The sequence below is a fragment of the Salvia miltiorrhiza genome, chromosome 1, assembly GCF_028751815.1.
Source record: "Salvia miltiorrhiza cultivar Shanhuang (shh) chromosome 1, IMPLAD_Smil_shh, whole genome shotgun sequence".
In the NCBI taxonomy this organism is placed as follows: Eukaryota; Viridiplantae; Streptophyta; class Magnoliopsida; order Lamiales; family Lamiaceae; genus Salvia; species Salvia miltiorrhiza.
Genome location: NC_080387.1, coordinates 19735138 through 19799642, shown reverse-complemented (window position 1 = coordinate 19799642; position 64505 = coordinate 19735138). Strand labels below are relative to the sequence as shown.

Genomic DNA, 64505 nt, shown 5'->3' with positions numbered 1-64505 from the left:
TCATCAGTTGAGGGGGAAGACCAACAAGAGCTATCAGCAACTGAAACCAATTCAGTTCAGGAAAGAGCAACAGCCATGGAGACAAGACAATGACAAGTCCAAACGAGCTCAATTTCACTCACAACATCATGTGGCTGGACAACATCAGTTCTATGCTCCTCAGTATCAGTCAAGACACCATCAATCAAGAATAACTTATGTATCTCAAGGAAGATACACAATGAAGCAAAGGAGACCTCCAGTTCACAACAGACAAAAGTACTACAAGAAAGAGGCTTCAAAGAAGAAAGCTCAACCAACGAAGAAGCATAACAGCTTCAGTCAGACGACCAGTCGACCACAGAGGACCAGTGCGATGACCAGTTCTGAAGCAGATTTGAGTTTCAAAAGGAACAATGACTAATATTGAAGGACCCAAACATTGATAGGGTACCTAAAATAACTCTTCCTTGCAGGACAAAACCAGGAAACATAAGAAGAATGAAGAAGTTAAAGCTTCAATCAAAACATGGTACCTGGACAGCGGCTGCTCAAAGCACATGACGGGTTACAAAGAATATCTCACGCAATATGTTGAGAAAGCTGGATCAAAAGTTGCATTCGGAGACAACTCACTAGGCGAAACAAAAGGCTATGGTGTATTCAACATGGGTAACGTCAGTATCAGTAATGTTAGCTATGTTTCTGGTCTTAAACATAACTTGCTGTCTGTGAGTTAATTTTGTGACAGCAGATTCGCAGTGAAGATCAAGAATGATGAATTCACTGTAAAAAAACAACCAGAAGAAGGTGGTGCTGAGAGGAATCAGGCAAGGAAATCTCTACGTTGTATCGTGGGAAGATAGCCCACCTGAAACGTGCCTCATCAACAAGAGTAGCTCAGAGCTCAACTAGCTATGGCACAGAAGGCTCAACCACCTCAACTTCAAAACGATCAACAAACTTGCTAAAAAACAACTGGTAGAAGGTTTGCATTCTATTGTGTTTCAGAAACAGCAAGAATGTGAAGCATGTCAAAGAGGAAAGCAAATCAGGACTTCGTTCAAGTCAAAAACAGGACACTCCTCTAAAAGAATTCTTCAACTGCTTCACATGGATATTTTTGGTCCAGTGTCTCCTAGAAGTTATAACGGTAGAAAATACACCTTAGTAGTTGTAGGTGATTATTCTCGATACACTTGGATTATTTTTCTATACAGGAAAAGTGAGACACTAAAGGAACTACCAAAACTGATGAAAAGACTTAGTGTTGAAAAGGAGATCAATATCATCAGCATCAGATCAGATAGAGGGACTGAAATCCTCAATTCAGTTATTCAGAACTACTGTGAAGAACGAGGGATCAGTCATCAAACCTCTGCAGCAAGAACTCTACAATAAAATGGAGTTGTTGGAAGAAGAAATAGATCATTGAAGGAAGCAGCAAAGATGATGCTAGCTGAATCAAAACTACCACTGAAGTTTTGGGCTAAAGCCGTCAACAATGCTTGCTACACTCAGAATCGCTCTTTCCTCACACAAAGACATGGGAAAACTCCATACGAGCTATGGAATAACAGGAAGCCAACAATTTCATACTTTCATGCTTTCGGTTCTAAGTGTTTTATTTATAACAATGATAAGAGAAAGCTAAACACATTTGATAGCAAGGCTGATCCAGGAATTTTCCTTGGATATTGTGGCACTGAAAGATCCAGCAAAGCCTATCAAGTGTTTAACTCTCAAACTCTATGTGTGGAAGAAACACCTCATGTTATTTTTGATGAGTCTATTGATGATTTCAGGAAACAGGAAACTGAAGAAAATGCTGAAAACTTTGGGGTTTCCAATACTAAAATGAAAAGCACCGAACCTATTGAAGTGTTGGTGTGGGGACCAGGAAGAGATGAAGATACTGAAAAGCTCCAGTATCAGAAGATCAGTCAAAGAACTGTAAGTCCGACTGGAGATGCTACTGAAGGCATCAGTCAAGGGAAAACTCCAACGTCTGAAGAAACAGGAAAGGCTGAAACTGAAGAACGTGTAGAACCTACTACACCACATGTTCAACACTCCCCCACTTGAGAAGCAAATGAAGGACTGCAATCTTCATTATTCAATGAAGATACGTAGGCCACTCAATTTTAATATTTATATTAAAATTGAGCTCAAGCCCTTAATTATATTCCCCCCCCTCCCCCCTTTTAGACAACTCTCTTTCGGAGTTTATTGTAATGAATTAGTTATTTAGTTAGTGTTAGTTAGTTTACTTATTCAATTTTCAAGACTGTAATTTGTATCCTTATAATATTTTTTTTGTACATAGAATAAATTCAATAAAGATATCAATTTTTATGCATTATTTTGATTGTCAATGTGTTAGAATAATTTTTCCTTTATTGTATTTCAATTTTCAACACAAGTCATTTAATCAAAAAAATATTTTGATTGTCAACTTGTTATAAATTTTTTTTAAAAAATGACATGATATTAATTAAAAGAACACAAGTATTACTTAAGAATTAAGATGACATAAAAAAATATTATTTTAAAAATATATTAATTGTCATGTTTATAAAATACTCCCTCCGTCCACAAAAGAACTTCATATCTTTCCTTTTTGGGACGTCCACAAAAGAACTTCCTACCTATTTTTGGACTATACCCCACCACTTATAATCCTCTTACTTTTCACTTTTCACAACTCTCAATATTAATTATAACACCTTTTCACCACTCCCAATACACTCAACTACCTTTTATCCACTCTCAATACACTCAACAATATTTTTTCTTAAAACTCGTGCCACTCCCTCCTAGGAAGTTCTTTCATGGACGGAGGGGGTATAATTTAAAAATATGACATAACAAATATTACTACATGTTTATATTTTCAATTTCAACACATGTTTATATTTTATATTTTAAGTTGAATAAAAATTTTGACATTTCATCACAAATCATTTAATTTCATAAAAAAGAATACAATAAAAAAATTTTAAAAAAAAGGAAAAAAGCCCGGAAACTGCCGATTTTTGGTTCGGCCCGGAACCGTCAGTTCAGGGTCCGAAAACCGGCCCTTCAAATTTCATCCGGGCTGGTTCAGGTTCAATACATTTTTGAACCTGAACTGCCGGTTCGAGCCCGGAACCGGCGGCACCCCTAATCAGCACCATGTCAATTTCGATTTGAGGGTGAAAAAAAATTATGGTAAAATTGAATAAATGTCAAACTATTTGATAAAAAATAGAATTTTTAAAGATGGTGGAGAAAATGAATTTCGGGCAAAGTCGATGATATTATATGCAATTAACCCTAAATTTTACTATCAAAGTGGACAATTTTATACTCCTCGTTTTATTTTACCCCACCCATTGAAAATGTCCAAGAAACAGCTTTGCTGCAGCCTAGGATGTTGGAAAGGAAATAATCATTTACATTGATTGGAGATCAAATCAAGATCAATGATTTAGAGTTTCCTAGTTTGTAACTTTCCTTGTATATTGTTTTTCAACCCTATAAAGGGTAGATGTAATTCACAGAAACAACATCAAGCAATACAATTCAATTTAGTCTCCTAAACATGTCTTCGATCTATACAAATTCATTGATACCATGTTTTAACATGGTATCAGAGCAGGCATGATTCTGGGAACTCAGAAATCATTCATCACTGTTCCAAATACCTCAAAACAATCAAGGAAGCAATATGTCAGGGAAGATTCAAGCCACAAACCCAACCACCTCAAATAAATCAACTTCCTCAGCCGAATCGGCCTTCTCGAAAATGAGAAGGGAGGCCGCCCGGCTGCAGATCTTACAGCCGGCAACCAACCGTTTCGACACCAACATTTCATCATCGGAAGAGACCGGGACCGGACTTACCACCACATTCCGCCATACACCACGGCCGGAAGGAGAAAAAGATTGGGAAATTATTAAGCGCCTAATTGAGGTCCCAAGTCCATTTGAGGATTCAGACGAAGATGATGAAGATTATAGTGAATAGGCTTCAATTTCAAGGCATCAATAAATATGTAACCGCTTCTTATTTTAGGCAATGCTAATTTTATCGAATTTAACTAAACAACAAGCATACAATAAAACTAGACATAATTCCGTCCCACCAAAACTACTACAACATTCATCAGTAATACTAAAACTAACTTAATAAAACTAACATACAATAAAACAGAAACTGATTGGTTGGTGGTCTTTCATTTTTTGTTGAAAACCTCGTGCTCATCCTTGCTCAAAGAAAATCCCACGTAGGAGGAAAAACATTGGTTCACTGTGATCCCTATATGCACGCATCTCCGGATCCGCCTAGAATGCATATTTTATATAAATTCTTATTAAAATAGAAGCTGAAGTAAGAAATGTATGAAAATATACATGTGTGTATTCCATGAATGTTCCCGGGGAATAACTCAAAATATTATACAAGGCATCCCATTTGACTCTACGATCATGAATGAGACGACAAAAGCGATGAAATCGGCCTCTCAATTTTTCAACTTTGAGTAAGTAAAAATCATATGGGAGTAAAATATTGAACTCGCTATTGATGTCATCGACAATATCGCGGGCGAATTCATAGCTAAAAGTTGTCGGGTTGCCATCCCATGCACCGAAATCAACATATGGCAGAAGAGCCGAAAAGAACTTGTACTCCATAATCGAGCTCCATCGATTTTCAAACCACATTTCTCTCTGTTGAGTGTCTATAGTGTTTAGAAGATTCATTTTGCAAGACAAATATTAGAATGGTAGAATGAAAGATAGCACTTTAAAAAGGTGAAAATGATGGAGTAATAATAAACAAGCATAATGATTAGTGGAAGGCTGAAGATGTTAGCGAATTTGGTGTTATGCTAAAACAAGCAAAACAGACAAAAAAATACGGAAAGATGCTTATCATGATGATGCTAGCCCGTGACCCATGTGGAAGCATTTTTTTGGTTCACCCGTGATGTAACACATGTTAATGCATAAGGTGGAGAACAACTAAAATATTGCTTTATTATGGTATATAACAACCTCTTACTGAAGGCTATTGTTTCACAAACATAAGTTTGCATATTTCAATGAATATCCTTGATACTATAGATCATCATCAACAAGAAATATGGTATGAGGTGTATTGGTCTCCTGCTATGGAGAGTATAAGTTCCTTTCGGCTCTCCTTCCATATGTAGATAGTGGAGCGTGGGATGACAACGCTCGTACTCTGTCAGTCGAAATCGCTCGTGATGTTATCAACGGCATTCGTATAGAATTTAGTGGAGGACGGCCATACTCTTTCTACATCCGGAAAATCACCGCATTACGAACTAGATTTTTGTTTTTTACTCGACTCATCCAAGACCCTGAAGTGCATTGGGATCCATTGCATAACATCATGACAATCAGCGACGAGGTTTTTGCGTCCTATCTTGAGGTATGATCGATACAGATAATCAAGTTATTTTATCGTTTAACAAAACTTTTAAAGTTTTTGGGTTGTAGGTTGAACCTATAATTTGCGGATACAAGGAACACGGGGAACCAATGTTTTTCTTACTTCGCGGAATCTTCTTTGTTGACGAGTGAAGTTTTATTTGTGGCGAAGTGTACACTTTAAATGTACGTTGTGGTTATTTATTTGTTTCTTAAGAAATTTTAGAAAGTATGTATGTTTATCTTCGTTGAATTGAATGTTTAGTACTCCCTCTTGTTCTAAATATAAGTCGTTCTAGTGTACCAATATTAACCTTTTTATGGCGTTTTAATTTTATGTACCAATATTGACCTTTTTTATTTAGCATCATTAATTGCCTTTCGTTTTTCTTTTTTCCATTTTTGATAAGGTTCGCTCCATTTATCATTTTCTTCATATTCGTAGTTACTATTCATAATATTTTTCAATGAAACATTTATTGTAAAACTTATCATCAAACAAGGTTAATATAGGGCACCAATTTAATATAAATTGTGCAAAAGGATAAAAAAGACTAATATTTAAATGCTGGAGGGAGTAACTTGATACAAAAAAAAAATCACCAGCCAAATATCTAACACCTTCCATCAACTAAACCGCAATTCAACAGTGTAACACAAATATTTACACACAAAATACCAAAATGAGTATTTCAGAGTCCTAATTTTCCATTGCAAACTTGAACAGTTGAGCACAATAGGAATTGCGGTACTCTTGGGCATTGCGTCCTGAAATACAGTTAATGATGGGTGTGTTTGTTACCAAACATTCGAAGAACTTAAGTGCTAAAATACCGCAATTCGTGGTCTTCCCTTGTTGTGGCATCCCAGGAGCAATAACCATGGCCCATGTAGCTTTCGGTCTTCGTTTACGTCCTCATTTCTGCCACACCTCACATTGGCCACAAATCCAACCAATGTTCTGTGCAATGGGGACGAAAGCAGCCTTAACCTCTTCAGGGTTTCTTTGTAGGGACAGTGAATCGTAGACCACCACTTTTTGTTCGTCGAGGACCACCTGGTAACAGACCCAATGATTTCGGTTCACTTGCCCAAGGCCGAAAATTTTCTCAGCCTTCCACAAAGGTAAACCAAGCTGATAGGGAGCAATTCCTTGCACATATGGTTCAACTTGGGTTCTAATTGCACCATGGACCATTGCAGAAAGGCCATTCTAATTGAGCCCAAAAAAAAATTAAGACAAAAAATAAGAACTCAATCATGATCAATGACAGACCAATAACCAAATAATTATGCAAACAAGTAAAAAAAGAAAAGAAAATGAATCTGTCCACGTAGAGAGAAAATCTCACCCATCCGATTGTTTCTACTACTGTCCAATTCCTTACAAAATCTTGTGGAGCTTGCAGGAAACGCGCAATATGCAGATTAACTACTACATCAATGTGCTGGAATACAATATAAATTCAATATAATGTTAATTTGCAAATCATCCATAATAATATATCATCACAACGTTAGTATCAAATTTCATTTCAAAGGTAGCCAACATTTCCCAAAGATAAACCTTAGCTACTTAAAAACCTCATCAAAATAAGCAGTAACCCAATTTCAAATTAAAGTCCTCATGTTTGAAGGAAACCAATATTTACCTCCGATGTTAGCCAATCATTGTTTTTCCATAGCTCCAGGAACCAAAAAGCATGCCTTAATCCAACAAATGACAAACCCTTTAATGGCTCAGACCTATAGTAACACACATTTAAATATTTTCAAAGAAATAAGTGTACATACGAACATATTGAACTCTGAAGATAAATATTTTTAAATTAAAAGCACTAAATTTATCACGTACTTTAAATTTTCAACACTTCCTTCATACCAATGCCTAAACTTAGCTATCCATTCATGGGATGCAAGCCTCAGCGGGTATGAACCCTCGTTTGAACCAAAGACCAGTGTCAGTGCCATCTTAAGCCTACTAGATTTCCTTTGACATGAAGCTGCGGAACCTTGACCCACCACCTCTAAATCAATCATCTCCATCACATCGAAAACTTCTTTTTTTTTTCAGTACCTTCAGATGAGACAGGTACTTCTACCTGTCTATTTCCTTGGCCCGGCACCACTGAGGTTGATGCAGTAAAACTTGTAATAGTTGCACCTCTTGTGGCTGTCGGATCTTCAAGGACAAGGTCTTCTCCCCGGTCAAATGAGTTCACATTTTGCGGGCCAATAACACCCTTCTCAGCTTGTGGCAAATCATTTGATCTGTCAATTCTATGGCTCTTTGACTGTTCGGTTTGTACTCCAACAGTCCTTTCGTGTGGCGAGGAATCCTTTTTCACTTTGCCATCCTGCGATGTGCGGGTCGCGGCCAGGAGTGCTCGGCCAATTTCTATAAGCTAAAAAAGGAAATACCAAACAGAAAATGCAGTATATTAATAGCTATCCACTTCATATCAAACTGACTCTATTGATGTATCATTATTACCTCATCCATTTGGTTCTTTGTGGGTAAGGAAGAAAAGTCGAATGGTTCAATGTTGTTTCTCGGCTGTGGCTTGCTCGGAGCTTCACCTACTTGTTGTCCTTCAGATTGTGGAGTAGTTTTTCGCCGTACCTTTTGTTTACTACCACGATTTGAAGTGGTTTCAACATCCACCGACTGGATCAATAGTTCAAAATCATCGTCATCGTCAGACCTCTCTATCACACGAGTTGAAGCTCGGCTTTTCCTTTTACCAAGGACAAGCCCCACACCTTTTTCCGCTGGTTTGTCCAGGAGACTTGTCCAAATGGTTCTTTTTCTTCACAAAGAATTGGGTTTTCTTTTTCACGTATTGTAAAATTTCCTTGCTTCCCAAACTGCACGTGTAACTCGGGTGAAGGCCTTGCTCTTGTAACAGCAACATCTCAGTTGTGGTAAAATTCATCGGTTCCTACCATTAAATTAGAAAGAGTAAATAATGAGGCACAACAACACATCAAATAATAAAAATTCAATACAGTATATTAGTCACATACCAAATCCGACGAAGTACTCGATCTGAAGAAGGGTTCAATTTCACTAAGTTTGAAGATTTTTTCGGAGGGGATCCACCATGTCATGCGAGGGCTTCGGTCACGCATGTCATCAGCTAACTCACAACCAAATTTCGCAAACTTAGGATGCACCTCATAAGCAAGCACTTGCAATATGTACCAAAACCCTTCAGCATCACAAGTTGGACGCTCTCCCTTTTTCATATGATGATCAAGTCGGGCTTTCGCATTGTGGCGAACTATAAGAAGGCACTCATAGGCAACCAACCCCCATGGAAAACTGTTAAACTTCTGCAAATTATCCACCAAGTGGATAAGCCTATCCTCTACCCTCTTAGTCAAATTGTGTCTAATCAATAAAATACCAAAAACCACTACTAGCAATGCTAATTTTAGGGAATCCTCATCGGCCCCTTTGGTTTTCTTGCAATGTTTTTGAAAAGTGTCATAAATTTGTTTAAAAAAAGTCTCTTTTTTATGTTGAAATGTACTTGAGAAAAAAGAGAGCTTTGTGGGGGTTCCTCCCAACCCTTGAAAGATAACCCTGTCAAAACACAAAATTCCATAGGCCCCAATTCTATATCTTGCCCACATAATCTAAAAGACATTCTTCTCCTACTAAATGACTCAACATTGAGGGAAGAATACATCACATACAACAATTTTCCATGGAATTGCATATCGTCTAGATCTAAAAGCAACCAAAGCAACACCGCTTAAATCTCTCTAGATTTTGGGTATCTAACAACTGTCGAATTCTACGTAAATAAGTCGTGGCTTGGTTGCGTTGGGAAATTTGGGCACCTACACAAAGTATACCAAAAAGTTTAGGCTAATACAATTTAAGCTTTATTTAAATTTCAGTTTACTTATAAAACAAAAGTCAAGAAAATTAGATAATATTTAAAACGATCACAAACTTAGAATCATATATATTACTTCAATCATATTCAATAAAATAGATTCTACTTCAAAACTACACACAAAAATCTAAAATATCCAGAATACATCCATGGATATTAATTCATATATGATGAAACTACTAAAGATTGTACCTATTATGCAACTTTTAAATTTGGGACAAATATAACATAAACAATACAGACATGTACATTACTATATGTACTCACTTCGGCATAAACGCCACATACCTCGGTAGTAAAAAAAATCACTTCTAAATGCTTCATGGACCACATCAATTAGTGACTTATTTATACATATTTGCCCACTTCACTATATTATATATTACCCAAATACATAATGTCTCTTATATTGTTGCTTTAATAAGAAAGCGACACAATAGGACAATCTAAAATACTTTGGTCATTTTCTACATTAAGACCAATACCTAAGAAAGAGACATTCTTTTTCTAACTAAAGTTATGCATGAAACCATCACTTTCACAATTTCATAGCAAAAACCCTAAATCTCAAAGCAGCCAAAATATATAAATATCATGAGGATTTCGGCAGAAACAAAAAAAAAAAGAAGCAAAACTAATAAACCAAACCTAGCTCCTCATTTGCCTTTGTAGCTTCATTTTTCTTACTCATCTTTCTTTGTTTAAGCTTCTCTTCAACGATTGTCAAAACCTAACACCAAAAATGTGGCCTTATAAAAAAGGACATGCAACAATTTTATGGTTATCCAAGCGAAATGAACGAACAAACATACCTCAAATGGGAAACGAACAACGGCACCGCCAAATGGAAGGGGAAGATCAAACGGCGGAAGTTTTATAGTAATCCAAGCGAAATGGAAAGGGAAGAGACACAAATGTAAATCTGGCCGGAAATGTAAATCTCCAAATGGAAAGGGAACAGACGGAAATGGTAATCCAGCCGACCACACGCCGGACGGAAAGCGCCGGGAGAGGGAAATCGGGAAGACGCGCGAAGAAGTCGAGCGGTAAAAAATGAGGCAGCCCAAAGATAAAAGTAAAAATAGAAAATGAAATTCAAATTGAGTATCTTTGTATTGTTTCAGCCGGAAGCTTCCAAGGGAAGCTTTAACAGATGTGGGACCTGCCAAAATAAAATAAATTTTAAAAAATATATATATATCCAAATCAGTTGCCACTTCACAGTTCTGGGGCCCAACAATCCTAATCACATGCCCGGCTGGCATGTGGGACCCGTTTTTGAAACCTGGGTTGAGTTAAACAAAGCAATTAATAAAACAAAAGCTTAAATAAAAAGTGGGACACGTGTCGATCAAAGGCACCTAGATGTAAGATGGAAGAAACCACAAGTGTCATCTTTCTAAAAATTAAAAAGTGGGCTTCACCACTTGTTACTTTTTTACCTTTTAATCATCACCACTTTAATTCTATCTATCTCACAAAATAAACATGAGCTCCACACCTTTTTATTTTTTTACTCATTAATCATACCTACCTAAATTCTCATGCCAAAACAAACTAGAACACTTGTTATGGGACAAATGGAGTAATAATTTATGAGTCATTTTCTCAAGTCTTCAACTTCTGGGCCACACTTTCTTCACTCACTAACTTAATTAACTTTTATATTTTTCTTAATTTGTGTGCCCTTTTGTCCACTCACTAAATAAATAGCATTACACGTGTCACCGTCCCTTAGGACATCTTTTCGTAGACAGAGGGAGTAACTAATTAGAGTTCGCTAATTTAGTTAAGATTTATAACTTTTTTTAATTAATTATTTTCCATTTTTTGAATTAAACATTAATTATTAGAATAAATATAGAGCCGAACTTTTGAGATAACTATATTGAGCAATGAAATTCAATATTTGGCCCTTCCATCTTAAAAACAAAAAATTCGACCATTTTTATCAATTTTTTATTGTATTGCCCTTAATTTGGGCGGACCAGATCGGATTGGGTGTGCGAAACTTTTGTCACTAATATTATAATTTGTGCCAAAAGTACGAATAGAAAAATAAAATAAAAAAGTACTAAGTAATTTGATATTTTTGTTAATAATATTATAATTTGTGTCAAACGTACTAAATTACTTAGAACAAATGAGAATATTAGTGTCAAAAATACAAACGAAAAAAAAACCCAAGTAATTTGGTACTTTTGGCACAACGACAATATTAGTGCCAAAAGTACCAAATTGCTTGGTATTTTATAGTTCTAAATAATTTGGTACTTTTGACACAAACTATAACATTAGTGCCAAAAGTACCACCCGAACTCGTGCCCAATCCGCACGTCCAATTTGATCTGATCTGCCCAAATAAAGGACAATACAGTTCAAAATTGGAACAAATGGCTAAAATTTATGTTTTTAAGATGGAATGCTAAATATTGAGTTTCAATCCCCAATATGACTATATAAGTGCATATTCTCATATGTAAAGTGGTGAAACAAAAACCTCTACCATATCTTGATAACATATTAATAGAGAAGTAAGAACCTGAATAGTCAAAACTCAGGAGCACCAAGACGATTCAGGAAGTAATGAACCTTGAAGAACACGAAGAATACTTATACTTTTTCTTTCACCAAAAATCCCCTTCTTTACAATGAACTACACAGGTATTTATAGAGCTTACAAAGAAGAAGGGTACAGTGGTCTTTTTGATATTTCACGTACTCCTCATGCAGAAAAGTTGGTGGTCGTCGTTATCTCTTGCGATTCGTCCTTTCACTAACGGATTTGCAGTTTTTCCAACTACCAGCAGAGTTCAATTAATCTGCGCAACCTTTCCCTGAATGAAGTCTGCGCGGGAGGAACCTTCTTGATATCTGCTGAATCCGCGCAGGAAGGACTCTTCGATGCCAACTGAGTCTGTGCAGGAACAACTCTTCAATGTCGACTAAGTCTGTGCAGGAAGGAACTCCTTGGCGCCAGCTAAGTCTGCGCAGGCCTTTGAATATCCAACAATCTGCACAGTCCTTCTTGGTTCTATATAATAAGGAAATGTTAGTTAATAAATGAATGGAGGTGTAAAATAATAAATGCTTGGTATTTTATTGTTCTAAATAATTTGGTACTTTTGATACAAATTAGTAGTATAACATTAGTGCCAAAAGTACCACCCGAATTCGTGTCCAATCCGCGCGTCCAATTTGATCTGATCTGCCCAAATAAAGGACAATACAGTTCAAAATTGAAAAAAAATGGCTAAAATTATGTTTTTAAGATGGAATGCTAAATATTGAGTTTCAATGCCCAATATGACTATACAAGTGCATATTCTCATATGTAAAGTTATGGTATATATATATATATATATATATAGGGAGAGGTTCAAATAAGAACCACTAATAAAATAAGAACGGAGAACCATTTTAAGCCATTCGATCATCAAGATCTACGGTGGATGCATCATCTTGGTGGATGAATGCAGATCCTGGGTTCGAATCCTGAAGGGAGCAAAAAATTTATTATTTTCGGATGCATTAAATTTAATAGCGGATGCATTAATTTGTACAGCAGATGCAATAATTTTATTGGTTCTTATGTTCTCACGATAATTGTGGTTCTCACTATAACCGCACCCTATATATATATATATATATATATATATATATATATATAGGGTGCGGTTATAGTGAGAACCACAATTATCGTGAGAACATAAGAACCAATAAAATTATTGCATCTGCTGTACAAATTAATGCATCCGCTATTAAATTTAATGCATCCGAAAAAAATAATTTTTTTGCTCCCTTCAGGATTCGAACCCAGCACCTGCATCCATCCACCAAGATGATGCATCCACCGTAGATCTTGATGATCGAATGGTTTAAAATGGTTCTATGTTCTAATTTTATTTAGTGGTTCTTATTTGAACCTCTCCTATATATATATATATATATATATATATATATATATTATTTCAATTTTTTATAATAAGTATTAATTAGAGTTTCATTACATCAATATTTAGCTTTTGGACACGATTTATCGTCCTACGTGGAATGCTCCTATTGGTTGACTGACAAAACCTTCTCGGAGCTTTACACTCCCCTCCTTCACTCTCAATATGAAAAAACCGAAGTTCCACATAACAAAACGGTAACAACAATTTAGAAAGAGAGAGCTCTCACTTATTTCTCTTGATAGGCATACATACGCCTTCTGCGATTCATTTTCATGAAAATCCTGCCCCCGCGCACGTACATATATGTAGATTGATTGATTGATTGATTGATTGATTTATACGTTTCTGCATGGAGTGGTGTATAAAGACCGCGAGCAGATCGGCGTCGACGGCGTTCTCGCCGGATGGCACCTACGTCGCGGCGGGGACAATGGCGGGCGCGGTGGATCTGCAATTTAGTTCCTCCGCCAATCTGGACATTTTCGAGCTTGATTTTGCGTCGGACGATCGCCAGATGGTCTTGGCAGGCTCCGCGCCGAGTTCCGAGAAATTCGATCGGCTTTCATGGGGGAAAGGACCTGCCAATTCCGAGGAATATTCATTTGGCCTCATTGCCGGTGGCCTCGTTGATGGAAATATTGCGCTTTGGAATCCCAAGAATCTGATCAGGTAAAACTCTGCTATTATTTTCGCGTGATCGGAAGCCTTTCTTCCGTGTATGTCTGAGTGCGCCTGCATTTGACCTTATGTGCTTCTTTGTTTTCTTTTTTGTGCGTAAGCACACCTCGGCGTCTATTATTTTCGCTTGATCGGATTTCGTATTTAGTTTTAGATTATAGAGTTGTATCGCTTCTTGATTTTTTTTTATATATAATTGACGTATATATGACTGGCCTTGCCACAATGCAGAAGTTGTTGCTTCAATATGAGCTCAAAATGAAGTAATTATTTCTTTTGGCGTCTGCTATTTGGTCTTAGAAGTAGTAACTATGAAAGACTGTAGAGTTGTATTACTTCAGTTAGAACGATGATTTTGAAAAGAGAAATTAATAGTCTGAGTTCTGGAGTTTCGTTTTGGAACAGCCGAAGGATTTTATTTCAGACGCTAAAGACATGCTTTCTAATGCGAACCCACTCAAATATGGAAGAAACACTAAATTTCTGGTTGATGAAAAGAAAATATTTTGACAAGAGATATTGGTAAATGAACTAGGATATAAACACAGTGCTTGGCACTATCGAAATTCATCTACATCTGCAGAAAACTTATGATGCTGATCACTGTATGCAAGAAATGGATCATTTTATATACCCAATTACTAGTGTAGGAAGTCTTCCATACTATGTGCAAGTCTTATTGTCCAAACAACTTCCTCAAGAAAAAAAATCATGACTTGTAAAATATACTAGTATTGTATGGGTTGAATATTATTATTATTTTTTTTTTGGCACGTGTTACCAATGCCATCCTAGGCATATAACAAAATTGTTTTACTTTATTTTAGCATTTGTCTCGTTGCCTCATTATTGAAGGTGGGAAACTCGTACCAAGTTTAGGTGAACACTAAGAAATAATGTGTTAAAAGTCAAGTTCCAGTAACAGCTCAAGTTTGTAAAATTTGTGAAAAGATTTAACTGGGGGGAGATTTTGTCTTAGTTGAAATAAATATTTTAGGATTATCATTGGTAAATGACAACCTGAATTTCATTACAAAAGTCCTAAACATGGTGATAGATATTCCGTCTTACAAAATGCTGATATTCCATAAATTTGCAATTTGGGTGTGATACCTTGTTCTCAACTCTTAGTATAGCTGGCGTTTCTTTCATTTTGTAAATGGTTTAGGATGCACATGATGTGGGCTTTGAGTTTGATTTAATGCTTGATTTGTGCCAATGTACTTCAGTATGAGGTTATTTTTCCAACTTCAGCTTTCCCTATGTTTTATACCTCACAATGCTCTCCTTTTTGCCAGAAATTTTTGGTTTGAATCTTCTGGAATTAACAATCCATCTATCCCATCTCCTTTTTGTGAGTCAAATTTGAACTGAAACAGAGTTCCAGTTTAGAGTTAATGAAGTGGTTTGGAGTTTCAACATATTTTTTACATAAAATGGCGATTGGCAATTATATTGTCTAATATTTGAGAGGATTGTTTTGGCTATAGCCTATAGTATTTAATTCCAAAACAGAGTTTTTCCCTTGAGTTATTAACGATGATGGCTTTAAAATGATGACTCTTCAATTTTAATTTAACTTTCAAAATATTGGTTTCCTATGTTAATGCAGTTTGTCATATCATGATGACCTTTTTTATGTTGTTCTCTTGTTTTTAATTCCAGTAAATATAAAAAGGGTATTGATACGAGCGAGAATGCTCTAGCTGGAAATCTATCAAAACACAAAGGAGCAGTAAGTTTATGCTCCTTTTATTTTGGTTTTTGTATTGTCTATTCATTTTCTGTTTTTCCACTTTCATATTGTCTTTTATGATTATAGTGTGTTGATGCTTGGTTTCTCATGTACTGCCAAGGTTCGTGGCTTGGAGTTCAATTCTCTTACTCCAAACCTTCTTGCTTCTGGTGCTGAAGAGGGAGATATTTGTATATGGGATGTATCAAAACCATCAGAACCAAGTCACTTCCCACCACTCAAGGTGTGTTATGACTATTATTGTGGAAGGATTGCAATAGGCAATAGGATTGCAGTTTCAACATCTTTCTATACATCTTTCTGAACATTGCCAGACACGAACTTTGTCCATGTTTTTGAAATCTCATCTCATTTCCCTAATGAGTTTGCATGGTTAAGCATTTTGAACCTAACACATGCTTCAAAATTTTGGATAAGTCCATGCATTGCTTTATCGATACTGCTGCCTTCTAGGAGATAATGTTACATGTCAAGTGCAGATAGATTAAGTACGTGAGCAATTAATTGCAGCAGGAGGCTTAATTTCACTAGGTGTGTTGGATAATAAATGGAAATTCTATAATGGTATAAACAAGGAAATGATTGGTGGAAGGAGAGGGGGGAACCATTGCAGACACTGAGTTCCTGAATGTGGCATATGATGCAGACAGTCAATTTTGTCACATTATTGATGTCGCGTTGAATACTTTTACCTATTGTACACTGTCTTAAGGAACTATCGCTCAATCTTTTGTTTCTTACCCCTGAGATTCCCATTTAATGTGTGTAGTATTGATCCATTTTTGGGGTCACATCCAAGGTTCCACAAAGGGATCTCAAGACTTACTAAAACTGTTTCACAGGGTAGTGGATCTGCAGAACAAGGTGAAATTTCATTTTTGTCCTGGAATAGTAAGGTTCAACACATACTGGCCTCCACTTCATATAATGGGACAACTGGTATGCATGACTCTGTTTAGATTGAGTTTTTTCTTTTGTATCCTTCATTTTGCATTGAATAATCGGCATATTTGTAAATTTAGTGGTCTGGGATCTGAAGAAGCAAAAGTCAGTTCTAAGGTATCATATTTCTTGGACAATGTCAATCAGAGTTTTCATATTTCAACCATTGACTTGGACTGATTCTTTTCTCCATGTTGTGAACCCTTATATACCCATGTTACAGTTTCTCTGATTCAATTAGAAGGAGGTGTTCTGTTTTGCATTGGCACCCTGACATTGCCACCCAACTTATTGTCGCTTCAGATGAAGATAGATCACCTTCTCTCAGGGTAAGAATGCATTTGTTCATAGTTTAGCATCTTGTTACAAGGTCTTTCTCAAATTTATCATTATAATTCAATGATATTCATTTTCAGCTGTGGGATATGAGACATATAGTGTCTCCAGTAAAAGAGTTTGTTGGGCACACCAAAGGTACATACTCGGGGTAAAAGTACCAAATCCCACTGTAGAAATACTTATTTGTTATCCCCCTCCCCCTTGCTCTCTCCCTCTTTCACTTTGCTTTCAACAGCTTTTACGGAATTTTTTCTTCTCATTTTTCTTTTAGCTTTTACAAGGTAACTAAATCTGTTGAGGACCCCTTTTAATTGACTTATACCTTCTAAATGATGGCATCTGTACAGGAATTAATTCATAGAATTATTTCCTCATGAATCAGGTGTGATTGCAATGTCATGGTGCCCGCTTGACAGCTCTTATCTGCTTACCTGTGCCAAAGATAACCGTACTATTTGCTGGGATACTGTGTCTGGCGAGGTAAACATTACCACTCAAGTTTGTTATATAAACTTTTAGATGTTTCTTGCTACTTCCATTGTTCCATTGTTCTTTGGGCTCACATCTTGCCACATGCCATAGTAATTCAATGTGATTTCTCATGTAGATTGTGGCTGAATTACCAGCCGGAACCAATTGGAATTTTGATGTCCACTGGTATTCTACGATTCCTGGACTTATATCAGCATCCTCGTTTGAAGGGAAAATTGGTATTTATAACATTGAGGTAATTATCTATTAAATGAAACTCATCTACTACTCTGCTTTGTCTGTCTTTCTGCTAAGATTGATTGTTTGAATGATGCACTAAATTGACAGAAAGGTAGACTTGTATAAACAGGAATTCTTCTTTTTGAAGTTGTTTCTTGGCTTACTATTACATGACAGCTGGAACAATTTATTGATCTTTGTTATATTTACTTCTTAGTGCATCATAACTTGATCGGGCTATAAAACAACTCTCAAATAACCTACAGGTATTCTATGAATCTATGGTCTTCCTAAGATGGTAACTGATCTTTTCACCATCATGAGAATATGAACTTGATTGTTTGAGTTCTTGTTCTAGAAGACATAGATGATGAAATGGTTTTGATTAGTACTCAGTTTTGGCATCTATTCTCACACTTCCTCGTTTACTCTTCAACGACTGTAGACTTGAACTGTTCTGACAAAATTTATAAATTCAGGGTTGTGGTCGATATGGTCTTGGAGAGCGTGACTTTGGTTCAGGTATCATATTTCTTTCATTGTGAAAATGTATGTTTGAGGAATTTATACATGCGTACAATGGGCTCTTCTAGCAACTTCTTAGAATATTTGTACAAGCGAGGACGGAAACCAAGTAGTTACCCTTGGAGCCCGCTGTGCCTTCGTATCACTACTAGATCGCCTTTGCAGTGGGCTCGGGCATTACATGCAGTATCATTGACAGGATTTAGCTGTACATGCTTGCTTTTACAATTTATACAACTTCTCCTACCATTTATTTTGTGCTTCTAAAAATAATTGAAGACTTTTTGTGCTCCTAACGTTTTAGCAATTGGTATGACGTACCTTAAGTTTCAAAGTTGTGTCCAAACGGGAGGCTATATATTTATGTTGCAAACCAAAGAATGTCCATTCTTTGCTTGTCTATGCAACAATAACGCACAATGGAGTTTCATGTCCAGAAGTTAGGGGAATGAGATTGAGAATAAACTAGTTAGTGCATTGGCTTTAACTACATAATGCTTTACACCAACAGTGACTTTTTCAGCCACTTGGCTCAATGCGTTTAATAATGGACTAAGAAAGTAACTCTGAAAGGTGCAAATACTTGTTGCGAATATAGTTTGTGTTTGGCTCAATCAGTTTTAAAATGGACTAAGAAAGTGACTCTAAAAGATGCAAATACCTGTTGTGGAGGTAGTTTGTCTATAATGGATGGAAATTAAAAGTGAGGGAGAGTGAGAACGTGAAATTTTGTAATTACAAGTACAATAGATGTGAGGACTGAGGGTTTTAGTTACATTTGCAGTTTATCTTTGTTCTTGTTCATATCCAAATGGGACATTTAAAATCAATTTCAGGTATCATTACCTATTATATGATACTTATGTTTCACACTTTTCCTACAACCATTTAGGTTTTAGGTTATTCTTATACATTTCATGTGTTCTCAGCTCCACTGAGGGCCCCAAAGTGGTACAACAATCGTGCTGGAGTATCATTTGGTTTTGGAGGCAAACTTGTGTCTTTTCACTATGATGAATCTTCAGAGGTATTCAAAGGAACTTTGATTGTAGATTTTTCTTGCAAATGTTACATTTGTATGACCACTAGTCCTTTATCCAGGTCTATGTGCACAATTTAATTGCAGAAGATGGTTTGGCAAGTAGATCTTCTGAATTTGAAGCTGCAGTCAAGGATGGGGATAGATCATCCCTGAAACTTCTGTGTGATAAGAAATTTCAAGAATCTCAGTATGTCTTCAATTTCCAGCCTTATTCCCTAATGGGATATGATATAAGCTATATCAATTTATCTAAATCATTTGTATTCTCCTTAGGTCTGATGAGGATAGGGAAACATGGGGCTTTATGAAGGTTATGTTCACTGAGGATGGGATAGCAAGGTCAAAGCTTCTTGCCCATCTTGGTTTCACTCTTCCAGTTGAAGAAACCAAATCTACAAACAATGAAGTCTCTGAGCAAGTGAATAGTCTCTCTATTGATGAGAGTGTGACAAATAAAGAAGGAATTTCTGGAAATAAAGAATCATCCTTATATACAGCTGACAGTGGGGAAGATTTCTTCAACAATCTTCCTAGTCCCAAGGTAGATACCCCTTTGTCAACTTCTAATGATGAATTTGTCAGTGGAGACTCTATTGCAGAATACCAACATGAAATGAATGGCCAAGAGGAGAGTTATGATCCTTCATTTGATGATGCGGTACAATGTGCTTTGGTCGTTGGGGACTACAAGAAAGCAGTTGCACAATGCATTTCTGCAAATAGACTGGCAGATGCTTTAGTCATTGCTCATGTCGGTGGTGCCACCTTGTGGGAGCACACACGTGATCAGTACCTCAAGTCAAGCCATTCTCCGTACCTAAAGGTGATTCCATTTTGTATATTTGTAGAGGTTTCTTCGTGTTTTCTGATGTGGTGGTCCTTTCTTGCAGTTGGTGCTTGTATGACTTTATCTATATTTGTTATACCTCAGGTTGTTTCTGCCATGGTAAACAATGACCTCATGAGCATAGCAAAAAGAAGGCCCCTAAAGTCTTGGAAGGAATCCCTTGCACTATTCTGTACCGTAAGTCTCTCTTTCCCTCACAAACTAAGCTGTATGGTTGTTTCCTCTGTAAACATTGACATGTGGCAAGTTCAACAACGCCAGGTCCTTTTACTTTCAGAAACATGTAATTCAGTCTATGGATACATCGACCAGTCAATTTGTTCATGTATCATTAAAATAAATTGTCCCCCTTTTGCTTGATTTATGACATTATATGTTCAACAATTCAAGCTTTCAAGGAAGAGCTCTTTTTAAGTCAATTCACATTATTATGAAACAAAAGCATGAAGATATTTATACAGGTAACCATGTAGTGATAAATGGTTGGAACATTCGTTTTGTCAGCTCTGTAATTATTTCAGACCCGAATCTGAAATTCTGGTCAATCAATATCTGAAGTTTTAGTCAGGTTACTCTTGATACTTAAATAAGATTGGGGATGCAGGAAACGATCTTAATTCAGTCCTTAGAAGCTTGTGTTAGTGATAGAAAGATTTGGTGTGACATGGCAATAGTAGCTGTGGAAATTTGAAACTTCTTTGAGGGTGTGGTTGAATGTATTTATTTAGATGTGTAAATACATCTATGTCTCAGTAGGCACCTATTCTCCTTGAAGCTAATTGCATAATGAATGAATTTCATTCTACGGATTGTACTTGTGTGGGCATTTGACATAAACCTTTTATTCATCTTGGTCAGCTGGTGATTTTGTCTTAACAATGGTTTGTGCACTGCTATCATTCAGTTCGCTCAGGCAGATGAGTGGATCCCGTTATGTGACACTCTTGCTGCTAGACTCATCGCAGCTGGTGATACAGCTGCAGCAACACTCTGCTATATATGTGCTGGGAACATTGATAAAGCAGTGGAGATGTGGTCAAAGAACCTTACAGAAGAGCACAACGGTAAATCCTACATAGACCGTCTTCAGGTAAGCTTGTATTGATGGATTCAGAAAAAAAATAAAAAGCTGGACTGAACAACTTACGCGCATATTTTCTACTTGTAAGGATTTAATGGAGAAGACATTTGTCTTTGCTTTGGCTACTGGACTGAAGCGATTTAGCTCTTCATTATATAAGCTAGTTGAGAAATATGCTGAAATTTTAGCAAGCCAAGGACTCCTAACTATGGCAATGGAGTACTTGAATCTTTTGGGTTCCGAAGAATTGTCTACTGAACTTATCATCTTACGTGATCGTATAGCTCTAAAAATCAATCCAGGTGCGCCTATGCTCCCTTTGATGCATTCTTTCTCATATGAGCTTTCCCCAGTCTGGGTCTTGTTTTCTAAAGAGAATTTCCTGTAAACCAGTTTCCTACTGCAAGTGTACCTTCCATAATTCTGTTTGAGAAGGCATGTAGAGAATATTGTACATATGCATTTCGAAGTTGTATATGTGCTTTTAAAATAAATAAATTTAGCATAAATGCTTCTTGTGCTGTTCCCAAGTATTGGAGCTTACTAGTTGCTCTCCCTCGTGATAGGCATATAGTTATATTCATATTTTGCATGGTTTTCTGAAAGATACTAGTTAGACTTCTATTGTAATATTTCTAGGGAATACTCTGCTTATCCGACAACCTAATTCACTATTTATTTGTTATTTTTGCTTCATTCATTGAAATATAAAATTTAATCATTGTTTTGGTTTACGAAAGCACAGCTTTGTTTGAATTTAAACAATCTATATATGTGTTGTACAGACACAGAGATTGAGAATACTGGGGCTTGTGATAAAACTCAGTTACAAACTGGACCTGCCTATAGTGCTGATCATTCAAGTTATGGTGGCGTTCATACACCTCAAAGTTATTATCCAGTATGTATTTCGTGTCTCAGAATTTAGATGTTTCTATGATTGATTCATGATTATACGTATAATATTTTATGTCATTTTCTCCCTCTCAGCATGTAGGACCACCTCAGACGGAATCAGCTGTTCCAAGCAGTCACTACAGTGAAAATTATCAGCAATCATCTGCTTTTTCCTTCAATAGGGACTACGGTGCGCCTCCCACATATCATCCAGTTCCACAACAAAATGATGTTCAACCTGGAAGATTTGTTCCATCTCCTCCTATTCCAGCTCCAGTGGTGATAATCCCTTAGGATTTATATGTTTAACGAATGTTGATTTAGACAAGTATCAACATTTTGTAAAGCTGATTCTATTTTGTGCATATGCTTCTTAACATTCTTACAGGCGCACTTTCCTCCTCCTGTAAATACTCAGCCTCCTCCTGTGAAATTTACCCCTTCTAACCCTCCTATGTTGAAGAACTTGGAGCAATATCAGCAGCCACAAACTTTGGCTTCTCAGTTATATCCAGTACGCAACTCCACTTATGTTACTTCATATAATAAACTTAACCGTTATTATATATGATTTTTCCTTATCTCACTTAGGGGACTGCTAGCGCTGCTTATCAACCTGGACCTCCTGGAATTGGATACGGAGCTAATACATCTCAAGTTAGACCGACTCCGGTGCAAACAATGTCCCAGGTCTTGGCTCCTACACCATCTAGAGCTTTCATGCCAGTGAGTAGTCCAGGGGGGCATGGCATGAATTCATCGCAACCTCCTAGTCCTAACCAACCTGCTCCTGTACAACCACCCGTCGTTCCTGCTGCTCCCCCACCCACTGTACAGACTGTTGATACGTCAAATGTACCCGGTAAAATTTCTCTCTTATTTGATAAGTGTGAACTTGTCAAGAACTTTCTAGCCCCATGGTATTTTTAATTTTATTTTTTCTGATAAAAAGAGGTTACTTTCTTGATCAAGATGAACAGATGAGATACAAAGATTATTGGCATGACATTCTTAATTCTCTTGGTTCTTTCGGCTAGTGAGTAATGTGAAGTATTATTCAATGGAGATTATCATATTTTCACCCTTCTTCCAAAATTTATGCTGAAGTGAGAGCTACCATATTTCTCAGTGCTGCAATCACAAGGCAAAAGTAGAATGATGGACTTTAACCTGCCCTGGGAGATACTAGACTCCTATTTCGTAAATTAATTAAACAAATCCATGATGTGTTCTTCAGGGTGAATGATGAATTATAGGTTTTTGGGGTTGAGAGTGAGAATAACTACCAGAAGATGGTCTATAACACTCAACATAGGCATCCTTCGTTGCTATTTACACTCCCCAAAATTCGGTATCTAGCTTATTTCCCGTTGATGTGTATATCATAGGATATGAGAGGATCAAAATATTTTCAACTATAGTGAAACCAAGTTCCACAGATTTCTTCGTAGTATAAGCTCATCATTTCTCAGAGTTCGACATGCATCCTCTACAATAGTCTTGAATCCATAACTTTCTTTCTAACAGCCTCACTTGTTCTCATTCTTCATGTATCTCTCTTTTCAATCTGAACAGCGTCACAGAAGCCCGTCATCACTACTTTAACAAGACTCTATAATGAGATAACTGAGGCATTGGGAGGACCGCGGGCAAATCCAGCTAAGAAACGGGAAATAGAGGACAACTCGAGGAAGTTGGGCGCCTTGTTTGCAAAGTTAAACAGTGGAGACATTTCAAAAAACGCTGCAGAGAAGCTCGTACAATTATGCCAGGCACTCGACAAAGGTGATTATGGCACTGCCCTCCAAATCCAGGTAGACGCCGCAAGGGAACTCCACAGTTTTCTTTCTTTATCAATAATGGCAGCATGTAGACTGGTTGATATATGATATGCTACATTTCAATGTTGATATAGGTTCTTCTCACCACGAGTGATTGGGATGAATGCAATTTTTGGCTGTCAACGCTCAAAAGAATGATGAAGACAAGGCAAAACTTGAGATAGGTAATTAGATCATCTCCTTCACTCGCAGAAATTCCTATTCACCATCAACTTTTTATGGTTGTATACAGGTATTGACATCTTTAGATAGCATGCTTGCATTTAATGCTTCGATTTTACTGAAGACGATGATAGATTTAATCAAATAGATTTACATGCATACCCGCGTTTATTTTGAGCGCCAGCATAGTCGTGTGATTTGTACTTTTTTGGTTATATGTAATAAAAGAAATATTTGTGCATAGAAAATAAGTAAATAAAAAAAAAACATTTTGTTTCGTTTGATGCTTCTCATCTTTGTGATTTTTCTATCGAAGATGTTGCTCTGTCCACGTTATTTGTGAATGGTACGATGCATTGGTAGTTTCTGTTCAAGGCATCATGATCCTAATGTTAGGATATATATTTCCTTAAATAAACTTTAAATTGTAAACTCTTAACATATCAATCATTCATAAATGTAAGAGGTGGTCTCCTGTATACTCGGATGTATCATGCACTCGGGTTGTACTTGACTCGGATCCTGACCCATTTTTTCTTGGAATGACACTAACACTAACACAATTTTAGAATGACATTAACACTATTATGTTTTACAAATGACAATATTTCGAAAATGTCACAACACTATTTTATTTTACAAATGACACTATTTCGAAAATGACACTAACACTATATTGAAATGACACTAATACTACATGTAAAATGACACTAACTGTTGGGAACTTAATGAAATATCCTAGCCCTAGTTTTGGTGATACTAAAATCCTTAAGTTCTCTTTGTAATAGACTAGAACCTTTCGAACTCAAGTGTTGGAGTTCATCTTCTAGTTGTTTAGTGTTCTGAAGACTGAAGACTGAAGAACTCGACTGAAGTTGCGTTTAAAGGCAGAGTCAAACACTGATGTTTGACTGATCGAGTTTCTCAACTGAAGAATCAATTATGGCTGATTCATCTAATGTTGGCTACGTGGAATCAGCGGACTGATACTAAAGTCAAGTATCAGTTGATATTCTTCATCGGACTGAACCTCCAACGTTAAAAGAAAGCCACACACTTCAAGTACAGCCGCATTAAATGCAGAGATACAAAGGATCGTCCTTTCTCTGCAGAGCATTCCTTTTTTGTGATTACTTTTCAGAGGCGCCTTACCTCCTGTACCTGAGCAGCCGTTTCTCACCAAACGAGGAACTTCGAAGATTGAAGCCCTAGCTAAATTCGAATTACTCTCCAACGGATGAATTCTTGAGGACCATCTCCGCCAACGGATCTATTCAAGACTTCTCCTACAAATAGACATCGAGGATCACTTCAATCTTCACCGATTCAAATACACAAGTTGAAACGCTGCCGAAATTGCAACTCAGCCAATCAAAGCCTTCCAAAGTTTGAATCGAAGAAGAGAATCGCAAAGCCAAAATCAGTCCATTGTTGATTACATATATTCTCTTAGAACCTTAGGCAAATATTGTTTATCCAAAGCCTAAGTTACTAATTACAGAGAGCCTGTTCTCTGTGATCTAGTTGGTAGATTTCGAACCTCCTTTCAACTGAGCGAAAAGAGTGTTTGAGTTTTGTAGAGTTCAGGCCAGTGTTATGACTCCAGAGAGATCTTAGTGCCCAGTGCGCGCTAAGTGTGTTTGAGAAATCCAACCCAGTGTGTTGGTGCTGAAACGTGTGCTTTCAGTTAAAGGTTTGTTGTGCACCCATAAGCATAAGCCCAGAGTGTTTGTCAGTATGATATACTGACCGTGGATGTAGGAATTGGATTTCGAACTACGTAAAAATCTCTTTGTCGTTTATCGCTTTCAGTTCTACTTTCTTATCTGTGCTCAAACGTCTTTAACTGAAACTGATTAATTACAGAGTGAAACATAAACCTGACAACGTGTTAATCACAAAGGCTATTTCAAAAGAAAAAGTTTTTCGTTGTCAGTGTTATAAGTCTAACTGATAAATCTTCGGATAGTCAGTAAGATTCATAATACTCCTCTGTTTCATATCTAAGACTGAAGCCTTGCTCATATCAGTTAAAGTCTTGGACTTAACTAATATCTCTTTACTAAAGAGAGATTCAGTATCAGTCTTCAACCTTTGGAATCAAAGTTTTCCTTAACTATTTCTATAACCAAAGTGTTGTACTTGTTGTTTGAAAAATAGCCTATAGGTGTATTCCCCCCCATACACCTATTCTAGACCTTCTGGGACCTAACAATTGGTATCAGAGTAGGTTGTTCGCAAGAACGATTTGCTTTGACCCAGTTCTACTAGACTAGATCGTTTTTCAAAAAGAAGGTCTTAAAATCTTTTTCCTTTTAAAAGTGCTACTTGCGTTCTTTTTCTGTATATCTTTCTTATCTTGAACTATGAAAACTAACCACAGCAGAGCTTCATCACTCCCGATGTTCAGTATTGAAAAATACGATATTTGGAGATTTTGGCTAGAGAGCTATCTCGTTGCCCAACACTGCCGAATGTGGAAAGTCATCACGAAATGGCCAATCATCATTACACAGACAGTCAAGAGAACTCCTCTTGATCCTATCAGAGATCCTTACGACGAACAAATGATCAAAGACAAGGCCGACTTCACCACCGAAGAAAGAAAGCAATATGAATTGGATATCTTGCTAAGAGCATCATCTCTGGAACAGTCCCGGACAAATATGTCACCAAGATCATCAAGAGCAGGACTGCAAAGGAGATGTGGGACATCCTTGAAGTAATGTGCATGGGATCAGAAGAGATAAAGGAGAATAAGCTATCAATAGCTTATCAAAAGTTCGACTCCTTCCTCATGCTCAAGAACGAATCAGTCGAAGAGATGGAGCATAGATTTAACCAAATACTGAACGAGGTTCAGTCCATCTCAAAGGACAAGTACACACAACGAGAAATCAACCTGAAGAATCTACGAGCACTTCCGCGAGGCGAATGGCAAATCTACGCAGTCGCCCATCAAAATAAATCCGAATTCAACGTGCTTCCGACCAACAAGCTCTTCTCGGATCTCGTGACAAATGAATTTGATATTCAGAGAAATCGAGAAACCAAGAAGGCCAGATGATCAGATGAAGATGCTCCATCGACATCAAAAGGAGTAGCTCTGAAGGCTTCAGTAAAATAAAAACAAGAAACAGTCGAAGGAAACAACTGAACTGAAGCCAGAGGATTTCTTCAGTCAATATGCTTTGTTGACTGAACGATTCAACAAGATAGAATCCAAATTCCGCAAGTACAGAAAGTTTCACAAGAAATACTTCAAGGGAAGAGAAAGAGAACACAAGCCCAGATACTCCACAGACAGAAGTGGCGAAAAGAAATACTTCGCAATAGATCTCAAGGATGTGGAATGCTTTGGATGCAGAAAGAAAGGACACTACAAATCAGAATGCCCTGAATTAACGCAAGAAGAGCGCAAAGAGCTAAGAGCTAAGTGGGATCGCTGGCATGCAAAGAAGAAGGCAATGGTAGCTGAAGATGTTGGATCTTCTGAATATGCATCTGGATCATCCGCCTTCAACTCCACCAGCTCATATGACGAGAGCCAAGCCCTCATGGCCAAGGATGCTGAAAGCATGGCTGACAACTCAGGCAACAACTATGACAACGGAATGGATAGGCCTGAGGTAAACTCTTACTCTAGAACTTTTTACACTGATAACTCCTTGATGTGTACAGGAGATATCTTAGATTCTGGAGACAGCTCAACAAATGAAATTGATGAGTATGATCGGCTCATGACTGATCATCGACAGTTAAGACCAATGTTCGAGAACATCATGCAACATAATCAGAAAATGAAAGAAGAGATCAGTCGAGACCAGTTCAAGAAAGAAACAGTCATCTACTATCCAGATGAAAACTGTCTCGATGAATTGATCTTGGAGAATCACCAACTGAAAGTCCAACTCAAGAAATCAACAGAAGAATGTGAGAGGGCCTCTCATGAAATTAAGAGGTTCAATTACAAATTGGAGCAAACAGTTAAGGACTGTATGAAGGACTCTCTTCTAATGGATAACTTTCCATCAAGATCACTTGTGGAAAGTATAGGAGGCAAGGTGATTCAAGCTGATATAGGAAAAAAGGTCATAATCCAGAATGCAGCTGAAACATCTGATGACAATTCTACAGAAGAACCAAGGGATTATGACCAAGAAGAAGTCATAAAGAGAAATATGATGGTGAATCAGAATGTTCCTCCTCCACGGAACTACAAACGAGCAAATAAGGCACCAAATCAATTTGCCCTTCTGAAAAGACTGGAGAGCAGATTCTAGTCGAAGTATGGCAAAGAAACATCCAGATTGAAGCAACAGCAAACCCAATGAGCAAAGAAACGGAGTCCTCCTCATCAGTTGAGGGGGAAGACCAACAAGAGCTATCAGCAACTGAAACCAATTCAGTTCAGGAAAGAGCAACAGCCATGGAGACAAGACAATGACAAGTCCAAACGAGCTCAATTTCACTCACAACATCATGTGGCTGGACAACATCAGTTCTATGCTCCTCAGTATCAGTCAAGACACCATCAATCAAGAATAACTTATGTATCTCAAGGAAGATACACAATGAAGCAAAGGAGACCTCCAGTTCACAACAGACAAAAGTACTACAAGAAAGAGGCTTCAAAGAAGAAAGCTCAACCAACGAAGAAGCATAACAGCTTCAGTCAGACGACCAGTCGACCACAGAGGACCAGTGCGATGACCAGTTCTGAAGCAGATTTGAGTTTCAAAAGGAACAATGACTAATATTGAAGGACCCAAACATTGATAGGGTACCTAAAATAACTCTTCCTTGCAGGACAAAACCAGGAAACATAAGAAGAATGAAGAAGTTAAAGCTTCAATCAAAACATGGTACCTGGACAGCGGCTGCTCAAAGCACATGACGGGTTACAAAGAATATCTCACGCAATATGTTGAGAAAGCTGGATCAAAAGTTGCATTCGGAGACAACTCACTAGGCGAAACAAAAGGCTATGGTGTATTCAACATGGGTAACGTCAGTATCAGTAATGTTAGCTATGTTTCTGGTCTTAAACATAACTTGCTGTCTGTGAGTTAATTTTGTGACAGCAGATTCGCAGTGAAGATCAAGAATGATGAATTCACTGTAAAAAAACAACCAGAAGAAGGTGGTGCTGAGAGGAATCAGGCAAGGAAATCTCTACGTTGTATCGTGGGAAGATAGCCCACCTGAAACGTGCCTCATCAACAAGAGTAGCTCAGAGCTCAACTAGCTATGGCACAGAAGGCTCAACCACCTCAACTTCAAAACGATCAACAAACTTGCTAAAAAACAACTGGTAGAAGGTTTGCATTCTATTGTGTTTCAGAAACAGCAAGAATGTGAAGCATGTCAAAGAGGAAAGCAAATCAGGACTTCGTTCAAGTCAAAAACAGGACACTCCTCTAAAAGAATTCTTCAACTGCTTCACATGGATATTTTTGGTCCAGTGTCTCCTAGAAGTTATAACGGTAGAAAATACACCTTAGTAGTTGTAGGTGATTATTCTCGATACACTTGGATTATTTTTCTATACAGGAAAAGTGAGACACTAAAGGAACTACCAAAACTGATGAAAAGACTTAGTGTTGAAAAGGAGATCAATATCATCAGCATCAGATCAGATAGAGGGACTGAAATCCTCAATTCAGTTATTCAGAACTACTGTGAAGAACGAGGGATCAGTCATCAAACCTCTGCAGCAAGAACTCTACAATAAAATGGAGTTGTTGGAAGAAGAAATAGATCATTGAAGGAAGCAGCAAAGATGATGCTAGCTGAATCAAAACTACCACTGAAGTTTTGGGCTAAAGCCGTCAACAATGCTTGCTACACTCAGAATCGCTCTTTCCTCACACAAAGACATGGGAAAACTCCATACGAGCTATGGAATAACAGGAAGCCAACAATTTCATACTTTCATGCTTTCGGTTCTAAGTGTTTTATTTATAACAATGATAAGAGAAAGCTAAACACATTTGATAGCAAGGCTGATCCAGGAATTTTCCTTGGATATTGTGGCACTGAAAGATCCAGCAAAGCCTATCAAGTGTTTAACTCTCAAACTCTATGTGTGGAAGAAACACCTCATGTTATTTTTGATGAGTCTATTGATGATTTCAGGAAACAGGAAACTGAAGAAAATGCTGAAAACTTTGGGGTTTCCAATACTAAAATGAAAAGCACCGAACCTATTGAAGTGTTGGTGTGGGGACCAGGAAGAGATGAAGATACTGAAAAGCTCCAGTATCAGAAGATCAGTCAAAGAACTGTAAGTCCGACTGGAGATGCTACTGAAGGCATCAGTCAAGGGAAAACTCCAACGTCTGAAGAAACAGGAAAGGCTGAAACTGAAGAACGTGTAGAACCTACTACACCACATGTTCAACACTCCCCCACTTGAGAAGCAAATGAAGGACTGCAATCTTCATTATTCAATGAAGATACGTAGGCCACTCAATTTTAATATTTATATTAAAATTGAGCTCAAGCCCTTAATTATATTCCCCCCCCTCCCCCCTTTTAGACAACTCTCTTTCGGAGTTTATTGTAATGAATTAGTTATTTAGTTAGTGTTAGTTAGTTTACTTATTCAATTTTCAAGACTGTAATTTGTATCCTTATAATATTTTTTTTGTACATAGAATAAATTCAATAAAGATATCAATTTTTATGCATTATTTTGATTGTCAATGTGTTAGAATAATTTTTCCTTTATTGTATTTCAATTTTCAACACAAGTCATTTAATCAAAAAAATATTTTGATTGTCAACTTGTTATAAATTTTTTTTAAAAAATGACATGATATTAATTAAAAGAACACAAGTATTACTTAAGAATTAAGATGACATAAAAAAATATTATTTTAAAAATATATTAATTGTCATGTTTATAAAATACTCCCTCCGTCCACAAAAGAACTTCATATCTTTCCTTTTTGGGACGTCCACAAAAGAACTTCCTACCTATTTTTGGACTATACCCCACCACTTATAATCCTCTTACTTTTCACTTTTCACAACTCTCAATATTAATTATAACACCTTTTCACCACTCCCAATACACTCAACTACCTTTTATCCACTCTCAATACACTCAACAATATTTTTTCTTAAAACTCGTGCCACTCCCTCCTAGGAAGTTCTTTCATGGACGGAGGGGGTATAATTTAAAAATATGACATAACAAATATTACTACATGTTTATATTTTCAATTTCAACACATGTTTATATTTTATATTTTAAGTTGAATAAAAATTTTGACATTTCATCACAAATCATTTAATTTCATAAAAAAGAATACAATAAAAAAATTTTAAAAAAAAGGAAAAAAGCCCGGAAACTGCCGATTTTTGGTTCGGCCCGGAACCGTCAGTTCAGGGTCCGAAAACCGGCCCTTCAAATTTCATCCGGGCTGGTTCAGGTTCAATACATTTTTGAACCTGAACTGCCGGTTCGAGCCCGGAACCGGCGGCACCCCTAATCAGCACCATGTCAATTTCGATTTGAGGGTGAAAAAAAATTATGGTAAAATTGAATAAATGTCAAACTATTTGATAAAAAATAGAATTTTTAAAGATGGTGGAGAAAATGAATTTCGGGCAAAGTCGATGATATTATATGCAATTAACCCTAAATTTTACTATCAAAGTGGACAATTTTATACTCCTCGTTTTATTTTACCCCACCCATTGAAAATGTCCAAGAAACAGCTTTGCTGCAGCCTAGGATGTTGGAAAGGAAATAATCATTTACATTGATTGGAGATCAAATCAAGATCAATGATTTAGAGTTTCCTAGTTTGTAACTTTCCTTGTATATTGTTTTTCAACCCTATAAAGGGTAGATGTAATTCACAGAAACAACATCAAGCAATACAATTCAATTTAGTCTCCTAAACATGTCTTCGATCTATACAAATTCATTGATACCATGTTTTAACATGGTATCAGAGCAGGCATGATTCTGGGAACTCAGAAATCATTCATCACTGTTCCAAATACCTCAAAACAATCAAGGAAGCAATATGTCAGGGAAGATTCAAGCCACAAACCCAACCACCTCAAATAAATCAACTTCCTCAGCCGAATCGGCCTTCTCGAAAATGAGAAGGGAGGCCGCCCGGCTGCAGATCTTACAGCCGGCAACCAACCGTTTCGACACCAACATTTCATCATCGGAAGAGACCGGGACCGGACTTACCACCACATTCCGCCATACACCACGGCCGGAAGCCCGGTTGCAGCAAACCACCGCCGATAGAAGCGAAGAAAGCAGAGGAAAGAACCCAGGCGTCTCGGTCGCCGCCGCCGCCCAATCTTCGCTGCCGCCGCCGAATCATTACTACGGTGTGGCTAACTATCAAACGCCTACCGGAGCAGCGGCGGTGGCTACCGGAGCAGCGGTGGTGGCCATGAATCGGACATCTCCGGTTGGGCAGAACAGAGGGAACAGACGTGAAAGGCCTACAGGAACAAAGGCGGTGGCTGCGGAAGCAGCGGCGTGACACACACCCGTCGTGCGGTGCGGACAAAATACCTGTGTATGCCCAGTACAGACAATACACGCTCCTACTTCTCACAATAAGAACTTAGCCTTAGCGGTAAGTGTAGGGTCGAATCCCACAGGGAGTGAGGAACCACTTTGTTCTCCTACGACAAACTGAGGTGTCACAATTCTCAATCTGTATACTCTGCACAAGAAATAAACAAGATCAATAATAACAAAGGGGTGAGGTTATTCGGTTAGGTCATAACTGTTGTTAACATTCGTTTCGGTCATAGGCACACTGATGATCCGTCTATGATCCATACAAGCCCAAGGCGTGGCCCAAAGACATTGGAGCGTTTCAAGGGGTTATACTTCACATATAGGATGGTTGATTCTCATTGTGGTCACTTGGTCCGAAGGTCACACAATCCCCGGTCACAAGGCAGTGCTTCACTTCTCCGTAGATAGTAGTCATACCCGTTACTCACCAAGTATGACCCTCAACAACCTTCTCTCCCGAGGTCCCCAACTCCACGCTTTTAGTGACACATGCCTCCTGGACTCAACTATTTCCGGCTTTGTCAGCCGACCAGTCATAGACATGCTACGGCGCCGAGATTGCTTTCCTCGTTTGATAACCATGGCTTTATGCCTCGTCATAGTTGATGGATAGTCTCTAGAGAAGCCCAAGGCTGAGGAAGGGCAGTGTATCCCATCAACCCTTTCCCCACCTTCTGGATCTACAACGCCTTTTGTTGACGCTGCTCAGCTACTCGGTCTTGGGCATACTGATTGTTGTACCTTGGTATACCCTGGCCTTTGCTTAACATGGATAGCGTTTTACCGAACGGAGATCACCCGTTAGGCCCCTACTGCCCATGATTTCAAACAGATCCTTCCGGAACCACGAGATTCAACCGAAAGAACAAGTGCCTCACGAATGTTTACATGTTAACAACAATTATTTCCACCCCTAAAACCTCACCAAGGGAATTACTCACACATAACGCAATTCATAAATGCAAAAGAGATTAAACACATTATAGAACGAAAAGAAATACTGGAATAGATAAATAGTACCTAGGCTTCAAGCCTTCGAACTTGTTCAAAAGTAGAAACACAACGGAAAAGGGAAAAGCACGAGAAATGTAAATTGTTTCGGATGCCACACACGGCGAACTTAATTGAATACTTAAAGTAAAAACAAGAGTTTCAAGGTGCCAAGAGCTTCTTCACGCTGCACACCATTAGTCTTTTATACTGCCGGATGGTAGAGGCCTAACCCTAGCTGCGCCGGTTCCAAATCTTCGCCGGGATCTTCTTTCCTTAATTAGCTCGATCTTTGATTGATCCTGATTGAAGATGGCGTCCAGCTGCAAGCTTGGTCAACCTTTCCCATTCCTTCGATCCTTCCAGTTTCTTCTTCCACCTTCTACTTGTTTCTTCGAGATCTCCGAGATTGACCTTCCTTTTATGGTTCTGGCTGTCTGCTTCTCATGGTAACGATCAGACGGATTGCTCTCTTTGGTGTGACTTATATGTCACAGCCCACTATCCCAATGACGTGTTAACCGGGGTTATGACTTGGGTGAACAATAAGAAATGGAAATTAAAAGGGATTTACTAAATAACCAACATTAATAACAACAAGCTAGTGGTATATATATATATAACCACTTGGGTAATTAACAAACGAGCCAGCCATAACGACTAAACCCCAAATGAAAGTTAAACAAAATGAAGGAGTAATAAGTTCCACAATACGATAACAAATTCAGAGTGTTTGCAGCGGAAAAACGTGTGAGTTATGCATATGGAGATGCATACTCAAGGTTTCATTACATAAACATCAAAAGGGAAATCCGCTCAACACCGATCCATTCCATCGCCTGCTCAACCTGCACATTTAGAAATACATGCAGGGCTGAGTATAAAAATACTCAGTGACATAAGCCGAAAATACAACATGCATACATATATAAATTGAACTGCCATAACAGTAACACACAGGGGTTTTCATAAATGACCTGCGCTTACTAAAACATTTCGTTCATTTTCATAAAGGTGGATGCATCCCATTTTCAGTCTATATGATCCATATCTGCCCTTTCTATCACGCGCCGGGAAGGAGGCCTCCTTACCACGGACGCCAAGACCGGTCGCAAGCGACTCGCGGTCTCCATGAGTGTACACGTTAACCCTAGCTAGCGACCTTTGTCTAGCATAGGATCCCAATTGGATTTCCTTTAAAGTTGGCGAACCAACACAGATAGGATACATATAAAAACATAAACATTTTGGCAGTCAATTATTTCATAAACATTTCATTTTCATAACATTTTCATTTTCATAAAGGGCATTAAACATATAAGCATTTCATAAGAACTGAATAAATAGTAAAAACATATCATGCATATATATTCGCATATGAGGCCTACGTCACGCAGGGGATCTCTATATACGTAATAATAAAATAATGCCCACCTCAATTGTTCTTAAAGCTGGCGTGGAGTCGTTTCTTCTTCTGCTTCACTTTCTGTTGCCCGGACCTTCATTGATGAAGAGTCGATAAGTTCGTGAAGAAATTGTCATAAGACAAAGTCTAATTCTACGTGCCTAGGGTATCTTTTAATGTTTTAGGGTTCTAGCATCCATATTAATCTCGTTTCATTCAATCAATAAAATGTAACCAATTATCATGTAACTATCATATAGGTTCGAACCCAATTGTTCGAACATCAACATGTACATAATCCATAATTTCCTTCTACACCCGTCATTTAGTCAAGTACTCCATCAATTAAGAACAAGCTATATATTATTACCCTAAAAATTTAATCATTATAAATCATGCTTTCTCATACTTCGCACATTTTCATCACTTAAATAAATAAATCATTTATAAACATATGCTTAGCAATTTAATATCTCAATTAAATCCCAAGCTCATTTGATAAAGTAAATCATATACTTAATCATTCTATAACACAATTCCACATTTTTTTATCATGTAAATAAATAAGAAATTCCATTATTCATTTATAAATAATAAAACATTTTAAAATACATTGAGATGAAATAAAACATTTTAACCATTTAAAAAAAATCCATACTCGTAAGCTTTGAAAATAATTTTATCATGTAATAAATGGGGCTTAATCCCAAAATATTTGCTTTAAAGTCCATTAATAATTTAAATAATAGAATGGACTTCATTTAGAATAAATAATCCCAACTTTAAATATTAAAATTTAAATCAAGAGATTTAAATTCACTAAATAATTTAGTGTAAATTCAAACATTTTTTTTTTAAAAAAAAAATAAGGCCAAAAATTCGTAGGCTTTATTAATCAATTAACAGTTCAAAACTTAATTAAAATGGGCCCATTACATTTTATTAAATAAAAATCGGCCCATTCCTTTTTTTTTTTACAAAGCAGGAAGGCCCAGCAACATAAAATAAAATCGGCCCATTTTATTTAAAACTTTCGGCCCAAGCTAAATAAATAAATCGGCCCAAACAAAATTAATAAAAAGCCCAATTAAATCCTAACCCTAACATAACACACATATATCACACACACAAACACATAACACACGCACATCACACAAATACACACACTCAGCACACACAACACTCTCACTCTCCCTCTCGGCTCTCTCTCTCGCCTCTCTTACTCTCACTCGGCTGAGGGCGGCACCGCCTCCGACGCGCCGCCTCGCCGGACGTCTCCCCTCTCCCTCTCACTCTCATCGCTCTGTCTCGCCGGAAGTCAGCCGCACGGCGCCGCCTTCGCGTGCCACTGCCGCCTCCGCCGTGGCCAAGCACGGCGCCGCCTGGTCGTCCCCAGCCTTGGAACAGGGTGGCAGAGGCCTCTCCGCCGCTGCATGTGCCTTCTCCGGCCGTTGTGAAAAGCCGAGCGTCGCCGCGCCGCTTCCCCCGTTCTCCGCCGTCTCCGCCATGGCCGGAATCGTGGTGGATGGCCGAGCCTTGCCTCGCCGTGAAGGTAGGCTCCAGATCTGAGCTCCCTTTCCTCTCCTTTCTATTTTAAAAAAAAACAGATCTGAACTCCTCCCTTTTCTCCTCTTTTCCGGCCGAACAGAACCGCCGTTCGTGTCGCTGCGCCGCTGCTTCCGCCGCGTCGCCGGAAAAGATAAGTCTCTCCCCCTTTTTCCCGTATCTCTCTCTCTTTTTTTTATTTTACAGCAGCCCTAACCATCTCTCTCTCGTTTCAGACAGACAAAGGAAAAAGGCGGCGGCTGCCGCCGCGCCGCCTCCGGCCGCGAGAAGCCGCCGGCTGCTCTCACCCCCATCTCTCCATTCCCGGACATACACAGAAGGCAAAGACACAAGAACCCCCAAATTCAGTCCAGATTCACAAGTATAGCAAAGCTAGGGTTTTGTTTAGAAATCTGTTCTTTCATCATTCATTTATCATTTCCTTAGCAAAAATCAAACCTTGTAAATGTAATAGCTTAGAAAATATATTAACATGTGTGCGTGCGTATTCTTCTGTTCTTTGATGCTTGAATCGAATTTAACAAGATGAAGTAGGGAGAAATTGGAGTAACCTCGATATGAGGGGTGGTGTTGGCAATAGTTCGATTCTGCAATTTGTTGATCACAAAGTAAGAATGAATTTTTTTGAAATTGAAACTGGAAGATTAATGAAGAGTAAGACATTTAATTACCTACCTTCTTGATTTGGAACTTGAAACAAACTTGATAATTTCTTTGAAGGACCCGTGAGGAGTAGGAGGAAAGAAAATGGTAATTTAGAAGATTAGAGAGAGAGGATTTCTTAATGAGGAATCTGCAAGATGTAGTGCTGAATATGTAATGTAGTGGTGGAGAAATAAAAAAAATGAAGTGTGTGGAGAGTTAGGTGTATTGGTGGGGAGCAAAGGGTGGTGGTTGAAGAGGTGGAAAGCATGGCTTTAGCAAAGTTAAAGAAAAGGAGTTGATAATATAATTAGATAGTGGAAGACACTATCTTAATCATAATCTTCCTCTTAAAGCCAGCAAATTAGATAGTGAGCTTATATGCAAAGATTTCTTCCTGTACTTAGAAAAAAATCAATTACTGCATTGATTGATAGTGGTGGTGGAAGTTCTAATTGTAAATAATAATAAATCTTTAGGTCTTGGTTACTCAGTGCATCTACTATTTAATCGCGTGTTTGCAATCAAATACTGGCTTCTGCTTATTATTCGTGTATAAATTAAATACGTAGATTTAATTCACTTTACAAGCCGCTCAAACCACTAATTAAACTTGTGCACCATATTTATAAAGATCCTTTAAATCTCAAATGGATTTAAATAACAATAAGAATTAAGCACATCAGATAAATCAAATCAGTTTTATTATTAATGGATGCCGAACCCTAATTATTAAATCTTAAATCAGTGATTAAGCACCATATTTATAAAGATCCTTCATGCTAGACTCGAGTTCCCATGTCGCCTCTTCTTGATCATGGTGCTTCCAAAGGACTTTTACTAAGGGTATCGATTTATTCCTTAGTACTTGAATCTTCCGATCTAAAATAGATTCGGGTCTCTCTTCATAGCTCATATCTGGGCTAAGGATAACGTCGTCTCTTTGGATCACGTGTTTTGGATCATAAACATATTTTCTCAACTGCGACACATGAAACACATTATGCACATTCCCAAGGCTTGGCGGCAACGCCAGCCTGTAAGCTACCGGGCCCACCCTTTCTAGGATCTCATAGGGTCCTATAAAACGGGGTCTAAGCTTACCCTTTACGCCAAATCTTGTAATCCCTTTAGAGGGAGAAATCTTCAAAAAGACTTTATCCCCACACTCAAACTGCAAGTCGGTTCGACGTTTGTCGGCATAAGACTTCTGTCTATCTTGGGCCTCTTTAATACGCTGTCGAATCTGACGGACGATCTCAATCATCTCGCCTACTGTATCTGGCCCCAAGATTCTTCTTTCGCCGACTTCATCCCAGTAAAGCGGCGATCTACATTTCTTCCCGTATAACGCCTCATAAGGTGCCATGGCGATAGTTGCTTGATAGCTGTTGTTGTAAGCAAATTCGATTAGTGGCAACACACGCTCCCAATCTTCTCCTCTATCTAGCACAACAGTCCTTAACATATCTTCTAGCGTTTGAATTGTCCTTTCGGACTGACCGTCGGTCTGCGGGTGGAAAGCTGTGCTGAAATTCAACCTTGTTCCCAATTCCTTCTGCAAGCTTATCCAGAATCTGGAGGTAAACTTAGAATCTCTGTCGGACGTGATTGTCTTCGGCACCCCATGTAAACGCACGATCTCCTTGATGTAGAGTTGGGCTAACTTATCTGATCTATACGTGATAGGGATAGGCAGAAAGTGTGCGCTCTTCGTGAGTCTGTCAATAATGACCCATATTGCCGTGTTACCTCGTCTTGTTTTTGGCAATCCTGTAACAAAGTCCATTGCAATATCGTCCCACTTCCATTCTGGAATTTCCAAAGGTTGTAGCTCGCCGTAAGGTCGTTGGTGTAAAGCCTTTACTTGCTGGCAAACTAGACACTTTTCGACGAATAAAGCCACGTCTCGTTTCATTCCTTCCCACCAGAAATTTTCTTTTAGATCTTGATACATCTTAGTGCTTCCCGGGTGGGCGACATAAGGAGTGTCATGGGCTTCGCTCATGATCTTGTTCTTGAGTTCTTCGTCATGAGGGATGCATATTCTCCTCTCAAAGAAAATAGCATTATCGGCTTCTTCGTGGTAGTTCTTAAGATTTCCTTCTCTTATCTTAGCTCGTAATTTCTCCAATTTATCATCCTTCCTTTGAGCTTCTACCACCAATTTCCTCAAATTCGGTATAATCGCGACCACCCCCGCTATTGTAGCAGGTGGGTTTATCACCTCTAATTTCATCCTATCAAAATCTCGTATGAGCTCTTCTTCCTTTGTAAGGATGTATCCCAGTTTCAATGGGACCTTGCGGCTCAATGCGTCGGCTACTACATTGGCCTTCCCCGGGTGATAATTTATACCACAGTCATAATCTTTTACTAATTCGAGCCACCTTCGCTGTCTCATGTTGAGATCTTTTTGCTCGAAGAAGTACTTCAGACTTTTGTGATCGGTGTAAATCTCACACCTGACACCATATAGATGATGTCTCCAAATTTTTAGTGCGTGCACTACCGCCGCTAGTTCAAGATCATGGGTCGGATAATTCAATTCGTGTGGCCTAAGTTGCCGCGATGCATATGCAATCACTTTGCCTTCCTGCATCAAAACGCATCCTAGTCCGTTCTTTGATGCATCCGTGTAGACCACATACTCCTTGTCTGGTTCCGGAATTGTTAGCACTGGCGCTGTAGTTAGCTTTTCCTTGAGCAGCTGAAAACTTTCTTCACACTCGTTAGTCCATGTGTATTTAATTCCCTTTCGGAGCAATTGCGTCATCGGCCTTGCTATCTTGGAAAATCCCTCAATGAATCTTCGATAGTAGCCAGCCAATCCCAAGAAACTTCTGATCTCGTTTGGGGTAGTTGGCGACTTCCATCCTTGTACTGCTTCCACTTTGGCGGGGTCCACCTTAATACCTTCTGAAGATACAATATGTCCCAGAAATGTAACTTCTTTGAGCCAAAACTCACATTTGTTGAATTTGGCATAAAGGCGTTCATCCCTAAGAGTTTGCAAAACAGTTCTCAGATGTTCCCTGTGTTCTTCTTCATTCTTGGAGTAAATGAGGATATCATCAATAAACACCAAGACGAATTTATCCAAATAAGGATGAAATACTCTGTTCATGAGGTCCATGAACACAGCTGGTGCATTTGTTAGTCCGAACGGTACAACTACGAACTCGTAGTGACCATATCTTGTTCGGAAAGCCGTTTTGGGTATATCTTCATGTCTAACCTTTAACTGATGATACCCAGACTTCAAATCGATTTTGGAGAAAACACCCGCGCCCTTGAGTTGGTCGAATAAATCATCAATTCTGGGCAATGGATACTTGTTCTTAAGCGTTAGCTTGTTCAGCTCTCGATAATCGATGCACAATCTCAAGGTTCCATCTTTCTTCTTGACAAACAGCACCGGCGCTCCCCATGGGGATACACTAGGCCTGATGAAGCCTAGGTCCAGCAACTCTTGTAACTGGATTTTCAACTCTTCCAATTCCTTCGGGCCCATTCTGTACGGTGCTTTTGATACCGGCGCCGCTCCTGGCTCTAGATCGATGGTGAATTCTACTTGTCTGTCAGGTGGTAATCCTGGCAAATTTTCTGGGAAAACATCTTGAAAATCCCGCACGATCTCTACATCTTCCATTGTCTTTTTGGTCTCAACTCCCCCATTCAGGTATACGAAGAAGGCTTGGCAGTCTTTCTTGTTCATCATCTTCCTTGCTTGTAAGGCTGAAATAATCGGCACTCTGTTCCTCCTGCATATTCCGTGGAAACTCAAAGCGTTCCTTCCTGGAAAGTTGAAACCGATTTTCCGCTCTTGGCACAATATCGTGGCATAGTTCTCCGCTAGCCAGTCCATTCCCAGGATTATATCAACGTCCTCCATCGATATAACATGCAAGTTGTTTGCTATAACCTTAAACGATCCCATGGTCAGTTCTAGGTTCGAGCAAGCATGTGTTACTACTGCTATTCCTCCTATTGGTGAAGAAATTCTCAAGTCCTGATTAGTCTTTTCAGGTTGGAGCTTTAAAGTTTTTACACATACACTTGCAATAAAAGAATGCGAGGCACCCGTGTCGAACAGAAGTATAACAGGTGTGTCAAGTAATGTGCCCATACCTGCCAAATTCCCTTGGTTGTTTCCTTGCTTATTCTTGTGCAAGGCATAGGCTCTTGCCTGTGGAATTTGCGGTGGACGTGCCGCAGGTCGATACTGCTGCTGTGGTGGTAGGTAGAGTAACTGTTGGCCTTGGATAGCCCTGAGTGGTTGTACTTGGCCCGGCTGATTCGGCCCTTTCATTCCTCCTTGTGGTTTTCCTTGGCAGTCTCTGGCAAAATGGCCCTTCTGGCCACACTTAAAGCGGGTATTGCTGCCAGCCAAGCATATGCCGTGATGTGACTTGGAGCATTTGGGACACAAAGGTGCCCTGAGCTGGCCCTGATTGTTTCCAGCTGATCCTGGATTGACTGGTCGTCCTTGCCATTGCCCTTGTGGCATCATGTTTCCTTGCCATGGCCTCTTGTTATCTTGGTTGTTGTAGTAACCCCTATTATTGTTGTTGTTGCCATCCCATTTTCTCTTCCCACGATCGTTGTTTCCCGAAGCTTGAGTCTGGGTTGGGCGGTCTTCAGGCATGGCTGCTTCAACATCCAGGGCTCTGCTAAGTGCCTCAGAGTGGGTGAGATTACCATGACCAGCAAGCGCCATCTTGATCTCATGCCTAAGGCCTGAACGAAACTTCTCGGCCATCTTTTCATCAGTGTCGATCAGATGAGGAGCATAGCGAGACATGTCGCAGAAAGCGCGATCGTATTCCGTCACGGACATCTTGTTTTGTTTCAGATTGAAAAACTCCGTCTCTTTCTTCTTTCTGTAGCTCTTGGGAATGTATTTATCGTGGATCTCCGTCTTGAAGTCTTCCCAAGTCAGGTTTTCCAATTGTTCGAGGGTCATTGCCCTCTTCTTGGTTTCCCACCAAAAATCTGCCGACCCAGTTAGTTGGAATGCAACACAAGAGAGTCTCTCTTGGTCAGAACAGTAAAGAAAGTCGAAAATCCTTTCCATTGCTCTAATCCAGATTTCGGCATCAGTCGGGTTGCCGGTCCCGTTGAATGTTGGCGGGCTCTGTTTAAGAAAAAGTTCCTCAATCCTTCGTGGGGGTTCGTTTGCGGTTCCCACATTGTTTCTTGGGGCTCTTCTGGGAGGCATTCTGTGCTTCAAAAATAAAAGATCCTCAGTATATTCCTTACCTCAATTCATAACATATTCCTCTTGATTTAATCATGAAAGCATCATAACAAAACATCTAAATCCTTATTGATCACAAGAGGGTGCTAGGACAACTAAACAATTGTAAAGCTCAATTCTTGAACGATATCAAAACAAAGTGGTGCAGAAAAATTTGTTGAGAAACTCAAACGAATAACCAGATGGTAGAAAGGAGTAACTAATAGGTCGAACAAAATGATCTAGAGTAAAAACTCATCTGGCTTTTCAACCGAAAGTTGAAACACATGGGTTTTCAACCCAAAATACGTCTACTGATATTTGGATCATGTGGACTGGCTAGGTCCAACATCATCACCTTCCAATCACACGGGAGACATCATCCCGAACTTAGAAAGCCGTGGACAACTATTCATAATAATAATAAAACTCAAGTTCGTACTGGCAAACCAAAAGCTTAATTTAAAGTTCTATGTCTCATTGAACTCAAACCCCCACGTATAACATGTACACAAATATATACATATATATAGGCAAAGCATACTGTTCTTAAAATCTATCGTGTACTAAAAGTCGATTCGGTGTTCCATCGCGTGTGAACATTTGAACGTAGAGACTATGCTCAAACCCTTGATGCAGCGTTTGCCTTGAATTCGTCTTGTATCATCATCCTGTGTTTTTCCTTCAACGCGTACATGTCTTTTCATTCCTCTTTGTAGTTCAAAAGAACCATTGTTTCATTGTGGAAGCTGAAATGCTCTAAGTTCTCTTTCATTCTTCTAAATCATCACTTCAAGAATCTAGATTGTAGAGATATCCTACTAATCCAGTAGTCTATGTTCTTTTAGAATAGTGATCATGCAACTTATAGCAATCTATGTTTTCTGGGGAAAGCATGTGTCAATTCTCTATCATTCTTCTCTTATCATAACATCATAACTGCAATGATATGCCATGAAAGGGAAAACATTCAACATTTCAATGAAAGGCAAAACATTCAACATTTCATCATAGCATGCTCTTTACATAAACATTTTCATGAAACAGTTTAGAATAATAACATCTTTAAAACATTGTAACTGCAGTTACCTTTTTCCTTGATTGAGCACGATGCAATGGAGTGTTGAGCGGTGTCGTATGATCCCACATATGTCAAGTGAATCAAACTAGACATGACTTTTTAGAAAATGGTTTCTAGGGCCAGAGCAAACGAACTGCTCTGATACCACTCTGTCACAGCCCACTATCCCAATGACGTGTTAACCGGGGTTATGACTTGGGTGAACAATAAGAAATGGAAATTAAAAGGGATTTACTAAATAACCAACATTAATAACAACAAGCTAGTGGTATATATATATATAACCACTTGGGTAATTAACAAACGAGCCAGCCATAACGACTAAACCCCAAATGAAAGTTAAACAAAATGAAGGAGTAATAAGTTCCACAATACGATAACAAATTCAGAGTGTTTGCAGCGGAAAAACGTGTGAGTTATGCATATGGAGATGCATACTCAAGGTTTCATTACATAAACATCAAAAGGGAAATCCGCTCAACACCGATCCATTCCATCGCCTGCTCAACCTGCACATTTAGAAATACATGCAGGGCTGAGTATAAAAATACTCAGTGACATAAGCCGAAAATACAACATGCATACATATATAAATTGAACTGCCATAACAGTAACACACAGGGGTTTTCATAAATGACCTGCGCTTACTAAAACATTTCGTTCATTTTCATAAAGGTGGATGCATCCCATTTTCAGTCTATATGATCCATATCTGCCCTTTCTATCACGCGCCGGGAAGGAGGCCTCCTTACCACGGACGCCAAGACCGGTCGCAAGCGACTCGCGGTCTCCATGAGTGTACACGTTAACCCTAGCTAGCGACCTTTGTCTAGCATAGGATCCCAATTGGATTTCCTTTAAAGTTGGCGAACCAACACAGATAGGATACATATAAAAACATAAACATTTTGGCAGTCAATTATTTCATAAACATTTCATTTTCATAACATTTTCATTTTCATAAAGGGCATTAAACATATAAGCATTTCATAAGAACTGAATAAATAGTCAAAACATATCATGCATATATATTCGCATATGAGGCCTACGTCACGCAGGGGATCTCTATATACGTAATAATAAAATAATGCCCACCTCAATTGTTCTTAAAGCTGGCGTGGAGTCGTTTCTTCTTCTGCTTCACTTTCTGTTGCCCGGACCTTCATTGATGAAGAGTCGATAAGTTCGTGAAGAAATTGTCATAAGACAAAGTCTAATTCTACGTGCCTAGGGTATCTTTTAATGTTTTAGGGTTCTAGCATCCATATTAATCTCGTTTCATTCAATCAATAAAATGTAACCAATTATCATGTAACTATCATATAGGTTCGAACCCAATTGTTCGAACATCAACATGTACATAATCCATAATTTCCTTCTACACCCGTCATTTAGTCAAGTACTCCATCAATTAAGAACAAGCTATATATTATTACCCTAAAAATTTAATCATTATAAATCATGCTTTCTCATACTTCGCACATTTTCATCACTTAAATAAATAAATCATTTATAAACATATGCTTAGCAATTTAATATCTCAATTAAATCCCAAGCTCATTTGATAAAGTAAATCATATACTTAATCATTCTATAACACAATTCCACATTTTTTTTATCATGTAAATAAATAAGAAATTCCATTATTCATTTATAAATAATAAAACATTTTAAAATACATTGAGATGAAATAAAACATTTTAACCATTTAAAAAAAATCCATACTCGTAAGCTTTGAAAATAATTTTATCATGTAATAAATGGGGCTTAATCCCAAAATATTTGCTTTAAAGTCCATTAATAATTTAAATAATAGAATGGACTTCATTTAGAATAAATAATCCCAACTTTAAATATTAAAATTTAAATCAAGAGATTTAAATTCACTAAATAATTTAGTGTAAATTCAAACATTTTTTTAAAAAAAAAAATAAGGCCAAAAATTCGTAGGCTTTATTAATCAATTAACAGTTCAAAACTTAATTAAAATGGGCCCATTACATTTTATTAAATAAAAATCGGCCCATTCCTTTTTTTTTTTTACAAAGCAGGAAGGCCCAGCAACATAAAATAAAATCGGCCCATTTTATTTAAAACTTTCGGCCCAAGCTAAATAAATAAATCGGCCCAAACAAAATTAATAAAAAGCCCAATTAAATCCTAACCCTAACATAACACACATATATCACACACACAAACACATAACACACGCACATCACACAAATACACACACTCAGCACACACAACACTCTCACTCTCCCTCTCGGCTCTCTCTCTCGCCTCTCTTACTCTCACTCGCCTGAGGGCGGCACCGCCTCCGGCGCGCCGCCTCGCCGGACGTCTCCCCTCTCCCTCTCACTCTCATCGCTCTGTCTCGCCGGAAGTCAGCCGCACGCCGCCGCCTTCGCGTGCCACTGCCGCCTCCGCCGTGGCCAAGCACGGCGCCGCCTGGTCGTCCCCAGCCTTGGAACAGGGTGGCAGAGGCCTCTCCGCCGCTGCATGTGCCTTCTCCGGCCGTTGTGAAAAGCCGAGCGTCGCCGCGCCGCTTCCCCCGTTCTCCGCCGTCTCCGCCATTGCCGGAATCGTGGTGGATGGCCGAGCCTTGCCTCGCCGTGAAGGTAGGCTCCAGATCCGAGCTCCCTTTCCTCTCCTTTCTATTTTAAAAAAAAACAGATCTGAACTCCTCCCTTTTCTCCTCTTTTCCGGCCGAACAGAACCGCCGTTCGTGTCGCTGCGCCGCTGCTTCCGCCGCGTCGCCGGAAAAGATAAGTCTCTCCCCCTTTTTCCCGTATCTCTCTCTCTTTTTTTTTATTTTACAGCAGCCCTAACCATCTCTCTCTCGTTTCAGACAGACAAAGGAAAAAGGCGGCGGCTGCCGCCGCGCCGCCTCCGGCCGCGAGAAGCCGCCGGCTGCTCTCACCCCCATCTCTCCATTCCCGGACATACACAGAAGGCAAAGACACAAGAACCCCCAAATTCAGTCCAGATTCACAAGTATAGCAAAGCTAGGGTTTTGTTTAGAAATCTGTTCTTTCATCATTCATTTATCATTTCCTTAGCAAAAATCAAACCTTGTAAATGTAATAGCTTAGAAAATATATTAACATGTGTGCGTGCGTATTCTTCTGTTCTTTGATGCTTGAATCGAATTTAACAAGATGAAGTAGGGAGAAATTGGAGTAACCTCGATATGAGGGGTGGTGTTGGCAATAGTTCGATTCTGCAATTTGTTGATCACAAAGTAAGAATGAATTTTTTTGAAATTGAAACTGGAAGATTAATGAAGAGTAAGACATTTAATTACCTACCTTCTTGATTTGGAACTTGAAACAAACTTGATAATTTCTTTGAAGGACCCGTGAGGAGTAGGAGGAAAGAAAATGGTAATTTAGAAGATTAGAGAGAGAGGATTTCTTAATGAGGAATCTGCAAGATGTAGTGCTGAATATGTAATGTAGTGGTGGAGAAATAAAAAAAATGAAGTGTGTGGAGAGTTAGGTGTATTGGTGGGGAGCAAAGGGTGGTGGTTGAAGAGGTGGAAAGCATGGCTTTAGCAAAGTTAAAGAAAAGGAGTTGATAATATAATTAGATAGTGGAAGACACTATCTTAATCATAATCTTCCTCTTAAAGCCAGCAAATTAGATAGTGAGCTTATATGCAAAGATTTCTTCCTGTACTTAGAAAAAAATCAATTACTGCATTGATTGATAGTGGTGGTGGAAGTTCTAATTGTAAATAATAATAAATCTTTAGGTCTTGGTTACTCAGTGCATCTACTATTTAATCGCGTGTTTGCAATCAAATACTGGCTTCTGCTTATTATTCGTGTATAAATTAAATACGTAGATTTAATTCACTTTACAAGCCGCTCAAACCACTAATTAAACTTGTGCACCATATTTATAAAGATCCTTTAAATCTCAAATGGATTTAAATAACAATAAGAATTAAGCACATCAGATAAATCAAATCAGTTTTATTATTAATGGATGCCGAACCCTAATTATTAAATCTTAAATCAGTGATTAAAAACTGGGATATGACATTATACCAGGTGGGTTGCTCCAGGTTCCCATGCCCCAAGTTGAATTGGAGAGGTACTTGTTGGCCGAAGCTCCATGCTGGTAAACATGACTTAGCAATCTAGGCTCGGTAATGCCCATTCTGACCGCATTTCTTCCGTTTCCGCTCTACTGACCTTCCTTCCTTCACAACTTCGTTTTTCCCCCTGACAGACCTGTACCGACGCAAATAAAGAGAAAAATAGGGCCAAATGGCCCAAAAGTCGAAGACGCATCACACCTACACACTTAAAGCATACTTGCCCTCAAGTATGTGGGTGGATTCACAGAAGACACGGACGAAAAGGTTGAAAGAAAATGAATAAAACTAAAAGACACGAAACTTGCACAGATTTCAGGGTCAGAACATACCAACATGCATCATTCAGTTCAAACAGACCACAAACCAGAGTAATGAACATGCATAAAGTGTGATGGTAGTCTCTCTTCTCGCTCAAGCACCGGGTTAAGTGTTTACACTCATAATTTGCTGTGCTAGTTCCTCTAAGAGTTTGATTGATGACTACAAGTTAAGCACACTAGTATGACTCATCAAAGGGTCTTTGTTGGGTTGTAATAGGGCATACGGAGCTAAGGTGAGGTATATATGGTTCAGTGGCTAATTTCAGTATCACCCTTACTCAGTATACACGTTCAATACAGCTATAACCAACCCTTAATTTCCCGCTTTCAATGGGGTTCATTTTTTCTTTGATTCTTTTGTGGGCAATAATTTTTATACAATTTTTTTTGTGCCCAGATTTTCTTTCTTTCCTGTAATTCCTTGTCCACCATTTTATTCAAAGAATGAATTCGGCTCAAGTTGGCATACAAGGGATTATTTTTCACGTTAAACATCAAAGAAAAATCTGGGGCCCTAAGTTAAAGAATCGTGCCCAAATCACACAAATCATGTACTAGCAAAAATGAGTCCTCAAACAAAGTCAAGATTTCCTAGTCACAGCAAATTCTCACCATAAACATGCATTTTTCAATTTGGTCCTGATGTCACCGGTGGGGTATTCTCAGTATCCTCACAACTACCATCATGCATTTCATACTCAATCCACCAATCATACCAAAACAGAAATCAGCATGCATAATCTTTCACCATCAAACAGTGCAAGTAGACTCGACATCAAAAACAGATTAAACAGACACTAAGACAAGAAAAGCAAAAGATAAAATAAAACCTAATCTACGAGTTTAGGGGGAAAAAACTTAATTGTTTTGGTCGGAGGACCTTGCCTCCTCATTCAGCCGGTCTATGATTGCTTTGAAGCCAGCTTCCATAGCCTCCCTCAGGGTTGTGATCTCCGCACTCAGCATCAGCAGCTCGTCTTTCACTTCCTTCATCTCCGCCAACAACATTACGCTCTCGCTGCTGACAAGGCGGGGTCCCTCTGGCTCTAGTGGTCTCCTCGGTTCTGGTCTAGCTGCCGCTGCTCTCTCAGGATACACCAAACGGTATCTTCCGCCTTCGTCTGCTTCGACCACCCTCCAACGCACGAACCTGCCCAAGTCCAGAAAGCGACTTTCGGCCAGGGCTGCATCATCTGAGCTCTTGGTGTCGAACTTAATGAGCTTTTCTGCCAAGATGGTCACCAGTGGGCAGAGCGAGAGGTACTTGTTGGTATGGGTTACCCCATACTGAAATTGAAGCGCCACGGTGAGCCCGCAGTTCACCTTTTTCCTCTCCATCATGCACCACAACAGGAAGACTTCCTGTTGGGTGACCACATTGGAACCTTCCAGCCGGTCGTAGATGTTGTAGGCCAGCCACATGTGGCAGATCTGCAAGGCGGGGTCCCTGATCTCGTTCGATTTGCTGATGTTTTTGACATACTTGCTTCCGGTAGACAGCAGTGACCAGTAATGGTCAATCCGACTCCTCCACTCCGGTGTGGATATGGTTTCTGCCTGCTTGTACTCCTCATCGTAGACTTCTGTGGCTTCAATCACCCCCAGGTGGATATTCAGCTCGTTGATCGAGAGCGGGAATATCCTACCTTGCATCTGGAACCGCAAGGTACATGGGGTCTCAATTGTGTAGTTCCCTTTGGGCTTAAACTCTACAGTTCCCATGAACTCCTCCGTCAACTTCTGGTATGCTTTAGGGTTCCACTCCAGTATCTTCTTCCAACCAATCCCTTCAAAATAACTCTCTACTTTCTCCTTGATCCCCAAATCCTCCAAAGCTTCAGTCACCAGAAAATACCAAGGGGTAATTTCTCTGTTTTGCAGGACGGCATACCTCTGACTTTCTCTCGGTATGACCACTCCGGAAGCAGTGGTGTGTAGCAGCCCCTTCTGCTTCGCAAGTTTCGGCTTTGCAGTAGTGGCTGTACTGGAGGTGGTTTTCTTTGGTGCCAAAACCTCCTCAGATTTGGAGCTATCCACGGTCTCAGTTCTCTCTGGGTCTACTTCCATTGGCTCCTCCATCTCCTTGGCATTCCCTTTTTCGGCTGCAGTGGGTTTCCTTGGTTTCTTACTCTGCTCAGCTTTTGTTCGGGTCTTACTGCCTGCCGGTGCCGGTTTGGCCTTAACTGGTAGTGGGGGCTTGGCAACATCTAGCTTCCTTTTTACTCCGGGTCTCTTGCTCTGGGGTGTCGGGATTTCTACTTCCTTTTCCTGAACGGCCTCAACTTCCTCCGCTTCATCATCCTCTTCCTCGTCCACCTTCTCTTCTTCGCTCTTCTCCTCCTCCGCTTTCTCTTGTTCCTCCTCTTCCGTATCTTCGGAAGTTGTTCTTCCCTCTTGCACGGAGGTTTCTGGAATTTGCGGTTGCGGTTGAGCTTGAATAGGTGGTGATGCGACAGTGGACCGCGCCGGAGTTGCTCTGCTCGCCTGAGCCTTCTTTGATTTCTTCACAGGAGGGGTGAGCTCGGGCTCCCCCTCTTCCGGTTGCGTCGACTCGGCGGCTGCTCTTGCTACTTCTCGTTCCTCTTGTTGGAGGACTTCGGCACGCCCCTTGTCCTCGGGCTGGATCTCCAGCAAAGGGTCTTCGGTGATTTTAGTGGAGGTCTCCTCCGAAGCGGTCCGCCTTGTGGTACGCTTTGGAGGTGGGAGTTTGGCGCCTTTCTTCTTCGGCGGTTGGTTTCTTCCGAAGCCTGCTCCTCCTTTGGTTTTGGCCATTGCGATTTGCAGAGATCAAAATACTTAGGATTTGTGCAGAAGTTTCGGATTTTGTGGGGTTTTTGGAGGCAAGGTTGGTCTTTAAGAAGGGTGATCGGTAATTATGGGAATTTAGGGTTTGAGGCGAGTGGTGATCGTGGTGTAGCAGTTTTTTCGGAGGTTAGGGTTTGTGGGGAGGAAGATCGTGGGTTGAGGCTTTGAATATGGTAAGTGTGACGGTTATGGCAGAAAAAGAATTTTTAAGGAAATAAAAACTTGGCCAAAATTTGAAATTCAAATTTCTGCGGAAACCGAAGAGTTGCAGTCACATCGCCGCCTTCCTCTGACACGCTCGCGTCATCTCCCTCCGTAAGCCCTCTTCCAGACCGTTCCAATCCCTAACTCTCCACCTACACACTTTGCAACGCAAAGTGGGCTTGGATCAACCTCTGGGCCTCTTTCCGAATTATCTTGGTCCGACTTTCCTGCATGTTAGTGCATCCAAACAAAAACAAAACAACTTTAAAGAAAAAGAAAATTCGGTATAGACCATACCGAAGTAACCACACTGGGTTGCCTCCCAGCAAGCGCTCTTGTTTCTCGTCTTGAGCTCGACCTCCCTTCACTCTTCATTCGTATTCAGGGTCGAGAAGGTGGCACTCCTCCTTCTCTTTTCCTACTTCAGCAAGCTCATGATAGGGCTTTAAGCGATTCTCATTCACCACGAACGTATCAACTCCATTGTGATCATATACTTCAATGCTTCCATTTGAAAAGATTCCTTTGATCACGAATGGTCCTGACCACTTTGAACGAAGCTTCCCAGCCATCATCTTGAAGCGTGAGTTGAAAAGTAGGACTTTTTGTCCCACCAAGAATTCCTTCTTCCTGATCTTGACATCATGGATCCTTCTGGTTCGCTCTTTATAGAGCACCACATTATCGTAAGCCTCCAACCGAAGTTCTTCCAACTCACTCAGCTGCAACTTTCTTGCTTCTCCAGCTAGGGTCATACTGAGATTGATTTGCTTGATTGCCCAGTATGCCTTATGTTCAACTTCCACAGGTAAGTGACATCTTTTCCCATAAAGCAGGCGGAACGGGGACATTCCAATGGGTGTCTTGTAGGCAGTTCTGTATGCCCATAACGCATCCCCCAAATGGTCACTCCAGTCCTTACGGTTGGGGTGCACCACCTTTTCCAGGATGCTCTTTATTTCCCTATTGGAAATCTCGGCCTGGCCATTTGCTTGGGGGTGATATGCAGTGGTGACCTTATGTGTCACCCCCATCTTCTTGGTTAGTGCTCTGATAATGGCATTACAGAAATGAGACCCTTGGTCACTGATTAGAATTTTGGGTATATCATATCTCCCGAACACTTGTTCCTTCAGGAATCCTGCCACGGTATGAGCATCATTGCTTGCGGTTGCCTTGGCTTCAACCCACTTTGATACGTAATCCACTGCCACCAAAATGTATTCGTAGTTCTTTGACTTTTGGAAGGGTCCCATAAAGTCAATCCCCCATACATCGAAAATTTTGACCGGCATGATCGGAACTTGTGGCATTTCATCCTTTGCGATAATGCCTCCAGTCATCTGGCACTTCGGGCAGCTCTGTACCCATTTCCTTGCATCCGCAAATATGGTGGGCCAGTAGAATCCACTCTCCAAGATTCTGTGGGCCGTGCGCTTTCCTCCAAAATGTCCGCTATTTGCTGTTCCATGACACATGTCCAAAATTTGGGCATGCTCATCCTCAGGTATGCATCTCCGTATGACTTGATCTGCTCCAGTCTTCCAGAGATATGGATCCTCCCAGTAATAATATCGTGCTTGCACGAGTAACTTCCGTTGTTCGAATCTTGTGAATCCTGAGGGTAACTCTTTGGTAATCAGATAGTTAGCTATATCCGCATACCAGGGCTCCTGCTTGGTTAGAGTATACAGTTCTTCTTCTTCCTCCAGGATGCTCATGGAATATAGTCTCTCGTCTGGAAAGGTATCGGTAATGGGCATACCGTCATCTTCTTCCAGTTGCAACCTGCTCAAATAATCTGCTACGAGGTTCGCAGCTCCTTTCTTGTCCCTTATCTCTATATTGAACTCTTGTAGTAGCAGAATCCACCTGATGAGTCGAGGTTTGGATTCCTTCTTGGCCATCAAGTATTTCAACGCGGCATGATCCGTGTAGACCACCGCCTTTGTTTCTAAAAGGTAGGAACGAAACTTCTCCATGGCAAATACCACCGCCAGGAGTTCTTTCTCAGTAGTGGTATAGCTGCACTGTGCTGGATTCAGTGTTTTGGATGCGTAATAAATCACGCAACTCTCTTTGCCTTTCTTCTGTCCCAGTACTGCTCCAACGGCGTGGTTGCTGGCATCGGACATGATCTCGAACGGTATGTCCCACACCGGTGGTTGAATAATGGGGGCCGACACCAATTTGTTTCTTAAAATTGTGAATGCCTCCTTACAATCATTGTCAAACTCAAACGGCACATCTTGTTGAAGAAGTCTGGTCATGGGCTGGGCAATCTTGGCAAAATCTTTGATAAATCGCCGGTAGAAGCCTGCATGGCCTAAGAATGCCCGTATGTGCTTTACGGTTGTCGGGTAGGGCAATTTGGCGATGGAATCGACTTTCGCCTTGTCCACTTCAATACCCCTTTCTGAAATCACGTGCCCAAGCACTATTCCTTCCCTTACCATAAAATGGTATTTTTCATAATTAAGGACTAGGCTTTTCTCCACACATCTTTTCAAGACAAGCTCTAGATGCTTCAAACATGTGTCGAAAGAGCTACCATATACGGTGAAGTCATCCATGAATACTTCAATGCAATTCTCCAATAGGTCGGAGAAGATGCTCATCATACACCGTTGAAAAGTTCCCGGTGCGTTGCAGAGTCCGAACGACATTCTCCGGTATGCAAATGTCCCAAATACGCAGGTGAAAGTGGTTTTCTCCTGGTCCTCATGTGCCACAAAAATTTGCATGTATCCAGAATATCCGTCTAGAAAACAGTAATAGGCATTACCGGCCAATCTCTCCAACATCTGGTCGATAAAGGGCAGTGGGAAGTGGTCCTTCCTGGTTGCATCATTCAGCTTCCTGTAATCAATGCAAACTCTCCATCCAGTTTGCAATCGGGTGGGCACAAGCTCGCCTTGATCATTCTCCACAACCTGTATCCCTGACTTCTTCGGTACGACATGGACCGGACTCACCCATTGGCTATCGGATATGGGATAGATGATTCCCAACTCCAACAGCTTGAGAATTTCTTTCAGCACTACCTCTTTCATGACCGGGTTCATCTTCCTTTGAGAATCTCGAACGGGTTTGGTTCCTTCCTCAAGGTAAATGTGATGCATGCACTCCGTAGGACTGATGCCTTTTATATCAGCTAAGGTCCAACCGATGGCTTCCCTGTTATCTCGTAATACTCTGACCAATCGGTCTTGCTGCACGACGGTTAGATCAGAACTGATGATAACTGGTAATGTCTCTTCTGGTCCCAAATAAGCATACTGTAAATGCTTAGGTAATTGTTTGAGCTCCAAAACGGGTGCTTTCTGAATTGAAGGTAACAGCTTCTCGTTCTGCCCATACTGAGCCAATAACTCCGATTTGCTTGCCTCTGCTCCCCCAGCTAGATAGACTTCCTGGATTAATTCCTTGATCTTCTGGTCTACCTCCACCTCGGCTTCTAAAGTGCTTTCTCGGAGGGAGTAGAGCTCCATGATAGCTTCCTTCATTTCATCGTCCTCCATATGTTCAGCATCCCGATCAGTCAGACCATATTGAATCACCTTCTCTGTGGTATCCCTGGAACCGAAAGTAATTCCTTGTTCTTGCACCAAGGGTTCAAATACATCGACCATATCCACCGTCTCCATTGCTTGTTTCCTCTTCATGGTCTCATAGATATTGAATTCCACTTGAACTCCGTCGAACTCACATGTCAAGATTCCGGTTTTCATATCGATCTTGGTTCCGGCGGTCATCATGAACGGTCTTCCCAATAGTATGGCATTTTCCCCAGTTTCAGGTCCGGTATCTAGAACATAGAAGTCTGCTGGGAAAATCAAATCCCCAACCTTGATCAGCACGTCTTCCACTACTTCTTCTGGGTAAGCGTTGGACCTGTCAGCTAACTGTATGACCACACGGGTATCCCTCATCTCGCCAATATTCAATCTCTTGTACACAGCCAATGGCATCACATTAATGGAGGCTCCAAGATCCATCATTGCCTTATCCATGTTGGTTCCTCCTATGTTGCATGGAATGGTAAACATCTCTGGATCCTTTCGCTTAGTGGGTAGCTTCCGTTGGATCACTGCCGAAACACTTTCTCCCATCACGTACCGGACTTCTTCCTCCATTTTGACTTTTCTTGAACAATGGTCTTTCAAGAATTTGGCATATTTGGGGATTTGCCTGATAGCATCGAGTAAAGGTATGCTCAACTCAACCTTTTGAAACATCTTCATCATTTCACTTGCTTCCTTCTCTCTAGCTTTCTGTTTCAAGCGTCCCGGGTAGGGTGCTTCGGTTGGGTTGCTACCTCCAGCTTGTTCATCAGTTGGACCCTTCCCGTTCTTATTCCAGCCTCCTCGAAGCAATTCAGCTTCTGCTAACAATTCTTCCTCCTTTTCTTCCCCCTCAGGAAACTCGGTTAGCACCACTTGGGCATGCTCTCTGGGGTTGATTCCCATGGCTGGGAGTTTACCAGCGTTCTCCTCTAGTTTGGCCACTGCCTTAGTCAAATGACTAATTTGTTGGTTAGTTTGGTTCATGCCGGCACGAATTTCATTGCGAAACTTCTCGCTCTCCTTAGCCATGCTTTCAATTGCTTCTTCCCAAGGTGCTCTCCGATGTGGGGGTTGGTAAGGAGGTTGTTGCTGATTCTGGTTGTGGTGTTGAGGTGGTCCTAACTGGTACTGTTGTTGATGCTGGTTCTGATTATACTGAGGACGTTGCACTGGTGCGCCCATATTGTTCTGCTGTTGGGGCTGACCATCTTGCTTCCACCGAAAGTTGGGGTGATCCCTCCACCCAGGATTGTAAGTATTTGCATAAGGATCGTACTTCCGTGGATTCCCATCATGTCCTCCAATGGCATTGACATCAACAATATCTTCACCAAAATTTGGACAATTTTCAGATTGGTATCCAGTGGCATCGCAAAGGCCACACTGGCGAATCTTCTTTGGTATAGTCAAGCCCGAAAGAAGTTCCTTGAGTTCGTTCATGCTCTTCTCCATAATTTTCTCCAGATTAGACATCCCTTCCTTCTCTTCAGCTTTCCTCGGTTTCTCCAGATTCCTTTCATGCCATGGTGCCCAACAGTTGGAAGACTTCCAGCGGGGTTTTGCTCATCAATGATCCATTACAGGCTGCTAGGACTAGACTGCGATCGTTCCTCCGCATGCCCTTTACAAAGCTCTCCACCTGATCTTTCGGAGAGATTTGGTGATGGGGGCAATTGCTTAACATTCTCTTGAATCTCGTCCAGTATTCGTAGAAGGATTCTAGCCCATCTTGCCTTATGCTGCGGATATCTCATCGCATCCGCTCCACTCGTGCTGCTGGGAAGAATTCTTCCAAGAAGGCTTGTTGCAGTTGTGCCCATGTAGTGACACTGCCCTCGGGTAGGTCATACAGCCATCTTCTTGCATTGTCCACCAGGGTAAAAGGGAAGAGTATCAACTTGACATACTCTTGTTGTTCGTCATTTGATTGGTGCATGATTGTCATCTCAAAATCTTGGAGATGAGTATGAGGGTCATCTCCTTGATATCCATTGAACTTCGGTAAGATTTGAAGCAATGAGGGCTTCATGTCATACCGACGAGGTGCAAACGGATTTGCGGGTAAGGTGATTCCGTTCGGCCTCAAGTTGAGGTTAGTTGGGTATGCCAACTGTCTGAGGGTCTGCTCCGGTACGGCATCTGCTTGTTCGGCTTCTGCCATAGCTTCGCGTCTCGCTATTCGTGCTTCTGCGCGCAGTCGTCTTTCTGTACGATCAATATCGGGGTCAAATACCAATGCTCTTACAGCTCTACGAGTTCCACGCATACACCAGTAGCGGAAGGTGGAATGAGGAGAGAACAAAATTGCTGCGCGTCACTCCCCGGCAACGGCGCCAATTTTGACACACACCCGTCGTGCGGTGCGGACAAAATACCTGTGTATGCCCAGTACAGACAATACACGCTCCTACTTCTCACAATAAGAACTTAGCCTTAGCGGTAAGTGTAGGGTCGAATCCCACAGGGAGTGAGGAACCACTTTGTTCTCCTACGACAAACTGAGGTGTCACAATTCTCAATCTGTATACTCTGCACAAGAAATAAACAAGATCAATAATAACAAAGGGGTGAGGTTATTCGGTTAGGTCATAACTGTTGTTAACATTCGTTTCGGTCATAGGCACACTGATGATCCGTCTATGATCCATACAAGCCCAAGGCGTGGCCCAAAGACATTGGAGCGTTTCAAGGGGTTATACTTCACATATAGGATGGTTGATTCTCATTGTGGTCACTTGGTCCGAAGGTCACACAATCCCCGGTCACAAGGCAGTGCTTCACTTCTCCGTAGATAGTAGTCATACCCGTTACTCACCAAGTATGACCCTCAACAACCTTCTCTCCCGAGGTCCCCAACTCCACGCTTTTAGTGACACATGCCTCCTGGACTCAACTATTTCCGGCTTTGTCAGCCGACCAGTCATAGACATGCTACGGCGCCGAGATTGCTTTCCTCGTTTGATAACCATGGCTTTATGCCTCGTCATAGTTGATGGATAGTCTCTAGAGAAGCCCAAGGCTGAGGAAGGGCAGTGTATCCCATCAACCCTTTCCCCACCTTCTGGATCTACAACGCCTTTTGTTGACGCTGCTCAGCTACTCGGTCTTGGGCATACTGATTGTTGTACCTTGGTATACCCTGGCCTTTGCTTAACATGGATAGCGTTTTACCGAACGGAGATCACCCGTTAGGCCCCTACTGCCCATGATTTCAAACAGATCCTTCCGGAACCACGAGATTCAACCGAAAGAACAAGTGCCTCACGAATGTTTACATGTTAACAACAATTATTTCCACCCCTAAAACCTCACCAAGGGAATTACTCACACATAACGCAATTCATAAATGCAAAAGAGATTAAACACATTATAGAACGAAAAGAAATACTGGAATAGATAAATAGTACCTAGGCTTCAAGCCTTCGAACTTGTTCAAAAGTAGAAACACAACGGAAAAGGGAAAAGCACGAGAAATGTAAATTGTTTCGGATGCCACACACGGCGAACTTAATTGAATACTTAAAGTAAAAACAAGAGTTTCAAGGTGCCAAGAGCTTCTTCACGCTGCACACCATTAGTCTTTTATACTGCCGGATGGTAGAGGCCTAACCCTAGCTGCGCCGGTTCCAAATCTTCGCCGGGATCTTCTTTCCTTAATTAGCTCGATCTTTGATTGATCCTGATTGAAGATGGCGTCCAGCTGCAAGCTTGGTCAACCTTTCCCATTCCTTCGATCCTTCCAGTTTCTTCTTCCACCTTCTACTTGTTTCTTCGAGATCTCCGAGATTGACCTTCCTTTTATGGTTCTGGCTGTCTGCTTCTCATGGTAACGATCAGACGGATTGCTCTCTTTGGTGTGACTTATACCAGGTGGGTTGCTCCAGGTTCCCATGCCCCAAGTTGAATTGGAGAGGTACTTGTTGGCCGAAGCTCCATGCTGGTAAACATGACTTAGCAATCTAGGCTCGGTAATGCCCATTCTGACCGCATTGCTTCCGTTTCCGCTCTACTGACCTTCCTTCCTTCACAACTTCGTTTTTCCCCCTGACAGACCTGTACCGACGCAAATAAAGAGAAAAATAGGGCCAAATGGCCCAAAAGTCGAAGACGCATCACGGCGGTGGCCGCAGATCAGGCGCCCCCGGCTGGGCAGAACGGAGGGAGCACATGCGAGAGGGAAGCGGATGGAGAAGGGAGGGGAGACGTGAGAGGAAGGGAATTAGGTATAGGGTTTGGTGTTTTCACACTAAACCCTCATTCTTCTCTTTATTTGCAAAAAATACCCCACCCTTTAAAATCTGCCCCCCTAAGTTCCAATAAAATATGAAAGCTACCCCGAGGTTTTATTAAATTGCAGAACTTACCCCATCTTATGCAAACTGCCCCCCTAAGTTTTCGTAAATTACAGAAACACCCCAGTCTTCTACATAATACTAAATCTCCCCAATTATGTAGAAATTCCCTAAATTTTTCCGCTGCATATCAAGCCTCTTGTGATAATAGGGATAGAGAGGAAGGGTGGATTTTTGATTGTGGAGCTACTGATACGATGACCTTTGATAAAACTGATATTATTAAGTCATCAACATCCCACTGAACACATGTTCAAACTGCTTGTGGTGATTTGACTTGTGTTGAAGGGGCCAGAACTATAGAAATTTCTCCTACTCTTCGTCTCTCAAATTGTCTATATGTTCCATCTCTTTCTCACAACCTGTTGTCTATTAGTCATGTTACAAAAGAACTCAATTGTACCATGATAATGCATCCCCACTTCTGTTTTCTGCAGGATATCAGAACGGGGGAGATTATTGGGCGTGGAACTGAGCGGGATGGATTGTACTATGTGGATGAGATAGCTCAACAAGGTAAGGTGATGCTGGCTCACGGAACTACTGACCGGGAAGCCTGGCTTTGGCACCGTCGGTTAGGGCATCCATCCATGGGGTATCTTAAGCTCTTATTTCCTAAATTAATGAAAAATGAGACTTTATCTTGTGAGACTTGTGTTTTAGCTAAAAGCCACCGAAAATCTTTTAAGCCTAATGACACACAAGTGAACTCCATTTTTTCTCTTGTTCATTCTGATGTTTGGGGTCCTTCACCTGTTGTGGGGGGTCAAGGTTTTAGATATTTTCTGCTCTTTATTGATGATTGCACTAGAATGACATGGGTGTATTTTCTCAAAAATAAATCTCAAGTTTTTGAAAAGTTCACTCATTTCTTCAACATGATTCAAACTCAATTTCAAAAAAATATCCAAACCCTTAGAACCGATAATGGGGGGGAGTTTGTCAATCGATCAATGCAAGACTTCTATCAACAAAGAGGGATAATTCATCAAACCACTTGTTCCCATACTCCCGAACAAAACGGTGTTGCTGAACGAAAAAATAGAATTCTCCTTGAAATGACCCGTGCTAAGATGCTTGAGTCTAAGGTACCCACCCACTTCTGGCCTGAAGCTGTCGCCACCTCTGTTTACCTTATAAATCGCCTTCCCACCATAACCCTCCAGCTTCAAACTCCTTTACAAAAATTATCCACTCTTGCTGATATACCTCTCGCTCTTACTCTTCAACCTCGAATTTTTGGTAGTTCCGTATTCGTTCATATTCCCAAGCATGAACGGACTAAACTCTCTCCTTGTGCCATTAAGTGTGTGTTTGTCGGGTATGGTGTTAACCAAAAAGGGTATAGATGTTACAATCCTAAAACCCGTCAAATCATAACCACCATGAACTGCGACTTTCTTGAAACTGAGTATTTTTACAGTACCCACCTTAACAGTCAGGGGGAGAGTGAGAAAGAGAGTGAGATCGACCTGTTAAGTTGGTTACCAATGCCAGGCCCGGAAGCAGACCCAACAGAAAAAGTTAGCCTTGCCACCGAGCATGTTTCATCCACTCCAGAACAATCTAGTCCGCTGCATGAGCCTATATCTTCTCCGCCACTGATATCTGAGGTAAGAACTTCTGAACCTACTATTGTGGCTTCTGATTCTGCTGATAATATTTCTCAAGTCATTGAAGAAGAACATGAGGATAATACAGTAGATGGAGATACTGGGAGATATGTGCTACCACCCAGGAGTAATCGGGGTGTACCTCCTAAACGATATACCCCAGAGAAAATTGTGAGGAATTCCCGATACTCAATTGGGAATATCGCCAAGGGAAACTTGTCCAAAAATGCCACAGCCTATGAAGCGGCCTTATATGATGAGGAGATTCCACAAACAGCAGAGCAAGCCCTGAAGATCGAGCATTGGAGAAATGCTATGAAGAAAGAGATAGGGGCCCTAAACCGGAATCACACATGGGAGAAGTGTCGGTTGTCGAAAGGGAAGAAAACTGTGGGATGCAGATGGGTTTTCACAATCAAACGAAAACCAGATGGATCTATTGAGTGATACAAAGCTCGGCTGGTTGCAAAAGGCTACACACAAACATATGGGATCGACTATGCAGAAACTTTCTCGCCTGTAGCAAAAATGAACACTGTCAGGGTGCTCCTCTCCATTGCTGCAAACAAGGATTGAGATCTTCATCAGTTTGATGTTACAAATGCCTTTATTCATGGTGAGCTTGAAGAGGAACGGGAGGTATACATGGAAGCACCCCAAGGTTTTTCAGATGAGTTCGAAGAAGGGGAGGTTTGTAGATTGAAAAAGACTTTATATGGGCTCAAACAGTCTCCCAGAGCTTGGTTTGGAAGATTCACCACAGCTATGAAGAAGTTCGGGTACCAGCAAAGCAATTCAGACCACACCTTATTCTTGAAGAAACGAGGTGATCTTATTTCTTGCTTAGTCATTTACGTTGATGACATGATCATAACAGGATATGACGTAGAAGAAATTCAGAAGTTGAAAGAAAATCTTTTCAAGGAGTTCGAAATGAAGGACCTTGGGAGACTAAAGTACTTCCTCGGCATCGAAGTACTCAGATCGAAGAAAGGGATTTTTATCAGTCAGAAGAAGTATACTCTTGACCTTCTTGCAGAAGCAGGGATGCTAGATTGCAAGCCAGCTGAGACGCCTATGGCTGTCAATCATGGGCTACAGATTGTGAAGGGAGCTAAATTGGCGGATCGAGGAAAATATCAACGTTTGGTAGGGAAACTCATCTATCTTTCCCATACTCGGCCTGATATTGCGTATGCTGTTGGAGTTGTGAGTCAGTTTATGCACCAACCACAAGCTGACCACATGGAAGCTGCGCTCAGAATTGTGAGATACTTGAAAGGAACCTTTTACTATGGAGTACTGTTCAGGAAAACTGGACATCTCGAGATACAAGCCTACACTGATGCTGACTGGGCTGGAAACCCAGTTGACAGGAAATCAACAGCAGGATACTTTGCCTTCATTGGAGTAATCTTGTCTCTTGGAGGAGTAAAAAACAGAAGGTGGTGGCACTCTCAAGTGCCGAAGCAGAGTTCAGAGGAATCAAAAGTGGTCTAACCGAAGTTCTTTGGTTAAGAAGACTAATGACAGAATTGGGCCTCAATCCAACCAAGACATGTCGAATGTTTTGCGACAACAAAGCAGCCATCAGTATATCCGAAAATCCAGTGCAACATGACAGGACGAAACATGTTGAGGTTGATAGGCACTTTATCAAAGAAAAGATTGAAAGTGGTATTGTGGCACTTAGGGATGTCAATCCAGCCCGAAACCCGTGGGCCGACCCGAATAACCCGACAAAAGTAGAGGGTTAGGGCTGGAAAATTGCAACCCGATAACAAATCGGGCTTATCGGGCTAGCCCGTTCGGGCTGGCGGGTTGAAGCGGGCCAGCCCGTCGGGTTGTCGGGCCAGCCCGTCGGGTTGATGATTTTTTAAAATAAAAAACGAAATTAAAAATATTAAAATTTTAGGGTTTGTTTCAATTTCAAAGTTAGAAAATAGAAACTGCTCTGCCGCACCACCTCCACTCTTCTCTTCGTCTCTTCCATTCCTTCAGCCACTGCTCTGCCGCCCGCACCACTTCCAGCCACGTCGCCGCGCCGCCGCGCAGCGCCTCCCCCTCCGGCGCATCCATTCCAATCTGTCTCCCACCGGAGAAGCACGCCGCTTCCAACCTGAGCCAGCCCAGCGCCATCGCGCCTCCACTCCTCTGCCACCGCCGCGCCTCTTCCCACCTGCGCTGAGCGGCCATCGCCGGCTCGTCGCCTCTTCAATGTATATCTCTCGTTTTGGATCTCTGCACGATGGAATTCCTACAAATGGGACTCTTTTGCTGTTAATTCAATTTGAAGATGGTGTGTGTATTGAAATTATCTAGTGCAATATTCACGGGGCTTCCAAAATTTGTGACTTATTTGTATCTGAATGTCTAATTTGAGGCCTCGTTCATTGTTATCAGAAAATAAGTATATTGTTGGTTCGTATCTTATTGCGTGATTTGCCAGTACTATGAATCTGAAATTTAGGTTGTCATCTTGCTGATAATATCAGTTTTCATGTTGTAGGTGTTAAAGATGGAGGACTCATCTCCAAGTGTTGATATGGAGAGTGGTGAAGAAGATGTCAAAATTGTTGACGATGCCAAGCTTAAGAAGAGACAAAAAACTTCTGAAGTTTGGAAAAACTTTTCAGAGGACAAACCCGACAAAGATGGAAAGAACATAAAGTGCAACCATTGTGGTCAAAGATGGAAATATGAAGGTACGAAACAAGGAACTTCAACTTTTAGTCGCCATATGTTGGTGTGTAAGAAAAAACCAACTTTTGGAGATGTGGGTGCTATGTTAAAGGCTAAGAGTAAAGTAATTGATCCTAAAGTATGTCGTGATTGGATGACTAAGATATCAGTTGCACATGATCTTCCATTGAATTGGGTCGAGTATAAATATATGAGAGGTTTTATGCAGTATTTGAACTCAAATATAAAATTCATCTGTAGAAATACTCTTGCCTCAGATGTGATGGATGTATATGAATCTGAAAAGAAGAAATTGAAGAATCGATTGAATGATATTTGAACTTATTTTATATGTCGTAATCTTGAATATTTTATATTTTTGCATTTCATGTTTGGCTATATAATTTATATATTTAATATTTATGTATATTTTATACATTATACATTAGATCATTAAGAATAATGTAATACAAATGATAATTTTATTTTTACACCTTTAAAACCTCCAACCCGATGGGCTAGCCCGAAACCCGAACGTTTAGGGTTAGGGTTGGAGATTTACAACCCGAAAAAACCTCCAACCCGATTAGCCCGCACCCGATTAACCCGGAACCCGATAGGGCTAGCCCGAAAACCCGATGGGCTGGCCCGATTGACATCCCTAGTGGCACTACCATTTGTCCGATCTGAAGATCAACTCGCTGATATTTTAACCAAGGTTGTGAATACCAAGAATTTTACAGAAGTTCTCGACAAGTTGAGCATCGGAAATCCCGTCACTCAACTTGAGGGGGAGTGTTGGAAAGGAAAGAATTATTTACATTGATTGGAGATCAAATCAAGATCAATGATTTAGAGTTTTCTAGTTTGTAACTTTCCTTGTACTCACTCCGTCCCAATAAAAGTGACCACATTTCCTTTTTGGGTGTCCCATTAAAAGTGGCTACTTTCTAAAAATGGCAAAAGTTTACTTTAATTAAGTCAACAATTACTCACTAATTCGATCAACAATTGTAGGCCACTTTCTAAAAATGCCAAAATTACTCACTAATTTGGTCAATAATTGTAGGCCACTTTCTAAAAATTACTCACTAATTTTGGTGGGTCACACTCAATTAAAACATAACAATCCCCTTCTTAATCTCCGTGCCCAAAAAAAGTGGCCACTTTTATTGGGACGGAGGGAGTATATTTTTTTTCAACTAATTCACAGAAACAACATCAAGCAATACAATTCAATTCAGTCTCCTAAACATGTCTTCGATC

The 64505-nt window shown here is 40.2% G+C and overlaps 1 protein-coding gene and 1 long non-coding RNA gene across 2 annotated transcripts; one reads left to right on the top strand and one right to left on the bottom strand.

Moving 5' to 3' along the window:
* Positions 1-13460: 13460 nt before the first annotated feature.
* LOC131006885 (protein transport protein SEC31 homolog B-like) lies at positions 13461-24382 on the top strand. The gene is made up of 22 exons (XM_057934032.1): positions 13461-13951; positions 15626-15695; positions 15817-15939; positions 16559-16655; positions 16739-16775; positions 16882-16987; positions 17075-17132; positions 17380-17477; positions 17605-17724; positions 18188-18230; positions 19163-19260; positions 19335-19462; positions 19549-20098; positions 20207-20299; positions 21027-21212; positions 21292-21505; positions 21989-22104; positions 22194-22379; positions 22489-22614; positions 22692-22962; positions 23676-23914; positions 24016-24382. The coding sequence occupies exons 1-22, from the start codon at positions 13632-13634 to the stop codon at positions 24103-24105; spliced, it is 3369 nt and encodes a 1122-aa protein (XP_057790015.1). The 5' UTR covers positions 13461-13631; the 3' UTR covers positions 24106-24382.
* Positions 24383-34250: 9868 nt separating this feature from the next.
* LOC131006904 (uncharacterized) lies at positions 34251-37638 on the bottom strand. Its single transcript, XR_009095812.1, has 2 exons — positions 37182-37638; positions 34251-34507 (listed from the first exon to the last, which is right to left on the bottom strand). It is a non-coding gene; the product is annotated as an uncharacterized LOC131006904 (long non-coding RNA).
* Positions 37639-64505: the final 26867 nt, after the last annotated feature.

What these genes read in the sequence shown, in the direction of transcription:
- LOC131006885 (XM_057934032.1), top strand. Translation starts at nt 13,632, where the DNA reads ATGGAGTGGTGTATAAAGACCGCGAGCAGATCGGCGTCGACGGCGTTC. An exon ending in TATCAAAACACAAAGGAGCA is followed by an intron (nt 15,696 to 15,816) that starts GTAAGTTTATGC and finishes TGTACTGCCAAG; the next exon opens with GTTCGTGGCTTGGAGTTCAA. An exon ending in CCTACATAGACCGTCTTCAG is followed by an intron (nt 21,213 to 21,291) that starts GTAAGCTTGTAT and finishes TCTACTTGTAAG; the next exon opens with GATTTAATGGAGAAGACATT.